At 46.5% G+C, this 69,611-nt stretch overlaps 3 protein-coding genes across 5 annotated transcripts in view; all 3 read left to right on the plus strand.

The window, feature by feature from the left end:
* The window catches only part of LOC120311127 (H-2 class I histocompatibility antigen, Q9 alpha chain-like), a 16,008-nt gene extending 2,989 nt beyond the window's left edge, over positions 1-13,019 (plus strand). Inside the window, exons 2-8 of one of the 2 annotated variants that reach the window (XM_039350299.1) lie at positions 1-271; positions 5,937-6,212; positions 7,671-7,952; positions 10,686-10,784; positions 11,296-11,395; positions 12,027-12,059; positions 12,538-13,019. The exon at positions 1-271 is cut by the window's left edge and continues 5 nt beyond it. In XM_039350299.1, the coding sequence (XP_039206233.1) occupies positions 1-271; positions 5,937-6,212; positions 7,671-7,952; positions 10,686-10,784; positions 11,296-11,395; positions 12,027-12,033 (1,035 nt within the window). In that variant the 3' untranslated portion in view covers positions 12,034-12,059; positions 12,538-13,019. The remainder of the gene's footprint in view (positions 272-5,936; positions 6,213-7,670; positions 7,953-10,685; positions 10,785-11,295; positions 11,396-12,026; positions 12,060-12,537) is intronic. The other variant, XM_039350300.1, reaches the window with a different exon arrangement.
* Positions 13,020-27,891: 14,872 nt separating this feature from the next.
* On the plus strand, positions 27,892-56,669 carry LOC120311128 (major histocompatibility complex class I-related gene protein-like). Of its 2 annotated transcripts, XM_039350301.1 has the most exons (9): positions 27,892-28,047; positions 39,005-39,277; positions 43,088-43,363; positions 45,099-45,383; positions 52,376-52,468; positions 52,979-53,011; positions 53,752-53,784; positions 55,261-55,294; positions 55,573-56,669. In XM_039350301.1, the coding sequence occupies exons 1-8, from the start codon at positions 27,984-27,986 to the stop codon at positions 55,278-55,280; spliced, it is 1,077 nt and encodes a 358-aa protein (XP_039206235.1). In that variant the 5' UTR covers positions 27,892-27,983; the 3' UTR covers positions 55,281-55,294; positions 55,573-56,669. The 2 variants fall into 2 exon arrangements, with proteins under 2 accessions (XP_039206235.1, XP_039206236.1); XM_039350302.1 differs by lacking the exons at positions 52,376-52,468; positions 52,979-53,011; positions 53,752-53,784; positions 55,261-55,294; positions 55,573-56,669 and adding an exon at positions 45,509-46,148.
* A 6,893-nt stretch (positions 56,670-63,562) lies between these two features.
* Positions 63,563-69,611, plus strand: part of LOC120311129 (H-2 class I histocompatibility antigen, Q9 alpha chain-like) — an 8,166-nt gene continuing 2,117 nt past the window's right edge. Inside the window, exons 1-2 of the mRNA XM_039350303.1 lie at positions 63,563-63,721; positions 66,634-66,909. Of these exons, the coding sequence (XP_039206237.1) occupies positions 63,658-63,721; positions 66,634-66,909 (340 nt within the window). The 5' untranslated portion in view covers positions 63,563-63,657. The remainder of the gene's footprint in view (positions 63,722-66,633; positions 66,910-69,611) is intronic.

Below are 69,611 nucleotides of genomic sequence, written 5' to 3' on the forward strand. Positions count from 1 at the left end.
TCTTCGCACTCCATGAAGTATTTCTCCTCCTCCATCTCAGAGCCCAGTCAGGGGCTGCCCCATTTTGTCTCTGTGGGATATGTGGACGGTCAGGTCTTTGTTCACTACGACAGCAACAGCCGGAGGGAGCAGCCTCGAGTCTCCTGGATGAAAAAGGTGGGGAAGGAGGACCCCCAGTACTGGGACAGAGAGACCCAGAGAGAACGTGGCACTGAGGAGGAGTTCAAAGAAAGCCTGGAGAGTCTGAGGCTTCGCTACAATCAGAGCGAAGGTGAGTGATGGGTCGGGTGGCTCCTTCTGCCCCATAATCCCCTCCCCAGGAACCAGAGTGGGGAGAAAGGGGGGTCCCTTTAAAGGGAAAGGCTGCTTCTCCACATTTAAAAAGGGTTTTAATATGTTGATTCCTTTTTTAAAAATCAGTATAAGCTTGTTGTTGCCTCCATAGCTGATGTTTTCTGCCAATTGCAGTTAATAAAAATATTTTTAAGGATGTGGATATGGATATGAACTGAGTTAAAGAGACCGAAATCTCCTCTCCCCCCCCCACGAAAGTTGGAGGGTCCTGGCTTTGGTGGACCCCAGCTGTGGGGGAGGGAAGGGATCTCAGGTCTCTCCCCTCCTGAAAAGAAGCAGGTGGATCCTAAGGAGATCCTGAACTCCTGTGCTGTCCTCTTGGTGGGGCTGCCCTGGAGGGGGGAGGCCTTTTTCAGCAGCCCCCCCTTCTGCCATCTTTGGGGGAGAAGATTCACCTTCAAGGAACCTGATTTAGGGGAGAGATTGCAAGCAAATATCTGTGTCACCAGAGGCTGCTTCGGGCTGAGGTAAACCTTCTGCACAAACATCAGCCATTTTCCCTCCTTTTATCCCAAGGAGGTGCAGCCCCCCTTCTTCTGCCCTTTCCTGGCTCATCCCCCCCAGGCAGACACCCGAGAGATCTGCCTGTTCTGCCCCTGATCCCCCCAGACCTCTCCAGACCCCCTGCTGGCCTCTCAGGGGAGCAGAGCTGGACCCAGAGGGCTCCCCCTGGTGGAGAAAGGAGGAAAGAGACTGGCAAAAGAACGCCCCCAGTGGTGCCTCCACCCACAGATAGCACCCTGGTAGCTGATCTGCAAATAACAGGCTTGCATTTACCTATGCACAAACGTACCCTGGTGGCCATTGAGGGAATTTCCCTGAAGTGAGCTGAGGTGGCGCAGCAGTTAGAGTGCAGTACTGCAGGCCACTTTAGCTGACTGTGTTCAGCAGGTCAGCGGTTCAAATCTCACCGGCTCAAGGTTGACTCAGCCTTCCATCCTTCCGAGGTAGGTAAAATGAGGACCCAGATTGTTGGGGGCAATGTAAATATATATATATACATTGCTTAATGGTCTTAGAGAGTGCTTGCACTTAAAGCGGTATATAAGTCTCATAAATAAATAAATAAGTGCCCACCCAGATAGAGAGACCCCTAGTGGTCAAAGAGTGAACTTTGCTGAAGCACTCACACGAACAGTGTACCCTGGCAGCCAGGAAAGAAATTTCCCTGAAGTGGCTACCCAAACAGCAACCCCTAGTGGTCAAAGGGCGAAGTTCACTGAATTCACTTCAAAACAGCTAGAAAGTTTACTGAACCTGTCCTAGCGCAGCCAGCCAAGGAGAAATGCTGCCACCAGCTAACCTTGACCTGTACGCAGAGGCTGATGTCCAAGCTTCACTGAAGCCAAAGACATCCCAGATACCCTATGACCTGAGGCAACAAAGAAAGCCTACTGAAGCCATGCGGTCTAACCTGTTGGAGAAATGGGACACTGTCCGCAATCGCCATGAAAGGCATTGGGAGAAATTATACAAACTCTACCAAGTGCCTAAGGAGGAGCTCTCCCCCAAACGTGCGCTCTCATTAAAAAACGATAGGGAAGAGGCTTTCTTGCAATGGATAGACTCCGAACGCCATCTCGAAAGGATGCAGTCACAACTAGGAGACCCAACACTCGATAGCAGGATGCAAAGCCTCAAGCTACTAAACAAGAAACGTAAAAGGTTTCTGGAGAGTATAGACCACCTCCCGGAGACCAAGCCTTACCCGAAAGACATATCAGTTGAGAGGGCCAAGTCTGAAGTTTCTCATCATTCGTATGCGCCATCCCAGTGATCACATGTGGCCCCCCTCACGCCTCTGAAAAAGCTTCACCCTTTCGCCATACCTCACCACGATCCCAGGTGCATTCCAGCGTGTCACAACAATCTCACATTACAGGCGCCTCCCACCATTCAAAAGCGTCCTCTCATCATAGCCAAGCGTCCCGAGTTTCAAGGACAGAGAGCTTGGCCATTTGAACCGAAGAAGCAAACATTGAAGCTGAAGCTACCAATGCAGTCTTTTGTGTGTTAGAAGCAGAGCAGCGCAAAAAGAAACAATTGGCGACGATAGAGGCTGAAGCAGCTCAAATGGAGGCCAAACGAAAGGCTGAAGCAGTGCAAAAGGAAGCTGAAGCAGCTCAAATAGAGGCCAGATGAAAGGCTGCTCTAGTCGAGCTTGAGCTCATATATAGCCAACAAGAAGTGGCAGATAAAACGGAAGAGCAAAAGCCCTTCAGAAGACATTCCAATGCGCCACCCTTCTCGCACAATTTAGAATGACTGGAGATTGAAAGTCAGCATAGCCACCTGCAGGCCTATGTTGATAACCAGTGTGCGTCTCAACAGGGGCAGGCAGGAGCACTGCAGTTATCCACAAGCCCCCCAAAACCAAGTAGACAGGAAGGAGAATCTCGACGACCTGATGTGCCAGCCTGCCAGAGAGCTGATGTTGCACCATCTGGAGGGCTTCCCCCCAGAGTTACAACACTGACTCCAACAAACCAAACCACAGATGGTAACCGGATAGGTCCATCTGCAACGGTGATGGCTCCACAGCAGGAAGAGCTGCCGCTAAAGGATGAGATTGTCAGGACGAGCCAGGCTAGAGTCCCTATTGCAGGGCTTTTCAATCTTTTCACCCATTGTACTACTTTTAGGATATGGCAACATCCGAGTACCACCAGTCACCTGGCAAGGTGTCAAAAACTTGACCAAAAAAAAAAGGAAAAAAAGTGATAAAATACAGATAGTCCTCGACTTACAACAATTTGTTTAGTGACTGTTCGAAGTTACAATGGCACTGAAAAAAGTGCCCCCCAAGCCACAGCCAAGCAAGACATCTGCCTGCCTGCTCAGCGGCGCTCTTCCTCCTGTCCGAGGTTTTCATTGTTGTGAGCATTTCTGTTGAGGATTGGCAGCAGGGGAGGGTGTTTGGTTTTTATTCCCCCTGTCTACTGGGTGGTTGCAGCAGGTTTTGGTCACTTCACATGACCCTGGGACACTGTGACCATCATAAATATGAATCAGTTGCCAAGCATCTGAATGTAAATCACAAGACCCTGGAGATGCTGCAACATTCCAGCTGATTGGTGTTTCTTCAGGGCTCAGCAGAAGCACCAGAATCATTACCGAGCTCCATCTGGAGCCTGGCGGTGATTCTGGTGTTTCCACTGAGCCCTGACAGCCCTGTAGCTCCAGCCATCTCTCACTCAGGCTTCTGTAGTGCTGCCACTGGTTCATCTCATTCCCCTCCCCCACTACCACTTTTCTAGGATGGTCGCGTACCACCTGCTAGGTGCCAATGTACCACAGGTGGTACCCGTACCACTGGTTGAAAAGCCTGCCCTATTGCATCAAGAGAAAACAGCATCCCGATGCGCCGCCTTCATGCCCAACCACGGAGGAGAATCTCGACCACCAGATGTGCCAGCTGGCCAGGGAGCTGGCAACACACCACCTGAACGACAATAATACCCCCCCGACAAGTGAGCACACAAGAAGTCAGGCCTCCTCAGCTTAACGTAAAGGCAGAGGAATTCAGGCCAGACCTTCAAGGTTCCTCGTCCGTGCCACTGGAAGTTAACCCCAACAAGACGTTTTCTGTCAAAAAATGCCAGCCGTCTGTGCCACGTTTCCCTGCTCTTGGAAACAGTGCCTATGAGGTTCAATGAGAAGCCACTGATCGTGCTCCAGATGACCTCAACGCTGTACCAACCCAGCCAGATGGCAAACCTTGCACAGCATCATCAGATCCTCCAACACCCTGGGGAAGAAAGTTAGATTTAGGAGAGTACAAGGTTGGCTTCAAATGCTGTGAATCTCCGGAAGACGTGGCCAAAGCTGGTGAAGCTAAGGGAAAGTGTCACCTGAGCAAGAGTGACAAGCACCCGGAAGCCCTGCATCCAGACTCTGGACAGCTACAACAAGCAGCTTCTACTCCTCCTTCAACTGAGGAGCCCCATTACAGCTCCTAAGAGCTCCCAGAGGTCCCTGCCAAGGTTAACTGCACATTAGTGACCAACCGCAAACTCCAACCCAGGTGAATATCTCAACCACCTCCATTCTAAGTAATGGAAGACAACCTCACCTAAAACCATGTGAAGAACACTTCACGCTTGTGACAACCAAACCCATTTTGGAAGCAACAGTGTTCCAGACCAGTAAGAATTACAATGACTTAGCTTTGTCCATAGAGGACAAACAATTTCTGCAGCTACGCACGTTCTCCCAGAGCACCACATACTGGGACAGGCCGCGTCCAGGAGAACAGAAACAAGACTGGGAGTCATAGAGTACACTCCTAAGTTGTATCCAAAGCATACACGTGCAACGTATATACATCTCCAGCTCACTCGCTCAAAGAAAGAATTGTACGCTTTCTCAGATGTGTCAACGAAGGTGATTGTAGCCATAGGATACATCAGAGTTTACAGCGTCGTTTTCATCACTGGAAAGGCGAAACTAACAACACAGAGTTAGAACTCTGTGGTACCATATTGGCTGTAAAACTCACCAACTTGACAGCGAAAATGATAGGCCTTGGGCTACAATCCACCACCTACACAAACAGCAAGGTGAAGTCAAGCTACATCTGCAACCGAAGCAGACACTTCTACGTCTATGTAGGTAATAGAGTAGAAAAGATTGAAACATCTTCAACCCCTGATCAATGGCAACATATGCCAACAGATAAGCACCTTGTGGACCAAGCTAAGCAGTCCACCCTTGTGTCACAGTTGGCAGAGTTGATCTGGCTAAAAGGTCCTGAGTTCTTGGCTTGTCCAGACAGCCTGATGCCACAGAGATCAAAACGCTATACGCTTCTAGTTCCAGATCAACATGCCAACGTTCAACTTCAGGCACCCAGTAAATTTCTCAGACAGGATGAGAAAACGACCGTCCAGACCATCTGCTTGTCCTCAATGGGCAAAGAGACAGAGAAACCACCTTGTAGCCAATTCCTAGAACCAGTCTGTTTCGAATGCTCTTCTAAACAGGAAGTTCTCAGGCTGAGCAGGAGCTGCAGAGAAAGGATCCCCTCACCCCATCACTCATAGGTATGGAAAGGGAGGGGAAGGACTGGTCAGTTTAGTTCAGCTGTACTTACAAGTGGTTTTAACTTAGATTTGAGAGTTTCTACCATTAATCCTTCCTCATTCTGAAGCCCAACCAGAAGTAGAAATATTTCAACATTTCTTTTTGGTTTTTTCAAAAATTCGGCTTCTTTTTAAATCCAAGAATTTAGTCACTTGAAGTTGAAAGATCTTCTTCAGGGCGTTGCAGTGACAGTAAACATCAAACTCATTTCAAAGGTCAATAACATTTCGAGTTTGCAGATCAGATTGAGCCACTTGCTGCTGTTGCTCAGGCAAATATTCCTTTGTGGCCCTTCAAGTCTTCATTCCCACATTGCACAAAGCCATGGTTTGTTTCTGGTTAATCTAGGAAAGATGGAGAAGGATAGATGGAGGAGCTTCTTTCCCTCCGTTTCTTTTGCGACTTCTTTTTTTCTCTGTCTCCCTCGGGATCCTCCGCTGGCAAAGGGGTCTGTGTCTATCTTGAGGACTCCCCAAACCATCATATTGTCCCTATTTCAGGCCTTCACATCTTGCAGTGGATGTATGGCTGTGAGCTCCAGGCTGATGGGAGCAAAGGAGGGTTTATGCAGCTTGGCTACGATGGGAGGACTTTCCTCATCTTCGACAAGGAGAGACTCACCTGGGTGGCTCCCCAACCCCAGGCCCAGATCACCCAGAGGAATTGGGATGCTATTCCAGGATTGAATCAGAGACACAAGTCCTATCTGGAGGAAATCTGCATTGAATGGCTGGAGAGGTATCTGTCCTACGGGAAGGAGACGCTGCTGAAGAAAGGTGAGCCTCTGGATGCAGGCTGGACTTTCCTCCTTTGTGGCTGGATTTCTGGTGCACATTCGGCCCCTTTGGGTTCCTGGTTTGCAGTCTGGCTGCCCAGGAGGGAATCCTCCCCCTCCCCCCCTCCCAGCCCCTCTCCATGACGCGGGAGGCCCTGATTGGTTCCCCTTGCCAGGCCCCCATTCCATGGACCAGGAAACGCAGCCCCTGCCTGGCGGGTGTCTGGGTGGATCAGGCAGGAGAAGCACTTGGGGGTGTCCTGTTCATTGCCCACAGTGAGGCAACAGGAGCACTTGGGGTTCTTCGGTGAGACCCCCATTAGTCAAACTGTAGTCAAGTGTGAGGGGCTCCTTTAATTTCCCCCCATTAATTCTCCTTCCCCCCACATCCCGCAGGGGGCTCCTTCCCTGCCTTGCACCTGATGGTGCACCTCCCATGCCCACCACTAGGGGGCTCCACTTCTACCATTAATAAGACATCATCAGTGCCCCCGCTTGGACAAAAAAAGGCCAAGGTTGAGGGGTTCTTTTCTTTCCAAAGTTTCTGCGGATCTTTCTCTTAAACCTCAAACAGGTTCCCTCCATTCTGATTTAGTCTTTCCTCAAAACAGCCCCCTCCCCACCTTCAGGAACACCCCCTCCCCCCCCAAGGGGGGCTCAAAGTGTAATCTTTTCCTGTGATTTGTTATTATGTTCCCATCTACCCAACCTCTCCCCACTGGGTCAACCCCTTCCCCTCTGGGATCCTTGACCCCCCCCCAATATTAGGGTTACTCTAATACTTTAGGGTAGTGGTTCTCAACCTTTTTAATGCTGTGACCCCCCAACCGGTCGTACATCGAGGACTACTCAACCGGTCGTAAGTCGAGGACTACTCAATTGGTGCAGCACCGTTGGCAGAATGGGACTTTTGGTGGGCTCAGCAGGGCAGAGACAGCCTGGACAATTCCGATTGGCTTTTGAAAGCCAATAGAATTAGACTCTATTCAAGAGAGTCTGTTCTATTGGCTTTCAAAAGCCAATAGAATAAAAGGGAGTAGCACAGCTAAGGAAAAGGGGGGAAAAAATGGCGGACTGCATTGTTTGGCGACCCCCGTGAAATGGTCGTTCGACCCCAACAACACAGGAAACCTCTGTGTTGTTGTTGTCTTGAAAGGGAACTTAAAAGAGCAGCTCCACTTTCCCTCCCCTGAAGGGAGCAGCCCAAGATCACCCAGAGTTCAAAGAAAGCAATTTCCTTGGACCCTCAATTTGCTGCTGGATGTTTTTCAGGCTGAGTCCCTGGGAAGGACTTGTGGTTGAGCATTTTCCAGATCTGGAGCATTTCCTAAAACTCTTGGAGACGCTGCAGGTGTGGAGTGGGAAGTAGTGGGAGATTTTCCTGCCTCTCCAAGTTTCCCATGCACCTTCCAGGCTCTGGAGGGGCTCAGAGCTAATTCCGGGGGTGCCATTTCTGCAGAGCCCCCAGAGGTGACCATGAGCAGCAGGACAGAGGTGGAGGATGGGATGGAGATGCACGTCTGCCGCGTGGATGGCTTCTACCCCAGGGAGATCGAGGCCTTCTGGACGAGGGACGGGGAGGTCTGGCTGCAGGACACCCTCCGTGGCTCCGTGGCCCCCAACGCAGATGGGACCTTCCACACCACGCTCAGCATCCAGATTGATCCCAAAGAGAGGGGCCGCTATCTGTGCCACGTGGAGCACAACGGCCTGCAGGAGCCTCTGGACGTGGCCCTGGAGGGTGAGAGGCTGCAGAGAGGGAAAGGCTGACAGGGTGGAGGGCTGTGGGAGAGGAATCTGACCCCAGCTGTGTCCAGATGTGAGCATACCGGAGCTTTAAGCCATTGGTTTTTCCAGTGTTTGAAGTTGGTGAAGCTGCAGGGACCAGACCTTAGAACCGGCTTCAGGGGATGTGAAGGAAACTCCAGAATCCCATCATAAGAGCTGGCAGATCCTGATGAAATCCTCTTAGATCCTCTCTTAGCCTCTGTCCCTCCCCTCTTTCTGGCCTCCAGCAGAAAAACAGCAGAAACAGATTTGCTTTTCTTTAGAATTCCTAAAATACAAGAATCAGGAGGTATCTGGTAGCCCCTTTTCTGAGGGGAAATTTTGACTAAAATGCATGAACTGCATCCCACTTCAGGAAACGCAGAGAGTAGCTGGACTGATGCGCCAGGAATTTTTGCCCTCAGAGACTAGCGCGGCTTTCCTGCTTTAAAGGTCAAAATATTGTATGTTGCTGCTGTTTGAAAGAAATTACACCTTATTTTATGATACGATATGGGAATTCCTGAGGCTCAGCATAAAACCCAAGAAAAAAAGCCCTCTAAGAACTCTGCATATGTTCATAACTGCCCCTAACATTATTTACACTGGATTTCCAAAATTGCAGAATTCAAGTTTAAATCTTTTATTAATGAAATAATAAAATTTCACCACAATACAAAAAAAAACCATTCAAATTTAATTTTTATGCTGATGCCCCGGGCAAAATAAAATATTTGTGTTTGTTGTTTTTAGCAAGCATCAATTCACAAATGGCATGATAGCTATTCAGTAGGAGTCCTGAGTTTTGTGCAAGAGAAAATTAAATTTAAAGTTCCCCTCCTCAGAACTGACTCCCAAAGCAATACCACTTTATAATGCTTTGGTAAGACCCTACTTTGAATATTGCATCCAGTTTTGGTCGCCACGACATAAAAAAGATGTTGAGACTCTAGAAAGAGTACAGAGAAGAGCAACAAAGATGATTAGGAGCCTGGAGGGTAAAACATATGAGGAATTGGGTTGCTGGAATTGGGTATGTCTAGTTTAAAGATCACCTCAGGTGGGGACTGCAGCCAAGAAATTAAAAGACACTTGCTTCTGGGGAGGAAAGCTATGGCAAATCTAGACAGCATACTAAAAAGCAGAGACATCACCCTGCCAACAAAAGTGCGTATAGTCCAGGCCATGGTTTTCCCAGTTGCAATGTACGGCTGTGAAAGTTGGACCATAAGAAAGGCTAAGCGCAAAAGAATTGAGGCCTTTGAACTATGGTGCTGGAGAAGACTCCTGCGAGTCCCTTGGACTGCAAGGTGTTCAAACCGGTCAATCCTAGAAGAGATCAACCCCGACTGCTCTTTAGAAGGCCAGATCCTGAAGTTGAAACTCAAGTACTTTGGCCACCTAATGAGAAGGAAGGATTCACTGGAGAAGAGCCTAATGATGGGAAAGATTGAGGGCAATAGAAGAAGGGGACGACAGAGAATGAGATGGCTGGATGGAGTCACTGAAGCAGTAGGTGAGAACTTAAATGGACTCCAGAAGATGGTAGAGGACAGGAAGACCTGGAGGAACGTTGTCCATGGGGTCACGATGGGTCGGACACGACTTCGCAATTAACAACAACAACAACAAGTTTAATGAAAAGAAGGATTAGGGGTGACATGATAGCAGTCTTCCAATATCTCAAGGGCTGCCCCAAAGATAAGATAAGATAACCTTTATTATCATTTTTATACTGTGGGCACAATGGCACACATCAAAAATGAAATTTAATTGCCTGCTCTCAAAATGAAACACATACATGACACACACCTAAACATACAATGAACAGCATATGTAGAGAGGGAGTCAAGCTATTCTCCAAAGCACATGAAGGCAGGACAAGAAGCAATGGATGGAAATTAAACAAGGAGAGAAGCAATCTGGAATTAAGGAGAAAATTCCTAACCTTGAGAACAATAAACCAAATGGAACAATTTGCCTTCAGAAGTTGTGGGGGCTCCATCACTGGAGGCATCTAAGAAGAGACTGGACAGCCACTTGTCTGGAAGGCTTGAACAGGGGGTTGAGCTAGAAGACCTCCAAAGTCCCTTCAAACTCTGTTCTTCTGTTTCTGCCATTTCTGGGACCGTCCAGAAGTTGAATGTCACCATATTCCGTTTATCATGCTGAAGTTCTGGAAACACAAAATATAATTTTATGCCTTTTCTGGACTGGTCAAAGAAATGGAAGTGTATACTTAAAAAAATGACGGGTGGTATGAACTGTTTTACTTTAAATAATAAAATGCAAATATTCAAACTGAAGACAAAAGCCCATTCCACTTAGAGTGATGATAAGAGATATTGGGGCTGCCTATAAAAAGAGCAAAAATATTTTTGCTTACATTATTGTGTTGGTGAAGTTTTTGTTTTGTAAGTTGCTGAGAGTCACAAAGTTGCAAATGGCTGTTTTTGAGCTGAAGAGCTAAAGATGAATTCAGTTTCCTTCATGCTGGGCTGGTGGGAGAAGAAGGCAGCGACATGAGGTCACGTCCTAACAATGGTTAGCTAGGCGCCTTCAGGTTTCCCTCAGAGGGACATGAAGAGGAGCCCATGGAGGTTTTTAATTTGGGGAATTTCCAGCTTTGGCTGCTTTAGGTCTCTCCCCCAATTGGGATGATTGTTTTGGGCTCTCCTTCAATTATCTGCTTTTTCTCCCAATTCAGAACCAAAATCCAACCTGGGGATCATCATCGGCTGCGTTGTGGCTGGCCTTGTCTCGGTGTTTGCGATTGTTGGGATCTTGGCTTTTATTTACATTCCCAGTAAGTATTCTTTTTTGGGTTCTTGGGGGAAGATAGGAACATCACTCCCAAGTCTCTCCCTTTGGGGAGCTTCTTCCGGGCTTCCTTCTGTCCTGTTTTCCCAGCCCTCTTGGGGAGCATCTGAGACTCAGCCTCTTGCTGGGACTCCATTCTCGATTCAGCTGAGTCTGAAGTGGGGACAGTCCCGTCTTCTTCTGAGCTGGGAAGAGGCATCCCAGTTCTGTCCCTTTCCAAGGTTTTGGTCGAAGAGCAGCAGAGAAGGATTTCCATGAAAATCTTCCTCCCCTCCCAGCTGCTGCTACTTCCCCCATTTCCCTCCATCCATTTCGGAGGCAGCAGGTCTCCCTAGGGGCAAATCAGGAGATACTTTTGTATTTTGAAGATCTTTCTGTCTTTATTTATGGGTCAAAGGAACTGTGAAATATCTCCTGGGGTTCTTCCTCCTAAAGAGGTGAGATTGGATGATCTCTGGTGGGTTCTTTGGAGCTTTCACTGATTTTTATCCTTGCAGAGAGACGTCAAGATGACCACAATGCAACACCGAGTGAATTGTCCTCTTTACAAGTAATCTCCAACTTAAAGCAGGGACCAGAGGCTCCATCAGTTGAGAGGTGTGTATGTGTGTGTGTGTGTTTGTGTGCTATCTTCCTCTTCATTGTAAAAATCTGGCTGGGGAAGATGGACCCCCTTTTCATTACAGCCAGGCTGTTCTTGGAAGTGGGGTCCTCAAAGAGAAACCTTTGGGACAAGGAACCTTCCAGAAGATGAGAAGACCCAGCTGGTGGGAGGTCCCTCTGACTGAGGACATGCTCTGTTTCCCAACTGGGCAGAAAGGAAAGGTTTGGTGAAATGAGAGTCAGAAGTTCCATCAAATTAGGGATCAAAAGGGGGCATTTTGAGAGACAAGGAGCTTTGGGGGATGCCAGCTGGATCTCCTCTTGGTCTCCCATCACAAGGCTGTCTAAGTACGAACTGACTGGAAAAAGAAACTTTGGATCTATCTGTATCTTTTTAGGTCAGCTCTGCCTTCTGGCTTTGTGTGATAGACCTATAAATTTGAAGAATTCTTTCCTGTGCCTTTAAGCCAAAGCGGTTTGGTTCAAACTCTCTCCATGTATTTGTGGGTCTCTGATTGTGTGCGAGAGAGAAAGGGAGGGAGATGGAGTCAGAAAGAGCTGAGTTTTTCCATCTGTAAGCCAAGAGAGCAACTTTCTCCCCCGCCTTTCTTTCCCTCTTTTCCAGGAAGTGAGGAAGAATCCAGCAGTTCCAGCCAGGGTGAGTCGGAGGGAGCTGCTGCTGCACGAGCCATTCTGTCCCTTTGCCAGACTTTGGGCGGATGGGGGGGGGATGAAAAGAGAGAAAGCCCCCCCTTTTTTTAAAGGCCCTCCTAATAACTCCTCCCCGGGTTCCCTCTGTGTCCAGTTCTGGTGAAATAATTAGAATAATTAGAGACAGTTTCATTTCGGGTTGAGGGCACCAAGTGAGACTAACTGGGAGACGGTGAGTTCTTTTTTTTTTTTTTTAAAGAAAATTTTATTGATTTTCTAATTTTACATTTAAATATTTGGAAAGCACGTGGCGGCTGAGTTGGTCAATAATTTAATAACATACAAATATCTTTAGTGCAGATCTCAAACTATTACATTAACTATTTCCTCTCTTTTCCCTTTGGTATTTCATGTCTCATATTTAAATTAATACAATTCTTATTATACTGATTAAATAAAAAAAACCTTTTCCCTCCTCTTTGTAGCACGAGTGGACACTCCCAGCATCAGGAGGGAGGAGAGAAGAGGGGATCGGCCTTCTTCTGAATTAGGACCGACTCTCAGGTGGAGCCCTTCAGACCCTTCCAGCATGCTGGAACCAGGATGGATTTTGGGTCTTGCTCTTCAGGTGCCTCATTTCATGCAGTCGCCCAAGAATGCAGAGACGCTTGATTGACGGGAAAGAAGTCCCCATATTACGACGGATGCTTTCTGAGCAAAGGAGTGAAAGGATTGAAAGTGAACAGTGAAATTGAAAAAGGGTGGGGTCTTACACCCAAACTTCTTTTGGGATTCCCAGATGCCTTCAAGAGCTGGCCATCTTTGAGAGCCTATAAAGGAGACTATTTAAAGCAGCCACATCCATCCTGGCCCCTGTGGGCCACATGCGGCCTTGGATAGCTAGTAAAGCGGTCCTGCAGAAGTTTTAATGCTCTAATAAAAATATAAAGGAAGTTATTTAAATACATTAACTATATTATAGATTTTATATGTGGCCCAAGACCATTTCTCCTCACTCCGTGGAGCCAAGACAAGCCGAAAGGTCGGACACGGCTGCTTTAAAGCATTTTGTGAGAATTCAATCAGTATTTGAGTGTCTTCCCCTGATTCAAAAGTTTTAGAACTGTATTTATTTCTTAGACACCTAAAGAACTTTAGGCAGCTCACAAAAATAGTCAAACTATGAAGAACACAAAAACCGCATGACAAAAACTAAAAACTTGGGCCCACCATCTTCCTTTTAGGAGCCCCGACACCCATCTGCAGGATGGTGGAAGGCGCTAAGCATGTGGATTCAGTGTCCACCGCATCAAACATTCTTGCGTTCCCAGGTCTCTCCTCAGCCAGCAACGATCCTTCTTAGCCAAGAGGTGGGAAAGTTCCCCCCCCCTCCAGTCATCACATCTTCCCTACCATAACATGGCATCGACCACCTTTCCTGAAGCCAGGATATGGATACAAAGCCAGGTTTTGATGCCATTGTGGAAGGCTAAGAGGAGCGGGATCTGCTCAAGAGTCTTCTGAAATGTAGAGGCAGCCATGAGAAAGGGACACTTCTGAGGCTTCAGGAGATGGCCTTATTTTTTAATAATAATAATAAAGTTGGAAGGGGAGAGGGTCCACCCTATCCAGTATAGTGGCAGATACCCGCAGTGGGAGACGATAACAATAACAATGATAGAGTTGGAAAGGACCTTTGAGGTCTTCTAGTCCAACCCCCTGCTCAGGCAGGAAACCCTATACCAGTGGTTCTCAACCTTTTTATATGGCAACCCTGGTCATAAGGACACGGTGCGCATGCGCGGTGCGCCCCGCGCACAGTGCGCATGCGCGGCGGCGGCCCCTGAGGGGAAAAAATGGCGGATCGCGTTGTTTGGCAACCCCCGTAAAATGGTCGTTCGACCCCAAATGGGGTCGCGACCCAAAGGTTGAGAACCACTGCCCTATACGATATCTCGAATAGCCTGGTCTCATGCCCTGTAGGATATTTCATTCAATATACTGAGGAACTGGAGAAAAATATCACAGAAAAAAATTCAAACAAAGAGACAAATAGGCTGAAAATTACTCAGCAACTACTTTTATGCATCTCGCAAACACATTCTATGCCTCTTGCTCCTTTAAGAGTTACTGCCAGGGAGACATTTTTCTTCTCAGATATAGACAACATGGAGCCCTCCAGATACTTTAGACTTCAACTCCCATGATGCCTTGCTGCCAGGCAGCTCTCTGGAGACAATTGGCCTACGCTGGTTACAAATAAAGCAACTCGGAAAGAAGTGAATTTGGTAATCCAGGAGCGAGTACCTTCCTTTCAGAGAAATTGGGCAAGAGGAAATCATCTTGTCGTCCCCCTCCCCCCCCACGGAGAAAACAAGAAGTTACAATGGCCTTTTGATGGGTGTGGAGCTGTAGGGCAGTGTTTCCCAAACTTGACAATTTTAAGGCATGAGGACTTCAACTCCCAGAATTCCACAACCTGCGTTGCTGGCTGTGGAATTCTGGGAGTTAAAGTCCACATGCCTTAAAATTCTCAAGTTTGGGAAACACTGCTGTAGGGGAAGGAGTGGCAGAACCTGAGGGGGGAGTTAAAGGAGGGATCAGCCTAGAATCCCTTTGTAGCCACAAGCAAGCTAAGTCCAGCCCTCCTTCAGTTCCGTTGACCTTTTTTTAACTCCTACGAGGTGCTAACTGTTAGTTGAGAAGATTCCTGTGCATAGGTGTGAGTAACAATAAATCTGTTTAATTGGACTCTCATGTGTGGACCTGATCTTTCAGGCCTTATAGGAGCCTTGCTAAATGAACACATTGTCCTCCTGCCCTTGACTTCCCTTTGAAGATGGGTACCCGGAAGCATCTGGGTTTCCAAATCTCCCGGGTTATCTTGTCTGTCACAGTGGGCTCAGTTTTTGAAGAGGAGACCAACAATGAGCAGCAGCTCCAGAATCATCGACAGCCAAGGCCTGGAGAGGAAAGACCAGGAAAATAATGACAATGAATCAGGACCGTCATCCTCGCAGCGATGTTGACAGACTCTACTTACCAAGGAAAACAGCTGGGCATGGAAGGTTGTAAGCATATCAGACGGTTGAAGAAGACAAAAGGCCATTCATATGGTAGTCCTCAATTTACAGCCACAATTGAGCCCAAAATTTATGTTGTTAAGTGAAACATTTACTAAGTGAATTTTGCCCCACTTAACGACATTTCTTGCCACAGTTGTTAAGTGAATGACTGCAGCTGATAAGTTGGTAACCTGGTTGTTAAGTGAATCTGGCTTCCCCATTGACTTTGCTTGTCAGAAGGTTGCAACGGGACGCTGCAACGGTCATAAGTAGGAGGCAGGTGCCAAGCATCTGAATTTTGATCACATGATCATGGAGATGCTGCAAAGGTTGTAAGTTTGAAAAATGGTCGTAAGTCACTTCTTTCAGTGCCTCTGTAACTTTGAAGGGTCACTAAATGAACTTTTGTAAGTTGAGGACTACCTGTACTTTCCTCCTCAGGAAAAACGTAAGAGCAGGAGCTTCAGTTCATTACTGATCATCATAATAACAACGATCCTAATCCGAAGGCTGATTTATTCAGTTCCAGAATTCCCGGGAAGAACCAGCAAAGGAGAGAGCAGCCATCTCAGTTTATTGCGGAGAGAACTGAAGCGTTTGAAGCTTCCTAAAGATTTGTATCTTCACTGGAAAATACAAGGAAATAGAGAATTTATGTACTATATTTCAGGCCTCTGATCTTTTCCCCTTGAAAAACGGGTCTACCCCTTGAAGATGCAACAAAAACGTTTTTCATCCAGAGGAGAGGGAAGATCACTTGGTTATTCTGACCTAGAACATAGAATTATTGGGCTGGAAGGGACCTCAGAGATCTTCTAGTCCCAACGTCACTAATCTTTCTTGGTTGGCGGACCAGAGGGAAAGGGAGAGGGAAGCATTTTATGCGCACACACACATGCGCACGCACACAGGGCTGTGAGAATGAGCGCAATGCAAATGGGGCAGAGCTAGCACTTGCGTGATACTTGCTAGCCCTGCCCCATTCCTGTGCAGTGCCGTTTCTGCGCCCCGAGGTGTGGCGTCAGCATCCTGTTTTCACGTGCTGAGGTGCGGCATTGGCCCATTTTTGTGCCCCAAGGCATGGCAGCGGCCTGTTTTTGCACTGCGAGGCACAGCACCGTGTTTTCGCGCCCCATGACCGCAGCACTAGCGCGAGTGGCGGTTTGTGCACACACACATGTGCACATTGGCCAGCCTGTCCCACTATCAGGCTGTGGCCCACAGGTTGGGGACCCCTGTTTTAGTCCACTCCTCAGGTCAAGGCAAGAGACCTTGTGTCATCCCAGTCAAATGATTGTCCAGTCTATTTTTCAAAATCCCTACTGATGGAGCTCTCACTCCAGGAGGAAAACTATTCCATTGATTTATTGTTCTCACTGCCAGTAAATTTCTCCTTCCTTCTAGGTTGGATCTCTCTCTAACAAGATTCCACCCCTTGTTTCTTCTCCTGCCCTCTGGGGATTTGGAGAAGGAATGGATCCCCTCTTCTCTGTGAACCCCTCAAGTGCTGGAAGACAGTTATCCCGTTCCCCCCTAAACCTTCTCTTCCGTAGGCTGGTCACGCTTAGCTCCTTCAACCCTTCATCGTAGGATTTAGCCTCCAGGCCCTTTGTCCACCCTTTGTTGCTCTTCTCTGCACACTTTCTAGGCCAGTGGTTCTCAACCTTTTAATGCTGCGATCCCCAACCAGTCGTAAGTCGAGGACTACTCAACCGGTCGTAAGTCGAGGACTACTCAACTGGTGCAGCACCGTTTGCAGAATGGGACTTTTGGCGGGCTCAGCAGGGCAGAGACAGTCTGGACAATTCCTATTGGCTTTTGAAAGCCAATAGAATTAGACTCTATTCAAGAGAGTCTATTCTATTAGCTTTCAAAAGCCAATAGAATAAAAGGGAGTAGCCCAGCTAAGGAAAAGGGAGAAAAAATGGCGGACTGCGTTGTTTGACGACCCCCGTGAAATGGTCGTTCGACCCCAAATGGGGTCCCGACCCACAGGTGGAGAACCACTGTTCTAGGCCTATACCATTCTAGAAAAAAATGGCTGACCAATCTCTTCTTTTTCTAAGTAAATATTTAACTTATGCAGAAAACGTTTTCTGAATTTATTTAATCGTATTTGTATAGCCGCTCATCTCTCATAAAGGAGACTCTGGGTGGTATACACCATTTCATTAAAAAAAAAGAGAGCAATAAATCCATGAAAACCCATAAAATTACTGGGCAGAAGAGACACCCCAGGAAGTCACTTCAGAAGGTGCGAGGGCAGTTTTGAGTTTTGCATTCTGCTTCCCGGAATCACTCATGTTGTTACACCTGTATTGACTCGGGTTTCATTTCTCAGCTGAGGTTTCTGACAGGAAGAAATGCAACCCCGATGAAAACTCTGTTATTCTCTATAAAATATCACTGCCTGTCAAGTCCCCAAAGAAGTACATTATTTCCCTATGCCTATTCCTGAGTCTGTAAACCTTCTTTGGGACCTGTTGAAACTCAAGTACTTTGGCTACCTAATGAGAAGGAAGGACTCCCTGGAGAAGAGTTGAATGCTGGGAAAGATTGAGAGCAATAGAAGAAGGGGACGACAGAGAAGGAGGTGGCTGGATGGAGTCACTGAAGCAGTAGGCATGAATTTAAATGGACTCCAGAAGATGGTAGAGGACAGGAAGGCCTGGAAGAATGTTCTCCATGGGGTCACAATGAGTCGGACATGACTTCGCAACTAACAACAACAACAACAATTCTGTTGGGAAGGGGGATACCTTGGCGATGCTTTGCACTGTCTTCCCACTATGTATCACCCTTATCTAGCACAGGGGTTCTCAACCTTGGCAACTTTAAGACTTGTGGACTTCAACTCCCAGAATTCCTCAGCCAGCAAAGCTGGCTGAGGAATTCTGGGAGTTGAAGTCCACAAGTCTTAAAGTTGCTAAGGTTGAGAACCCCTGATTTCTAGCATAAGGTTTGCGCTTAGAGCCAAAAATGAAAGCGAGAGAGACCTTGAGAGGGCTTGCCGAAGAAGCCAGTTATCAAAACATGCTATCTGTGGACTGGCTGGAATTCAAACGGACTCTGGGATCCTGGGTGGAGAAGTATTGAATGTTGCTTTTAATATACTGCTTGCACGGGTTTTTCCTCAGACCTCCCTTGTTTTCTCTGCTGTCACTAGCCCAGGGGTAGGCAACCTTAGCTCTTTTATGACTCATGGACTTCAGCGTGGCTAGCTCAGGAATTCTGGAAGTTGAAGTCCACGAGTCATAAAAGAGCCAAGGTGGCCTACCCTTGCCCTAGCCCAGTGATTCTCAACCTTTCTAATGCCGTGACCCCATAATACAGTTCCCCATGTTGTGGTGACCCCCAAGTGGGTGTGGCCACCAATAAGAGGGAGTAGGACAGCTAGGGAAAAGGGAAAAAAATGGCAGACAGCATGGTTTGGTGACCCCCGTGAAATGGTCATTTGACCCCAAATGGGGTCCCGACCCACAGGTTGAGAACCACTGCCCTAGCCCCTAATAAAAGTTCCTTTTGAGACAATGCCTGTTTCAAGAGTTCTGCTTTCTTAGGAGGCTGAGGTGAGGTCGGTCTTTACACTCTCCCCTTTCCCAATTTACCCAATTCCTTCCTCAATATCACTCCATATAAGGAACTTCCTTCCTTTCTTCCTTGCCGGGGCCTCTAAATTGTCTGAGAAATACTTAACCTAAGGAGAAACTATCTGTTCTGGACTTAGCATAGACCTACGTAACTCTAACTAGGGAGCATGTGTTAGTATGTTAGAATATCTGGCAGTTGTTGGGTTAAATGCTGGGTATGTTGATGGGTCAGTGGGAGGAGTCAAAAAGGGTCATTGGGAGACTTCCTGGACACAAGCCAGATGGAAGCCTTTGTTCATCCAGCCACCTGTGTTTTGCCAACATGTGACTCTCAGCAGAAGAGGGGAAAATTCAATATTAAATTACCTATAGGAATGAACAAATATGGAAAACCAGATGCATCTACAGCATAGTAAGTCTCTGCTTAGAATTCCTGGACAATAAATGTTTGTTTAAATCATTTCTGTCGAGTTATCTGTCTATTTAGATTGAATTCAGAGCCATGTGTTCCGTCTGGGCAGAACACTATCCTTGGAATGTAGGCCTTCTCTCACTTCCCGTATAAGCAGCTTTCGAGGCCTGTGAATAACAGGGTGTTAGCAGGCCAACTAATTTTAAAGAAGACAAAAGGAGACAATGGTGTCTGAGCCGTAATAAAAGTATAAATGCTCCAATGAAACATGCTACTACTGTATTATATAAAATACTCCAACAGTTAAGCAGCTCCAGTTGTGTAATTATACTGGAGTTCCATATGGTAGTTGCTTAGAGCAGGGGTCCCCAACCCCCGGTCCGTGGACTGGCACCAATCCGTGGCATGTCAGCAACCGGGCTGCACAAACAAGCAAAGCCCCATCTGCAGGATGCAGGCAGTGTGCAAAACCAGGCCCCCTCTGGTCCGTGGAAAAAACTTTCTTCATGGAACCGGTCCCTCCTGCCCAAAAGGTTGGGGGCCACTGGCTTAGAGCATGACAAATGCAGGAACTTCTCAACTTACGCTTTGTTTAGTGATCATTCGAAGTGTGAGGTACACAAGAAATGTTAAGGTGACCAACTTTTTTACAATGAAAAGGAGGACACAAATAAATTGAAGAAAAAAATATCGTAAATAAAAGATACATTTTATTCATTGCAACAATAATACAGACAACTTGCATGTGCAAAGTTTGCCAGCCGGGTGTTTTGGCACGCTCAGTAGCAATTCCTATTGGCTTTCGAAAGCCAATAGCGGGAGTAGCACAGCTCACGCAAAAGTTGAAAAAAAAACCCATCCCAAAAAAGGTGCCGGAACGCCGTTCTGAGCGTTCTATGAGAAAAAAAAGCCCTGCAGATTAGTCTTCAAATATCGAAAAGAAGGACATGTAGGAGGACACTTTTCGAGGGAGGACAGAACCTACAAAAGGAGGACTGTCCTCCCTAAAGGAGGACGATTGGTCACCTTAGAAATGTACATGTTGTAATTTTCCATTTCTGAAGAGCAGACATTCTTATAGATTGTGGGAAGTCAGCCCCCCCCCAGCGAAGGAAATATTAAAAGGGCAGAAAAATATATTTCCTCAAAGGATCTTAAAGAGCAGAAAGCATGCCCAGTTTTTTCTTAATAGCCCCAGGTCTCCCTCCCCCAAAGAGAAACCAGCTCTGTAGAAATGCAGATGGAGGCCCCCCAGCTAGAAGATTAAGAAGACAAAGACACCTAAAATCTACATACCCCATCCAAACTCTAAGACAGGCCATAATAGGATTAACCCACAGATACCAAAAGAGCACACTCAGACTCAGGTCAAAGTTCATGCCACAGGAACAGGAAACAACTCCAAGCAAAGGGCTCCAGAGGGTATAAAAACCCACTCCCTACATGTGATCACTCTCTCTTTTCTGCCAGAGCCATCTTTCTGTCTGGCTCTCCTCTTCAATAAAGTGCAACCTTCTTTCTAAAAGCAGTCACCATGTTGTTTATTCCCGGCTTGGACTGAACCATGATGAAGACTTTTCTTCCAACAAGTTAAACAAGGGAAGACATAAATCTTTTATAATTGCAATTATCCAGTTTGAGTAACAGTTCACCTTTTAGATAAGGCTATACCAGGGGTAGGCAACCCAAAACACTCAAAGAGCCACTTGGACATGTTTCCCACCGAAAACAAAACACTGGGAGCCATAAAACCCTTTTGATATCTAAAATGAAGATAACACTGCATATATCCTTTTTTACCTTTAATGTGTGTGTGTGTGTGTGTGTGTGTGTGTTTGTGTGTGTGTGTATATAAAATAAAGGTAAAAAAGGATATATGCAGCGTTATCTTCATTTTAGATGTCAAAAGGGTCTCTCTGTGTCACTTTCCTCTCTCTTTCTCTCTCTCTTTCTTTCCTTTCTCTCTTTCCTCTAATTTTCTCTCTTTCTCTGTCCTCTTTCCTCTCTTTCTCTTTCCTCTCTTTCTCTTCTCTTTCTTTTCTCAATCTTTTTTCTTTCCTCTTTTTTCTCTTTCCTCTCCCCCTCTTTCTCTTTCTTCTTTCTCTCTTTCCTCTCCCTCTTTCTCTCTCCCTCTTTCCTTTCTCTTTCCTTTTTCTATCTCTACTCTCTTTCTCTCTCTTTCCCCTTTCTCTCTTTCCTCTCTCTTCTCTTTCTCTTTTCTTTCTTTTTCTTTCCTCTCTTTCTCTTTCCTCTAACTTTCTTTCTTTCCTCTTTCTCTTCTTTCTCTTTCTTCTTTTTCCTCTCTTTCCTTTCTCTTATTTCTCTTTCTCTCTCTTTCTTCTAACTTTCTCTCTCTTTCCTCTTTCCCTTTTCTCAATCTTTTTTCTCTTTCCTCTTTTTCTCTTTCCTCCCCCTCTTTCTTTCTCTCTTTCCTCCCCCTCTTTCTCTCTCTCTCTTTTTCTCTTTCCTCTCCCCCTCTTTCTCTCTTTCCTCTCTCTTCTCTTTTTCTCTTTCCTCTCTCTCTTTCTCTCTTTGCTCTTTCTCTCTTTCCTCTTTTTTTCTCTTTCCTCTCTTTCCTCTTTCTTTCCTCTAACTTTCTTTCCTCTCTTTCTCTTCTCTTTTTCTTTCCTCTCTCTTTCTCTTCTCTTCCTTTCCTCTTTCTCTCTTTCCTCTCTCTTTCTTTCTCTCTCTCACCCTCCAGGTGAAGAGAGAGAGAACAAAAGGCAGACAGCACCAAACAGATGGGGAGGAGGAGCAGAATGGGAGGCAGCAGCTCCCAGCCACCACCCCCCACCACGTCCTCAGCTAAACGGACGGGGAGGAGAGCAGGACAGGAGGCAACAACTCCCAGCTGTCCCCCTGCCGCGTCCTCAGCTAAACGGACGGGGAGGGGAGTAGGAAGGAGGCAGCAGCTCCCAGTCGCCCCCCCCGCCGTGTCCTCAGCTAAACGGATGGGGAGGGGAGCAGGACAGGAGGCAGCAGCTCCCAGCTGCCCCCCCCACCGCATCCTCAGCTGAACAGGCAGGGAGGGGGAGCAGGACGGGAGGCAGTGGCTCCGGCGGCGGCCACTGAAGCATGGTCAGGGTCCCTGCCACCCCCAGCCCAGCCCCCGCCACATCCTCAGCCACTTCGCCATTGCAAGAGGAGGACGCCAAAGCCGGATGCACCATGGGCGGCCGCGCCGGCAATGGGAAGTTCTGCCGCGGGGACGAGGGGGGGTCCCGATCGCCGCCAGCCCTGCTGGCCTCACAGCCCAAGGTCTCCTCCTGCAGCACCGAGGGTGGCGGTGCGGCGGTTGCCCGAAAGCAGCTGAAGAAGGCATCGCCAATGGGGCTGGGCAGTGGAGAGCCCTGTGGCAGCCAGGCGAGCTTCATGCCTGACTGCCACCCTGCCTGGCCTGGGGAGACATGTGGCCGGCTCGGCTTCCCAGGGAACGGCCCGGTGACGGCCCAGGAAGCAATGCCTAGCTGAGACTGCCGCCTGGAACAAGTAAGCCGGGAGGGCGCCACCTGCCCTGCGGCCGCTTCACAGCAGTGCTCCCTGGACTCAGAGCCCCCTCCCTCCCCCCGCCACTGACCCTCTGTCTCTGGCTCTGCTGCTGCTCGGCCAACGGTTGTGCCGGCTGGGCATCGGAGGTGCTGCTCTCCCTCAGGGCCGCACTTTGTGGAAGGGCTGGCTCGCTCAGCAGAGGCTCGGGCGGGCCACTCCCAGAGGGGATCTTGGGGCTTCCCCGCATGGCTCCCCAGCCACGTGCGCCTCAGATCGGGCCAGCCTGGGAAAGGGACTTCCTGGCTGCCCTTCTCCCAGGGGGTGGGGCACCCGAGCACAGGGCCAATCAGGAGCCCTGCAAGGGGGCAAGTCCACATGAGAGAGAGAGAGAGAGAGAGAGAGAGAGAGAGAGAGAGAGAGCCTCTCTCTTTCCTTGTCTCTCTCTCTGAAAATGGCGGGGGGAGGCTCCGGAGCTGCGGGTTGCCGACCCGTGGGTTATACCCTTAGTGAGCTGGATGTTACAAATCATGCCACAGCCAAGGAAGGGAAGATAAGACAGGAACAAAGGGCGTTTTTTGATCTAATAATTGGAGGGTTTGGTCACTGTAATGGTTGCTAGGTGGTCGGAAAGCATGTGACCGGATGGGCCTATCGACTGGGGTCATTTTTGGAAGGATGTGGCAGGGTATAAAAACCTATGCAAAAATTGATTCAGGTGTAGACTCTGGGATTAGCCATTACCAAGAGTTCCTCCAGCTATTGCAAAAGCTTTAATAAAACTTGCTTTGTTTTCCAACACCCTTGGAGTTGAATTTTTATTCCTCACAGAAGTTAGAACGGCTCTGAAAAAAAGTAACTTATAACCTTTTTCATGTTTACGACCGTGGCAGCATCCCCATGGTCACCAGATCAGTATTCAGATGCTTGGCAACTGACTCAGATTTATAACGCTTGCAGCATCCCAAGGTCACGTGATCCCCTTTTGCGACCTTCTGACAAGCAAAATCAATGGGGGAAGCCAGATGCACTTAACAACTGTGTTACTGATTTAACAACTTCAGTGATTCGCTGAACAAGTGTGACAAAGGTTGTAAAGTGGGGCAAAACTCACTTAACAACTGTCTTGCTTAGCAACAGAAATTTTGGACTCAATTGTGGTCATAAATTGAGGACTGCCTATATATTGAGAGCCAGTTAGCAACAGTATGTACGTGTATGTATGTATATGTATGTGTATGTGTATATGTTTGTATATAGATATACAGGCAGTCCTTGACTTACGACCACAGTTGAGCCCAAAATTTCCATTGTTAAGTGAGACATTGGTTAAGTGAGCTTTGCCCCATTTTACAACCTTTCTTGCCAGAATTGTTAAGTTAATCACCGTAGTTGATAAGTTTATTTATTTATTTATTTATTTATGAGACTTATATACCGCTTTAAGGGCAAGCACTCTCTAAGCGGTGTACACCAGTAAGCAATGTATATATATATTTACATTGCCCCCAACAATCTGGGTCCTCATTTTACCTACCCCGGAAGGATGGAAGGCTGAGTCAACCTTGAGCCGGTGAGATTTGAACCGCTGACCTGCTGAACACAGTCAGCTAAAGTGGCCTGCAGTACTGCACTCTAACTGCTGCGCCACCTCGGCTCTTTAATTAGTTAGTAATGTAATAAGTGAATCTGGCTTCCCCATTGATTTTGCTTGTTAAAATTTTTCAAAAGGTGACCACATGACGTTGGGACACAGCAACAGTCATACGTATGAGCCAGTTGCCCAGCTTTTGGAATTTTGATCACGTGATCATGGGGATCCTGCAAAGGTCATAAGTATGAAAAACGCTCATGTCACTTTTTAGAGAGAGAGAGAGAGAGAGAGAGAGAGAGAGAGAGAGAGAGATACAGTGGTGGGATTCAAATATGTGAACAACTAGCTCTCTGTGTGGGTGTTGCATCCGGTTTTGGCCACCACAATGTAAAAAAAGACATTGAGACTCTAGAAAGTGTGCAGAGAAGAGCAACAAAGATGATCAGGGGACTGGAGGCTAAAACATATAAGGAAAAGCTGCTGGAATTGGGTATGTCTAGTTTAATGAAGAGAAGGACGAGGGGGGACATGATAGCAGTGTTCCAATATCTCAGGGGTTGCCCCAAAGAAGAGGGAGTCAAGCTATTTTCCAAGGCGCCTGAAGGCAGGACAAGAAGCAACAGATGGAAACTAATCAAGGAGAGAAGCAACCTAGAACTAAGGAGAAATTTCCTGATAGTGAGAACAATTAATCAGTGGAACCACCTGCCTCCAGAAATTGTGGATGCTCCAACCCTGGAAGTTTTTAAGAGGAGACTGGACAGCCATTTGTCTGAAATGGTACAGGGTTTCCTGCCTGGGCATGGGGTTGGACTAGATGACCTCCAACGTTCCTTCCAACTTTATTATTGTTGTTACTACTACTACTACTATTATTATATCTGAGAGGTAGGGACAGGGAGAGAGGGAGAGAGAAAGAGAACAAGAGAAAAGGTGAATAAGAATTGAAAAAGGAACATAAAAAGTCAGGCACATTAATTCATGAATCATAAACATTTCTTCTGAATCTTGCTTATTCAATTTTCTGATAATTCAAGGAGATTTACCAGCAGACGGAAGTGAATTTCCACTGTCTTCTTGTGATAAATTCCAAATATGACTCAGTCTAGCTGGCAGTCCAGTTTCTTCTGTTGGTCTCCCATCATGTCTGACACCCCCGCTTAGCTTTTTGAGATGGACCAAGTTCATCTGTATGATGCTATGTAGCCAGGTCCTTTTGTAAAAGGGCAGAAAGCCCTGTTGACAAAGAACATATCACAGCTGATTGCTACCAAGAAGGGTCCGTTTAATCCTTCCAAAATTGCATGGCAATTATTTTGACATGTGGTTTTGGACTATTGCACGGCTAATTTTAGTTTGAATGCTTTTCTTTTCATAACGATTGGAAACGGTGCTGTTTATTTTTAGCTCTCTCTAAAACAGTGATTCTCAACCTGTGGGTCGGGACCCCATTTGGGGTCGAATGACCATTTCATGGGGGTCGCCAAACCATGCTGTCCGCCATTTTTTTCCCTTTTCCCTAGCTGTCCTACTCCCTCTTATTGGTGGCCACACCCACTTGGGGGTCACCACAACATGGGGCACTATATTATGGGGTCACGGCATTAGAAAGGTTGAGAACCACTGCTCTAAAAGTTTTTTGGGGGGGGACACCAAAAGGGGTTGGGAATTGCATTCTCCCTTGCAAGGAATCAGTCTAAAGGATCCCCTGTGGGAGGTTCAGAAATGAGGATTAAAAAAACTAGCTGACAGTTTTTAACCACAAGAGCTTGCACATAATAACGACACTAACCGCTCATGCCTGTGCAGGTGCGTTCCCACAAAACGGAACCAGGCAAACCTTCACACACTGCTAACAGAGAAACTTAGGAAGGGCCAAAGCCAGTGGGGAACTAGGCAAAGGGTGGGGAGGAATATAAACACGGGTGGGGGATTCACATGGGTGAGTTAGGCGTTCTGGTTAGGGTGTAAACCTTGTGGTCCTTGTCAAATGGCATTGCAAGGGAGGGACTTCGGCTTTGGGCCTAGTGAATAAAATCATGCCGAAATCTCTTTTTGGCTGTGCCAACTTGCTAGCCAGCCGCTCTTGCAAGAATGTATTTTTCAATAAACTTCTTGCTGTCAACTCTACCATGAGCCTGGCTGCAGCCATCTTTCTCGTCATTCTAGGTTGCCACACCGGAGGGAGAGAGGGAGGGAGGGAGGGGAGCTTGCCCAGGTGCTTCACTAGTCATAATAATCTTCTGTCCCATAGGAACCAAGGTCATCTGCTGCTCCCGCAATCAGGGACTGGGCGCTGTATTAGAAAGTCCGCCAAATGAATATTATGATTATGATTATTAATAATAATAAAGTTGGAAGGGACCTTGGAGGTCATCTAGTCCAACCCCCCCTCGCTCAGGCAGGAAACCCTATGCTTTATCCGGAGCAAAGATCACTTGAGGTTTCTCACCTGGAAAATAGATTCATAGGGCTGGGAGGGACCTCAGAGGTCTTCTAGTCCAACCTTCTGCTCAAAGCAGGAGACCTTACACCATCCCAGTCAAATGGTTGTCCAGTCTATTTTTGAAAACCTCCAGTGATGCAGCTCTAACAACTCCAGGAGGGAAAACCATACCATGACTAATTGTTTTCACTGTCAGAAAATTTCTCCTTACTTCTAGGCTAGACCTCTCTTTAACAAGCTTCCACCCCCTTATTCCTTCTCCTGTCCTCCGGGCCTTTGGAAAAATAGTGGATCCCCTCAAATACTGGAACAAAGAGAAATTGGATCCATCTGGGCTAACCCTAATTAACGCTATCTCGCTTTTGGGCACTATTAACGCTTGTGCAGGGAAACACCATTTACCTCGAACAAAAGGAGTCACGGACCTGGATTCAAATGAAATGACGACACCTAACGAATTGATGGCACATAACGATTGTTTAACCATTTAAAAGCCAATCATACTGCTCCCTTGTCCCCTTGCTGTCTTGTGCTGTTGCAATTGGGCACGACCAGGGGGTCTTCAACTTGATCCTTTTATGACTGGTGGACTTCAACTCCCAGAATTCCCCAGCCAGCGTGCCTGGCTGAGGAATTCTGGGAGTTGAAGTCCACGAGTCATCAAAGGGCCGAGTTTGAAGACCCTTGCCTTACAGGAAGATAGTTATCAGGTTCCTTCTCTAGTCTTTCTCTTCCATAGGCTGGACGTACTTCGCTTGCTCAACCTTTCATCCTAGGATTTATTCGCTCCTCTCGGCAGGCTTTCCAGGGTCTCAGCATCTTTTTTGTATTCCTGGTGAGCAGAATTGGGCCCAGTGTGCCAGGTGTGGCCTCACTTCTGCAGGAGAAAGCGGTGCTGTGGCTTCTCCTGACCTTGACGTTATCTCTCTGGTGATGCAGCCCAGGACTGCCCTGGCTTTTTTGGCAGCTCCACCGGATCCCGGCTGCGAAGGGCTCTGCGGGGTCTCCCCTCCCCCTCGTCTGCGCCCCTCCCCCCAGGGTCAGAGAACCCTCCCGCTTTTCCCAACCCCCCCTCCCCATGTCTGCCCCTCCCCCCCAAGAGGCGGAAGGCCTGGAAGGGGATTTCCTGATGGAACTTTCACTTTCCTTTCCACGCCTGTCCAGCCGGTTGCGCCTGGACGTCCGCCTAGCAACAATGACGAAATCGGAAAACCTTTTTTCTACTGGTTGAGCTTGACCAATCACCCGTTTCTGCTCTGGGTTGTTGCGTTGTTGATCACTCGGAGCGCGTCTTTCTCTGCCTGGAGAGCGGATCGCAGTTCGAGGATCGCGGCCAGGATGGCGCTGCGCTCTCTGTCGCTCCTGGTGTTGGTGGCGGTCGCCCTGCGGGAGAGCTGCCTCGGTGAGTCCCTTTCGGGGCGTCGGAGGTTCCGCCCCCTTTTTCTGCTGGTGGGAATCCATCCAGGGAATCTCTCTCTGTGTCTCTCTCCCTTCTTTCCCCCAAAAGATTATTCCCAGGAAGAGAATTCTGATTCGGTCCTCTTTCTAGTCCGTTCCCCCTCCCCCTCTGGCCCCTCTCAGAAGGGACCCCAAAGCGTGGAAGGGACTCTGCTGCTGCCTCCCCCCACCCCCCGCAGGAGAACCCCTTTGCGGACAGAGCAAGGGTCGCCCCTCCAGATCTCAGTCAAGTCTACCTGGTCGCCCCCGAGCGCAATTCTTTCCTTTCCCCAAAGTGGAGCTTGTCGGAAAGCGGCGTTTGCACGGGATCAGGTCAATTCATGAACCTCCTGGCTGCCTTCGTACAACCCTTCCTCCTGGGTCGCCTTTCCTGCCTTTGGCCGGGCTCGGTGGCTCTTTGTGGCTTCTGGTGCTGGGAGGAGCCGGACTGGGTTCCGTGTGTTGGCCGAGGCAGAGGCTGGTGCAATGGAGCGGTCCGGGTAAGGCTGCCGTGTGAATGCGGCAGAGCAAGAGTGTACAGAGAAGCGTTCCTTGAATGGTCTTCCTAAAGAGCCCTCCTTCTTGATTGTCACCTTCTCCTCGATCTTGCCCCCCCACCCCCTTCCTAAACCCCAGTATCCCCTGGGCTTTTTTTTCTAGGACAGGCACCAACGTGGGACAGTTTGCACAACTAAAAATATTTAAAATTTATTATTCTTTGTAATTAGAAAGGGGTCGTTGGGGTGTTCCTAGCTGTTTGTTCGGAGAAACTATCAAGTGAAGTTTCTTAGCATGGGCCAGTTTGCAGAATCAAAAATATTTAAAGTTTACTCTTATTCCTCAGTAACCAGATGGGAGGTCTTGGGGTGTCCCTAGTTGCTCCTCAGAGAAACTCTCAGTGCAGCAGCTTTTCCAGAGGCATTTCCCAAACTCTCAGGATCTGAAGGATCAGAGAGGCTGGATTGGAGGCAGGAGGAGAGAAGCCCCTCCGGGTGGAGAGCCTGAAATGAAGGCCTTGCTTGGACACAGACAGGCCCCGACTGACCGGCCCTTCCTGACCTGAGGAGGATTTGTGATTGTGAGGACGCCCAACCTGCGTTACATTCACACATTTCTCCTCTCAGGCAGACTTCAGACTCCCTCACTGCTCAGCCCCACGAGGGGAAGAAGCGGGTTCTGGATTACAGAAGGTCCAATCCCCCCTCCTTCTGTGGGAGAAAAGCTTTGATCCGTTTGGATTCTGAAAACTGGGATTGTGGGGAGGAGCAGGAAGGAGGCTGAAGCTTTTGCCTTGGGACTGGGAAGGGCTGGGAGACCAGACTGGAGGGACTGGGCAGTGGGACTGTTTATTTATCTGGGCTTTGGAGGTCCTGTCTTTTTCTGTGCGGACCCAGATTGTGCCCAAATAAGTTGCTGTGAATGTTCCTGAAAATCGTTGGCACCCTGAAAGAATTTCTGATCTGAGGATTTTTCAGAGTGGACCCCAACAAGCAGTCTTGGAGATCTTCCAGCTTAACTGATTTCCCAGGAGTATCTTGTTTTTTTTTATTCTTTTAACCCACTTACAGGCCTGTTGTTCTCCTGTTCATTGCGTAGCCCTGGAGTCTCTTCCGTATCTGTATTTTGACAATGAAAACTAAATAGTGACTTAATGTGATTTTTTTTTACCATTGTTACTAAAATTTGGCCCAGTTTCTGTCTTGTAACATAGTTTATGTTTTGTGATTTCAGGAAGGGCTGAAAAAACTTTGATGCACCTTGGTCAGGAGTTTGCATTGTAGTGTAAGATTATTTCAAGTGTCCTCTGGCATAAAAAATTCTGAGACTCTATATCAGGAGTCTTCAAACTGGGCCCTTTTATGACTCATAGACTTCAACTCCCAGAATTCCTCACCCAGTGTGCCTGGCTGAGGAATTCTGGGAGTTGAAGTCTATCAATGAACCAGAGCAGACCCCTGTATGCAGATATATGTTCAAGTTGACACTATTATACCACCATCCCAGAAACATTTTCAAGTTTTTCACTCTTTTTACGATGAATTGGAAACCACAACTGAGATTCCCTCGGTAGCAAAGAACCTTTTTATTGATCTAGCCAAAAGAATTGCTTCATCTCTAAATATAACTAATTATTACGTGTGGGAGGGACATGCCTGGCTGAGGAATTCTGGGAGTTGAAGTCCATGAGTCATAAAAGGGCCCAGTTTGAAGACCCCTGCTCTATATCAAGAAACTCAGACGAAGGCTTCCATAAACAGCTCTTTAATCAGCAGAGTGAAGCAGCTGGGTGTATTTCCTCCACATGCAGGTAGCAACATAAAAAAGGAAAGCCACACCCCTTGTTTCCACAAAATTTTCTTTTATAGTGTTATTTTAACCAATCAACTTTCAACACCATCACACTTATGTCACTTTCTCTTATCTCTCTGTACGTGCTCTTCTCACCTTGGGCTAATGGAGGTTTCTGCACAAGGGTAGTATACAGAAGCAAAACAGCTTTGCTTTGATTTCTCTAAATTCCCTTCATTCCTCCCTTTTAATTTGTTACTTGGTAACCAATGAAGCATATTCCTTTGGTATTGCAGTGAGAGTCAGGACTTTGGCTGGCTTATGGAATTTGTCACTCCTTACAGAGGACGCTATGACTGTCATTCCCGAGATGGTAGACGTAACTATTCTTTGGATAATGGGAATCAAGCATGGCAAAACCAGAAGACCCCCAAAAGCCAATCACCAAAGATCTCTCCAAACCAGCTTGTGTCCATGACACCTGTCCAGGTTTGAACCGGGACATATGATATTTTTTTTATATGATCAGTGATGTCTTCAATTGCTTTTCCCTGGTCATCAATCTGGAGGCAGTAGTTTGTCCAATTGAACTTTCCACAATTTTTTAAAAAAATTATTTTATTCAAATACAAATAATACAGACATAACACATATAAATCTAAATAAAAACAGTATAAAAATACAAATACTACAGTGCACCCACACCACTAGAGACCATTTATATTACCTATATTTCTTCTCATATAACAACTAACAATATATTTCAATTGTGCCTTTATCCCCTCCAAAACAGCATGTATTCTTGAGCAGGTTTATTCCCTTTGCCTTGCACCAAGACTGTTTTTATAAAATCATCCCATATTTCATTATAATTATTTATTTTAATCATCGCCTTTTTAAATTTAATTTCTGTTGTTAATTTATTATTTATTGCCATATTCCATATTTCATTGTACCACTCATTTCTTTGAATATCCCAATTCCATCTCCAATATTTAACCATCACGAATCTAGCTACCATTATCAAATTTACAATCAGTTCCTTTTTTGCTTTATTTATATCTTGTTTTTCCACCAGTAACGGTAATGTGATCCTTGGTGACATATCTAAATTTACCTTCCATTAGCCCAAGTTGAGAAGAGCAAGTACAGAGAGATAAGAGAAAGTGACATAAGTGTGATGGTATTGAAAGTTGATTGGTTAAAATAACACTATAAAAGAAAATTTTGTGGAAACAAGGGGTGTGGCTTTCCTTTTTCATGCTGCTGCCTGCATGTGGAGGAAATACACCCAGCTGCTTCATTCAGCTGATTAAAGAGCTGTTTATGGAAGCCTCCGTCTGAGTTTCTTGATTGGATCATATAGAGCAGGGGACTTCAAACTCGGCCCTTTTATGACTCATGGACTTCAACTCCCAGAATTCCTTAGCCAGGCACGTCCCTCCCACACGTAATAATTAGTTATATTTAGAGATGAAGCAATTATTTTGGCCAGATCAATAAAAAGGTTCTTTGCTACCGAGGGAATCTCAATTGTGGTTTCCAATTCATCGTAAAAAGAGTGAAAAACTTGAAAATGTTTCTGGGACGGTGGTATAATAGTGTCAACTTGAACATATATCTGCGTACAGGGGTCTGCTCTGGTTCATTGATAGCTAGTCCAAATAATGCTGAGAAGTCTGCTGGTCTGGTTATCTCGAAGCACACGGGTTGCAGGAATCACCATTGCACTGGGAAGTACTGATTCCTTTAATTACATTGAACTTTCCTTCGATTGTGCTAGATTGGGTTACCCCTGTATACCACTTTACAGGGTTCCAGCTCAGACACGGTGGAAAACTGTAGCCATGGTAGGATGTACAGACGTGTTTGGTGTTAAATGAGTAGGCCTGTCTCTGCCCTAGCGCTCCACACTAAGTTGATTATAGTCAATAGCTTTACATACATCAAAGCAGACACTGGCACTACCCATAAGTCTCTTGTCATTCTTTTGCAAGAGGTATTGTCTGTGTGTCCTTCCATATGCCCAGATTTGAAGTTGTTGGTAGGGCTTTACTATATTGACAGGATCATAACAAGTGACCCTATCCCCCATTTTGCAAGTGGAATATGTAGTTTTGTTATAAACACAACTCCCTTTTGTTCTTTTACACTCGTAGGAGGAGTGATAAATCAGTGTCTTGCTAGTCTGTCCCTTATGCTGGGTAAGTGTGATACATTGTTCACACCCTTGATTCTGCAAGCCGGTTTTGGAACATTGAGCCATCCTGAGGGTCAAACATATTAAGGCAAGTGTTGGATCCATGGTCTGAAGCATCCTTCCTTCTTCCAAAGAATGTACGAGGGAAACAGCAGTAACAGAATAAAAATGTAGCAATACATAATCCAGATACCACAAATCGAACTTCCAGGGTAGTCCAGTCCATTGAAGCTTTGTCCTAGTCCAGTGGTTCTCAACCTTTTTACTGCCGCGACCCCCAACCGGTCGTAAGTCGAGGACTACTCAACCGGTCGTAAGTCGAGGACTACTCAACTGGTGCAGCACCGTTTGTAGAATGGGACTTTTGATGGGCTCAGCAGGGCAGAGACAGCCTGGACAATTCCTATTGGCTTTTGAAAGCCAATAGAATTAGACTCTATTCAAGAGAGTCTATTCTATTGGCTTTCAAAAGCCAATAGAATAAAAGGGAGTAGCACAGCTAAGGAAAAGGGGGAAAAAAATGGCGGACTGCGTTGTTTGGCGACCCCCATGAAATGGTCGTTCGACCCCAAATGGGGTCCCGACCCACAGGTTGAGAACCACTGTCCTAGTCAGATGGAAACAGTTCAACAGGTGAGACAGTCGAAGTTTCACTTTCAGGCAGTCCTGCTGGGCTTGCCACTGGAGAGGGGTTGATGGAACCTTCTTGATTCTAAATCTGGATCTACGCCTTGATTCCTTCCACTTTCATCGCAGTTGGGGTGCTCAAGTGGACCTGACGGGGCTGGGACCACTACTTATAGGTGACAGTTCTTTTACCCAAACCCACTCTCCAGGAACAACGATCGGTGAGAGACAGGTGGTAGGGCAGCCTGGGCCTGTACTGAGATAGAAGACAAAACCTGTGCCAGCTTATGCAAATACTGAGTAACATTCTTCTCTTCTTCATCAACATTCTTAAACCTTTGTGCAACAAACGGTCTCCCATACATCATTTCAAAAGGGGACAGAGTAAGTTTTCAGAGGGCAAAGCACAAATGCAAGTTCAACCTGAGTTTTAAGAGTTAGTTGAGGCCTGTATGCATTGAAATGGCCTCACCACTAGATGTCACAACTTGTTTAGCCACAATATCCATAAGCTTCCAAAAACAAAACACAATGCCTTCCTCCTTATCATCTGTTAACATTAAGTTCCTTCTTGCAGCTGCCAATGCATTTCCCTCAGCTTCTCATGTGCCTGCTGCTACAAGCACATCTTCTATCAACTTTACACGAGCCAACTCTTTCCCTTTAGTATAAACATATGTTCCCCTTCTACCCTGTCAACAACCTCAGAGCCTACCTTAAAGTTCACAGGTTTGAGCTGACCAAAGGAGGGGAAGTCTTACGGCTTCCACTAACATTTTCTCTTCCCCATCTAGTTTGCTAGATCCATCTACGAACAAATTGGTTTTCCTCCTTTGTCCATTGTATAACATTAAGCTCTCTTTAATCAAAACAGCATAGTTATCTATAACCCCCCAAATTTCCTCAACTCCTTCTTTGTTTTAGGCCAGTGTTTCTCAACCTTGACAATTTTAAGGCATGTGGACTTCAACTCCCAGAATTCCGCAGCCAGCATTGCTGGCTGTGGAATTCTGGGAGTTGAAGTCCACATGCCTTAAAATTGTCAAGGTTGAGAAACACTGTTTTAGGCAAGGATTGAGATACAATTTCTTCAGTTCTCTTAGGTATTATGGTCTATTTCTTTCATTAATCAACAAATCAGTGTGTCCTGCACACAAACATAAAGGATTGAGTTACAATTCCTTCAATTCTCTTAGGTATTATTTGTCTATTTCTTTCATTAATCAACAAATCAGTGTGTCCTGCACACAAACATAAAGGATTGAGTTACAATTCCTTCAGTTCTCTTAGGTATTATTGTCTATTTCTTTCATTTATCAATCAGTGTGTCCTGCACATAAACATAAAAAATAAAATAAATCAAAAAGCAACTTCACAAAGAAAGAAACAAACTTAATGAAGTGTTCTGAATGAATGCACTAAAAATATATGTGGGCATGCAAGTAAGCCACTAGCCAGTGATGGCGAACGTTTTAGAGTTTAGTGCCCAAACTGCAACCCAAAACCCACTTATGCATCGTCGGTGCCAGATGGGTGTGGCCCATTGGGGGGCGTGGCTGCAGTGATAACAGCAGACTGGGTGAGACTAAAAAGTTCAATCAATCAATTCCAAGATCTTTTTTTTCCCACGAGAAGTTGAAATTGACTGACTGAACCTTTTTTTTTTTACATGGTGGTGGAGGTCTAAAGTGAAAACCCAGCTGAAGTCCTAGGACTGGGACAATGGTTTGTGTGCCCACAGAGAGGGCTCTGAGTGCCGCCTCTGGCACCCATGCCATAGGTTCGCCACCACTGCACTAGGCTATTGCAAAGGCTGAAACCATGCATCAGACTTTTAAAAACATTTACAAATCTAAGCAAAACAATTCAGAGTCATTTCTTTTGGTTGATGGATATATATATATATATATAGGGTCAACTAAACATTTTAAACTTCATTTCCAGTGTATTCCAATGTCAAGTTTTTCTCATGTCTCGTTTATTTACAAGTAACATTATTTCTTGCTCAACTAAAACTTTCTTTGTTTAGCAGTACAATGATCTCTACTGCCTCCCCTTTCCGAGTAAAAAAATTGCAAGTCAAGGCTGCAAAAAGTAGGTGTTAGATTTTACATCACTTCGCCTTCTTTCGCTCAGGCCAGAGCTCAGCAGAAAGTAAGCAGGAAAAACATGGTTAAAAGGATCAGAAAAACCGCACCCCTCCTCCTTTTCTGCCTCTCTCGCTTTTCCAAAGCAGAAATAGAGAAAAAAACATAACACTTGGCAACAGAGAAGGCAGAAACAAAATTCAAAAAAACTATACAAAAATCTCACCCCCTTTTTCCATTCAGCATTCTTTCAACAGAATAGTTTTCTCTCTTCACATGCTTTTTTCAATGAATAAAAAAAATCTGCAACTTAGTGTTTCTTTCACAGTCTGGGGTGAGCTGGGGGAGCTAACATATAAACATAGGCATTTACACATCAGGATATCCACACATTTATCTTCCATTCAAACTGCTTGCATAAACAATTTCACATACAGATATTTCATTTTATGCTTTCTCCAGGCAAACCAATCATTTTATTATTATTTCAGGGAGCTTTTCACAATGCAATGAGCTCCATTTTCCAAATTAGCCTTTTTGAATAACCTCTTGTGTATTGTTATTAGAGGGCCTCATCCTCCCTCCAGGTCTTGGAAATGATACAAAACATACATACATACCATCAAAATAACATTTCCAGACCTGTGGAGTTTCTTTTTCTTTCCTTGGGCAACTTGTGGCTTGTTAAAGAAGTGGGAAAACTCAAGGAGTGATTCCAATCAAAAATGTGATTGTGGGCCATTTTCCCATCACTTCAAGCCCAAGCTTAGAAGCCCACTTTGTTCTAATCTCCCACAAAGGTCATTTTTAAGAAACACATCAATTTGGGGTTTGAGGCCAATGCTGGCCTCCCTTTTTAACTTATTTTATCAGGGGAACATTTGATGGTTGGTCCCAATTTTCCCAGCAGGTCCCACCCCATTAAATTCAAAGGACACTGGAGAAGGATCAAAAAGGAATGTTGAATTTTGGGTCCTTTGCCGGCCTGAACGGGGAGGGGAAAACTGTCTCCTCTCTTCCTGTCCGACAGTAGGGGTGGTTTCTGATAACAGACAGGGAATTTCAGTATTAGTAAGGTCATTGTAGATAATGCTAATGTCTAACAGAAAGGAATTGAATGTCCATCTGAAGAGCCAAATTGGAGGGGGGAAAGCCTGCATACAGCTTTTCTTCAATTTTTTTCCATTTCTTCCATGGCTAAAACTGTTAAAACATAAGCTAGCCAAATGAAGATGCACAGAGTTTTCAACTTTGCTTTCTTGAAGGTTATTTTTACTGCCACAATCAGTTTCAGTGCATTCCAATGGGCTAACATGCAGCCTACTGGAAACACGACTCCTCCTCTTTCCTAAACACGAGTTCATTTGTTCTGCTCAGTACAAACTACTATTTCTGTTCCTATGATTCCCAAGAGATTTCTTGGACCAGTCTCCATGCGGTTCGGGGCTGGCCAAGCCCTCTCTTATGCAGGAATATTCACAGGGGTTTTTTCAACAGTCTCCCAGTTCTATTGCTCTGCAGGCAGCTTCCTACTGGAAATTTCCTGTATTCCAGGCAAACACACACACACACACTCACTCTCCCCAACCTTTTCCTCAGTTCCAGAATGTTTGTTTCTACTTACCAAATTCCTCCTATATTCTCGTCTCTTCCTACCTCACTGGGACAAGATGAGATGGAAGCCTCTTTAAATATTCAGGTTCAGATGACCACAGGTCTGCCGGCTGCTGGTTGGTTTGAGGTCACCAGACACAAAGAGTCTGAGAGCATTCTTGACTTCGTAGCCGATCTGCACTGGTTTTCCTGAACATCATACCTGAAGGTTGGTGAGCCACAAAAGGATTCGATTGGGGGACCACCTTGAAGGAACAGAGCCTTCAAATCCCTGTTCAGACATCAAAAATATGTAAGGTTATTTCAAGTGTCCTCTGGCATAAAGAAATCTGAGACTGTATATAATCCAATCAAGAAACTCAGATATTGAAATATTTTTACACATATACCTTTGATTCACCAGAGGGGCTTTAAAGGTGATAGGACCCTCCACACAGAGACTGAGTTTAAGGAGAGGATCCCAGCAGAGCCCCACACAACATGAGTGTTGGCAGCAGGAACTCCCAATCAGCCTCAGTGAGGGCAGGGGTGGGGCCAGGGTGGAGAGGCCCCATGAGTTTCTGAGTGAGGGGAATTCTGGGGATTAAAATCCAAGTGGCTGAGTCTGAGAAACTCTGATCTAGGCCTTTACATTGAGAGTCACTGATCATGTGAAGAGTTGGGTAGCCACAACCAACAACCTCACAAGCTTGCTCAGGGGCATTTCTGCCTTTATTTGTGCTGACAAAGTGCAGGATCTGAACCAAAGGAGGACAAGTTTCAGAGTACCTTCTGCAGAAAGAAGGGTGTAATTCAGAATAAATCTGGTTCAATGCAAGAGCCTGGGAATGACAGTTCCAGAGCCCTAATTGGGTTGTTGAAATGAAGAAATCTTGGGATAATCACAGTGAGATTTTCTGGGGAATGAGGGGGAGCCCCACTGAATCCCGGGTTCAAAGCCGATTCCTGCTCAAATGGCTGACCTCTGGGACAGAAGGAAGAATTTTCCAGCTGGGGGGGGGGACAAGGAGGAAGATCCGGAGGCTATGTGGCTTTATTGCTGCTTCCTTCACTCCCCCATTTGACTTCCCATATCTCCCAGACAAGTGGTTTTGGGTTTCCTCTAAGGGTCCCATGACCGCTGGTCTCACCCAGGTTCCCCCTTTCCCTCCCCCATTTTATAACCCCCCCAAATCTGCACCTATCAACAATCCATGTTGGCCCTCAGTGAAGTGAGAATGGCTTGCTTTCTGTTGGGGGGCAGGTATTATTTATTTATTTATTTATGAGACTTATATACCGCTTTAAGTGCAAGCACTCTCTAAGCGGTGTACACCAGTAAACTGTGTGTGTGTGTGTGTGTGTGTGTGTGTGTGTATACACACACACACACACACATACACATATGTGTGTATATATATATATATATACACACACACACACACATACACATTGTATATATATATATATATTTTACATTGCCCCCAACAATCTGGGTCCTCATTTTACCTACCCCGGAAGGATGGAAGGCTGAGTCAACCTTGAGCCGGTGAGATTTGAACCGCTGACCTGCTGAACACAATCAGCTAAAGTGGCCTGCAGTACTGCACGCTAACTGCTGCGCCATCTCGGCTCAGGTGGCGGTTTATTTGTGTAGGGTTTCCTGCTGCTTTTGAACTTCTGAGGATAGAGCCACTCTTCTTCCTGTGGGGCCAGTGCAGCCTCCATGGGGTAGAAACTGAGCATGGCAGAAGTGGGGGTTGATGGAGGCCTTGCTGAAAAGGGGGGAGGCACAATAGGAGGGGAGCACATGCAGTTTGGGGATCCCCCTCTCTCTCTCTGGCCCTGCTTTCCCTTCCCTTCCTCTTTCTCCTCCAACCTCTGTGCCCTCCAGCCCTTCAGGTCCTGCAGAAGATGCTCTCGGTGGCTCCCTTTTTCTACCTTTTGCTTGTTTTCTCTCTCTCTCTCTTCCGTCATTTTCCCCTTAATTTCCTCCGTCCACCTCTGCCCTGCCCAGGTCTTCTTTTCTCTTCTTCCCAGACCTGAAAATAGGACCTGCTGTGACCTATAGCATCAAGGTCCCCCAGCAGAAACCTCCTAACTCTGCCCCTCTGGGTCCCTTCCAGGTGCCTCCTCGCACTCCCTGAAGTATTTCCATTCCTCCATCTCGGAGCCCAGTCAGGGGCTGCCCCATTTTGTCTCTCTGGGGTACGTGGATGATCAACTCTTCAATTACTACGACAGCAGCAACCGGAAGTTCCAGCCTCGAGTCCCCTGGATAGAGAAGGTGAGGAAGGAGGACCCCACGTACTGGGAGAGAGGCACCCAGACATGTCGTGGCGAAGAGGAGTCATTCATAGATCACCTGGAGATTCTGAGGACTCTCTACAATCATAGCGGTGAGTGATGGGTCAGGTGGCTCCTCCTGCCTCCCCAGGAACCAGATGGGGGAGAAAGGGGGTCCTTTCAAAGAAAAAGGTTACTTCCACACATTTTTAAAAAGTCTTTTTTAAAATATGTTTATTCCTTTTTTTAAAATCATCATAAACGTGTCTCCGTAGCCCAGTGGTTCTCAACCTGTGGGTCGGGACCCCATTTGGGGTCGAACGACCATTTCACGGGGGTCGCCAAACAACGCAGTCCGCCATTTTTTTCCCCCTTTTCCTTAACTGTGCTACTCCCTTTTATTCTATTGGCTTTTGAAAGCCAATAGAATAGACTCTCTTGAATAGAGTCTAATTCTATTGGCTTTCAAAAGCCAATAGGAATTGTCCAGGCTGTCTCTGCCCTGCTGAGCCCGCCAAAAGTCCCATTCTGCAAACGGTGCTGCACCAGCTGAGTAGTCCTCGACTTACAACCGGTTGAGTAGTCCTCGACTTACGACTGGTTGGGAGTCGCGGCATTAAAAAGGTTGAGAACCACTGCCGTAGCCGATGTTTTCTGCCGACTGCAATTAATCAAAACATATTTAAAGTTACCCATCTATCTGTCTGGCTATTGATAGGATGTGGATATAAAGTGAGGTAGAAAGAGACTGAAATCTCTCACCCTCCATGAAAGATGGAAGGTTCTGGCCTTGGTGGACCAACATATTTAAAGTTCTCCCACTCTCTCTCTCTCTCTGTATATTGATAGGATGTGGGTATGGATATAAACGGAGATAAAGAGAGACCAAAATCTCCCCTTTCCCATGAAAGTCGGAGGGTCCTGGCCTTGGTGGATCCCCTGCTGTGGGGGAGGAAGGGAATCACAGGTCTCTCCCCTCCCGGAAAAGAAGCAGGTGGATCCTAAGGAGATCCTGGTGAAAGCAGGTCCTCGTCCTTCTTTCTGTTTCCATTCTACAGAAATGAGGAATCAAGCGCAGATCCACCTGAGGAGACTAGAACCCTTTCCTTCACCCCCTTTTAGGAGGGATGAGTGGGGCCCAAAATGCCAGGAGCTTCTTCTCATCCTCCAATTGAAAGGAGAGGCCAGGAGGCCAAATGGGGCGGGGGCTCTTGGAGGGAGGCACAGGGTCACTTCCAGGATCCTCCCAATCTTGTGGGGGGAGGACGGAAAAGAAAGAAAACCCCATTTGGGGACCTTCCTGAGTAGCTCAGAGCTGTCATGGAATCCCTGAGGCCAGATCCCTCCCCAGATCCCTCCAGGCCCCCTGCTGGCCTCTCAGGGGAGCAGAGCTGGACCCAGAGGGCTCCCCCTGGTGGAGAAAGGGGGAAGGAGAGCGGCCAGAGTGGAGGGGAACCTCCTTTCCAGGCCAAACAGCCCCAAATGTCCCAACCTTTCCTCCAAGGGAGGCTGCTTCCACCCCCCCATCCTCTGGGTCGCCCCCTCTGGACCTTCCCCAGCTCCCTCCTGTCTTTTTTGAGGTCTGGGGACCAGAACTGCCCACAATATTCCAGATGTGGTCCCACCCTTGATTTACGCCAGTGCTTCTCAAATAGTGGGGTGGGCCCCCTGGGGGGGCGCGAGGCTCCGTAAAGGGGGGCTCGTTTGACCTCGGCAAATACTGTCATATTGGACGCACGTGACACACGCAAAGGACCCGATTGGATAGACAGTCGTGCGGGGGGGGGGCGCGAAATGTTTTCTTCTTCCTAGGGGGGCATGACAGAAAATAATTGAGAAGCACTGATTTACGCAAAGGCTTTGTGACATTAGCCTCTGTTTTCAACACCATTTTAACGATCCACGACATCCTGTTGGCCTTTTTAATTTTTTTACATATAATTTTACTAAAACTCTTTAACAAGAAGATAAAAATGAATAGAACGTGATATAAAATAAAGGGGACAAAAGAAAGAAATGAAAGAAAAAAGAAAAAAACTACAAGTTGAAGAAAATAAAGAAAGAAAAAGACAGAAAGCCTTCTGATATTCTTCACAGCTGTTACAAATATAAATATATTTTAACTTCTCTAAAGCAGCCATTCTCAACTTTTTGACACAGGAGGAACCCTTGAAATATTTTTCAGGCCTTGGGGGAATCCCTGCACATCCAGGCTCAGAGCTGCATTAACAGCGTTCTTACACTGATAATAAAAAGTGAAACTTGCCTTTTCAATGTGATCCCTGCACAAAACATTCAGTTCTATGCCAAAGGTGAGATGAGAACACCCAGATTTCATCTACAACTGAAATAAGACGAGCTTATTTCTTAGCTTTTGATGCTTCCGAAATAAGACAGAGCTGGTTCTCAGAAGTTGAAAACTGCAGCCAGATTTTCAGTGCCTTCCTGTGAATGGCAGGAATCCAGAATCTTTTTTTTTTCCCTGAGCAGATCAGGGAATCTCCTCTGGAGGGCAGGATCAGACTCAGCTCAGGAGGATCTTCCTCTCCCTCCAAAGGGAAGGTCTCAGGCTGAGCAGAAGCTGCAGAGAAAGGATCCCCTCACCAGGTCACTCATGGGAGTGGAAAGTGAGGGAAAGGACCGGTCAGTTTAGTTCAACTGTACTTACAAGTGGTTTTCCCTCAGATTTGAGAGTTTCTGGCGTCCTTCCTCACTCTCAAGCCCAAGCAGAAGTAGAAACATTTCAACATTTTCTTTTGTTTTTTTTCCCAAACATTCCGTTTATTTTTAAATCCAAGAATTTGGTCACTTGAAGTTGAAACATCTTCTCCAGGTCCTTGCAGAGACTGTAAACTTCAAACTTCATTTCAAAGGTCAATAACCCTTTGGGGGTGCCGATCAGCCTGGGCCACTTGCTGCTCTTGCTGAGGAAAATATTCCTTTGTGGCCCTTCAAGGCTTCATTCCCACATTGCACCAAGCCATGGTTTGTTTCTGGATAGCCGAAACAGGGAGCCAGCCCTTGAGACTCGGTGCTATTTGTGAATGCAGACCATGATTTTACGATCACAGGGATCCTTGCAAGTGTCTTTTCAGATGGATCCTCTGAAAAGGATGATCCATGAGATTCTTGGTCCCTCCTTGCAGCCAGATTCAGGCCCCTGTTCCTGCTCTGGGATCTCCCCAAGAAAGCAGCAGAAAGAAAGATGTTTCCTCTGTGCCTCCATCTTTCCTTGGCCCTCCTTGGGATCCTCCATTGCCTTTTCTGATCCTGTGAGGTTGAGAGGGGGATTAGCCAGCTTCAGGGGCTCCATCCTAGGGGAGATGCAAGCCAACCGGTAGGGAGTGGGGAGGTGGGAGAATTGGAGGGAAGCGCTGTGGAGGAAATTGAGGCGTCGTTGCCTCCCTTCAGTCTCAGAGTCCCTGTAGGGAGGGAGGCCTCTGTGTCTCTGGGGATTCCCCAAACCATCCTCCTGTCCGTCTTTCAGGCCTGCACAGATCCTCTTTGAGGCCAGTCCCTCTTTGGAGCTGCAGATTCAGGCAACTGTTCCCTCTCTGGGATCCCTTCCTCCCCCCCCCACAAGGGTCTCCCCAGCAGAGGAACAGCAGAAGGAAAGATAGAGGAGGCTCCCTCCCTCCATTTCCTCTGTCACTCCTTTTTTTCTCACTCCCTCAGGATCCTCCGCTGGCTTCCCCAGTTTCAATTTTCTTGGGGAGGTTCAGGGGCTCCATCCTGGGGGTGACATGGAGGAACCCAGGTCGAGGAAAAGGAAAAGGGCAGTTAGTGAGGGGGGGGGAGACTTCTTTTTCTTGGAGGAAATGGAGGTGTCAGTGCCTACCTCCAGTGTCAAAGTCTCTGCTGGGAGGGGGGTCTGTGTCTATCTTGAGGACTCCCCAAGCCATCATATCTTGTCCCTATTTCAGGCCTTAACACATTGCAGAAGATGATTGTCTGTGAGCTCCGGGGAGACGGGAGCAAAGGAGGGTTTCTGCAGTATGGCTACGAAGGGAAGACCTTCCTCACCTTTGACAAGGAGACCCTCACCTGGGTGGCTTCTGAACCCCAGGCCCAGATCATCCAGAGGAAATGGGACGCTATCCCAGGATATAATCAGAGACATAAGGTCTACCTGGAGGAGGAATGCATTGAGTGGATAAAGAAGTACCTGTCTTATAGGAAGGAGGCACTGCTGAGGACAGGTGAGCATCTGGACACAGGCTGGACAGGCTCCTTTATGGTCTGATTTTTTGGGGGTCCCTTGTCTAGAGCCTGGTTGTTCAGCATAGACTCCTCTTCCCTTCCAGCATTTCCCCAGAATATGGGAAGCCCTGTTTAGTTCCCATTGCGAGGCAGCCATTAAATAAACCTACCACTAGGGGGCACCTACCCTTAACAGGACATTATCAGCGCCTCCCCTCGGGCAAACATGGCCAAGGTTGGGGGAGGGGGGGAAATACCCACAGATTCTGTGGATGTTTCTCTTAAACTCAGACAGGTTTCTTATTTTTGTTTTTAGTGATTTCTCCAGAAAACATTCCCTTCCCCTCTTCCAGGGACACTCCCTCGCTCCAGAGGGCTTCCTGCTCACAATGTCATGTTTCCCCCCTCTTTCTTTCCTGCTATTATTTTCCTCTCAGGACTATCCTTGCCCCACTGCCCTTCCCCCTTCCTCTCTGGGCTCCTTGACCCCTCCAGGATCAGCTGGGTGAGGTCAGGCATCATGGGTGTGTTGGAAGTAAAGTCTTCATCCTGGTTCATCCAAGCCGGGAATAAATAAGCAAACATGGCGACTGCTTTGGGAAGAAGGTTACAGTTTATTGAAGAAGCAGGAAGATGGTTCTTCAGCAAAGAGCAGAGGAGAGAAGGGCTGAGCACATGGTGTTGTAGGTTTTTATATCCCCTCTAGCCTTTTGTTTGGAATAGTTTCCTGTTCCTGTGGCATGAACTTTGAGGCTATTTCCTGTGTCACGTATTCTGACCTGAGTTTAGGTGTGCCTCTACGGTATACTTGATGGTAATGGGTTAGTCCTATTATATCCCAAAAGTCATCTCCTGCTTCCCTGGGGCTGGGCTAATGACTCTTAAGAGTTTCTTTGTCTTGAGTTCCCTGGCTCCAACTTCCTAATGGTCTTATATCTGCATTTCTATGAGGCTAGCTCTTGCTTGAGGCAAAGAAATCTGGGGCCAGGTTTGGTTTCTGCTTTTCAAAAAATCCTTTTGGTGAAAAATATATTTTCCTTTTTAATATTTCCTTCTGGGTGGGGCTAACTTCCCTCAGGTGGATACCCCTCCCCACAATTCCCCACAGCCCCTCCCTTCCCTGTGGGGACTGTCTCCGTCTTCCATAGGCATTACCTCTCTCTCTGCCCCACTGTGACAGGCAGAATCTGGTTTCCAAATTAACCAGGGTGAGATTCCAAAAGCCCTTGCTTTGATTCTCATTCTCCCCCCCCCCCAGGAAAGTGTTGCCATATGCTAAATAAAACAAATAATCCTGAAATTGTGATTGTGCCCCTTGGAAAGAAGCCTAGAACAGCCTCAGATTTGGGGAAGGGGAAGTGAACCCCAAAAGTAGGGAGAAACCTCTGTGTTGTTGTTGTCTTGAAAGGGAACTTAAAAGAGCAGCTCCACTTTCCCTCCCCTGAAGGAAACAATCCAAGATCATTCAGAGTTCAAAGCAGCCAGAGAGGAATTTCCTTGGACTCTCAATTTGCTGCTGGAGGTTTTTCAGGCTGAGTCCCTGGGAAGGACTCAGAATCGGGAGTTCTTGTGGTTGAGCATTTTCCAGATCTGGAGCTTTTCCTAAAACTCTTGGAGACGCTGCAGGTGTGGAGTGGGAAGTAGTGGGAGATTTTCCTGCCCCTCCAAGTTTCCCATCCACCTTCCAGGCTCTGGAGGGGCTCAGAATTAATTCCGGGGGTGCCTTTTCTGCAGAGCCCCCAGTGGTGACCATGAGCAGCAGGAAAAAGGAGGTGGAGGATGGGATGGAGACGCACGTCTGCCGCCTGCATGGCTTCTACCCCAGGGAGATCGATGCCTCCTGGACGAGGGACGGGGAGGTCTGGCTTCAGGACACCCTCCGTGGTTCCGTGGCCCCCAACGCAGATGGGACCTTCCACGCCTGGCTCAGCATCCAGATCGATCCCAAAGAGAGGGGCCGCTATCGCTGCCACGTGGAGCACGACAGCCTGCAGGAGCCTCTGGACGTGGCCCTGGAGGGTGAGAGGCTGCAGGGAGGGAAAGACTGGGGTCTTGGGCAGGCTGGAGGGATGTGGGAGGGAAATCTGACCCCAGCTGTGTCCAGATGTGAGCATACCTGACCTTTAGGCCATTGTTTTTTCCAGTTTTTGAGGTTGGTGAAACTGCAGGGACCAGACCATAGAATTGCTTCAAGGGATGTAAAGGAAACTCCAGAATCCCATCACAACAGCTGGCAGATCCTGATGAAATCCTCTTAGATCCTCTCTTAGCCTCTGTCCCTCCCTGTTTCTTGCCTCCAGCCGTGGAGCAACAGTTATACTGAGCACCTAAAAAAGATTTTATTTTCTTTAGAATTCCTTTAGAAGTACAAAAAGTCAGGAGGAGAGTCTGAGTCTCTTTTTAAAGGCCAAATTTAATTAAAATTGATGAACTGCAGCTGACTTCAGGAAATGCACAGAGTATCTGGACTGATGCATCTGGAGTTAGAAAAGGGACTATCAATCTGAGTTTTTACCATCAGAGACTTTGTAAAGCAGGGCTTTTCAACTGGGGATACGTGTACCACTTGTGGTATTTTGCCACATGGCAGGTGGTATGTGATATCTGGCCAAGTGTAGCAGGGGAGGGGAATGAGCCGAAGTGAGCAAAGCCTGAGGGAGAGGCAGCTGCAGCTGCAGGACTATCTGGGCTTGGCAGAAGCCCCAGGAGCCGGCAGGGCTCCAGCTGATTGGCTTCAGCTGATTGGCCTTCCAGAAGCAGCTGGGAGCTGGTGGTGAACTGAAGAAAAAGGGGGGGAGAGAGGAGAGGAGAGGTTTGGGTGGGGGGAGGGGAAAAAGCATCAGGAAAGGTTTAATCCCCTTAAACCAGTGGTTCTCAACCTTTTTAATGCCGCGACCCCCCAACCGGTCGTAGGTCAAGGACCACTCAACCGGTCGTAAGTCGAGGACTACTCAACTGGTGCAGCACCATTTGCAGAATGGGACTTTTGGTGGGCTCAGCAGGGCAGAGACAGACTGGACAATTCCCATTGGCTTTTGAAAGCCAATAGAATTAGACTCTATTCAAGAGAGTCTATTCTATTGGCTTTCAAAAGCCAATAGAATAAAAGGGAGTATCACAGCTAAGGAAAAGGGGGGAAAAATGGCAGACTGCGTTGTTTGGCGACCCCCCTGAAATGGTCGTCCGACCCCAAATGGGGTCCCGACCCACAGGTTGAGAACCACTGCTTTAAACAAATGTAATTAGTTTTACCCCCTTTAATTGAGTCTGACTGTGGCTTTTAGAAAGGTTTTTTTTTTTAAGGTAAACTGGCTTAATTTAAAGCGAAAGCTTTTCTCAATTGCCGGAGCCTTTCAGTCTAGAATTGCAACATTCAATGAAATTCAATGGTGAAAAAAGTAAGGTTCTACATTTAGGCAAGAAAAACCAAATGCACAGGTATAGTATAGGGGATACCTTGCTCAATAGTAGTAACTGTGAGAGGGATCTCGGAGTCCTAGTGGACAATCAATTTAAATATGAGCCAGCAGTGTCCTGCAGCTGCCTAAAAGGCCAACACAGTGCTAGGCTGCATTAACAGAGGGATCAAATCAAGATCACATGAAGTATTATTACCACTTTACAATGCCTTGGTAAGGCCACACTTGGAATACTGCATTCAGTTTTGGTCACCACGATGTAAAAAAGATGTTGAGACTCTAGAAAGAGTATAGACAAGAGCAACAACGATGATCAGGGGACTGGATGCTAAAACATATAAGGAACTGTTGCTGGAATTGGGTATGTCTAGTTTAATGAAGAGAAGGATGAGGGGGTTCATGATAGCAGTGTTCCAATATCTCAGGGGCTGCCACAAAGAAGAGGGAGTCAAGCTGTTCTCCAAAGCGCCTGAAGGCAGGACAAGAAACAATGGATGGAAACTAACCAAAGAGAGAAGCAACCTAGAACTAAGGAAAAACTTCCTGACAGTTAGAACAATTAACCAGCGGAACAACCTGCCTCCAGAAGCGGTGAATGCTCCAACACTGGAAGTTTTTAAGAAGAGACTGGCTTCCGGTGGATCTGCGTTGGGCGATGGCGGCTACTTTGTAGCCGTCCTCCTGGGTAAGTGTAATGAACCGCTATGAACAGCAGACATCAGCTGTTCAGCGGTTCAAAATCCCCCTCCCGGGCAACGGGGGGGGCAGAGGGTAGTCTGAATAGTGGTAGAGCCTCTTATGTACCCCCAATTTTCCTTTTTTGGGGGTGATAGAGTGCTCCCACGGAGTTCAGACTGTCTCCGCTTCCCAGCTGCTTTTGTCCTTGGGACAAAACAAGCCCTCGCAACCACCTCCGCGTTTAAAGTGATCTAGTGAGTTTTTTTTTAAGAAGCGGACAGAGTTGTTTAGAGGATTTATTTTTTTGCTTTCCTTGACTTTATATGTATTTTAAATCTAAAGGTTTATTCTTTTGTTATAGTCTTTCTTTTTATTTTTTGCTTTTTGCTGAAAGGGAAAGTAAAATGGCGATCGGCAGTTTTTTTTTTTCGGGAAGCTAGAATGGCGATCGGCTTTTTTACCTTCTCTTTTTTTTCTTTCTTCTTTTTAAGGACTGGATGGATTTTAGAGTATTATTAATTTTTGTTGTTTAATTTTCTAAACATTATTGTTTTGGTCTGATTTTTTGTTTTGCTTTTTGTATTTTTAAAAGGCAGGCATTTTGGTTTCCCCCCCCCTTTTTTTTTTCACTTTAACGATTGGAGTGTATATTCTAATTTCTTTTATTGATCTATTTTTCGCCTTCTTTGATTTTATTTTAAATCCAAAGGTTTATTGTTCTGTTTATAGTCTTTTTATTTGCTTTTTTGTTGAAAGAGAAAGCAAATGGCGATCGGGAGACCTTCTAGCGTTTTTTTTTTTTTTTTTTGGGAAGCTAGAGTGGCGATCGGCTTTTTTTTACTTTCTTCTTTTTTTTCTTTTTAATGAATTGGATGGATTTTAGAAGTATTATTATTGTTTTGGTTTGATTTGTTGCTTTGTCTCTTGTATTTTTAAAGGGCAGGCATTCTGGTTTTGGTCTGATTTTTTGTTTTGCTTTTTGTATTTTTAAAAGGCAGGCATTTTGGTTTCCCCCCCCCTTTTTTTTTTCTTTTTTTCTCACTTTAACGATTGGAGTGTATATTCTAACTTTTTGTTTTGGTTTGATTTGTGGTTTCGTCTCTTGTATTTTTAAAGGGCAGGCAATCTGGTTTTTTCCCTCCCCTCTCCCTTTTTTTTCATTTTAATGATTGGAGTGTATATCTTAATTTCTTTTATTTTTTTTTCTTCTTTTCTAACTCTCTTTTTTTATTATTTTTTTATTTTTCTCATTATTTTAAAGATTTTCCTTTGAGGGAGTTATGATTTTCTTTTGAAGGAATTTTTGTAATTTTTAAGAAGGAGTAAAGTTTTTTTTTAAGATGGCTCCAAAGCGTCCAGTGAATTTCACAGTTCCTAAATCTTCTGTGGCTCAGCCAACAACTGTGAAGGATATGCAACAAATGATGGAAAATTTTACAATTCAAATTAGGGCAGAAATGAAAAAGATTTTGGAAGAAAATAATAAGATTTTGAGGCAAGACATAGTTTTGGCTCTAAAAGGAGTTGCTTCTGTTCTTGAAAAGTTGAATTCCCATGTGGAAGAAGTAGCTGAAAAAGTGGAATTAATGGAGGGGAAAATTGACAGTATGGAAAAAGAAATGGAAAACGAGATTCTTATGCTTCAATATGGTCAAATGGAATACGCCTTAAGAATTAGGGGCTTGGAAGAGTCCTTGCAAGAAGATCTGAAAGAGATGGTTGCAAAGGACTTTGCTGTAATTTTGAATACAGAAAAAGAAGGAATACTTAGTGAAATTGAAAAACTATTTAGAGTTAACTCTGCGGTGGCAGTACAAAAGAATTTGCCAAGAGATGTGGTAATTTACTTTTGGAAGAAATCTTTACGCAATGAAATTATACAAGCTTTTTATAAGAAGAGATTTCAAATTGCTTCACAAGATGTTATAATTTTAAAGGAGATCCCATCTAAAATTTTAATAAGAAGAAAGGAGTTTGCCTTTTTAGCAAATGAACTTAAAATGAGACGAATTTCGTTTAGATGGGATGTTCCGATTGGAATGGTGGTGAATTACCTGGGACTATGTTACAGACTTAATACTGTTTCTCAAGCAAAAGATTTTTATACTTCAGTATTGGGGGTATGTTCATCTCCATCTATTAAGTTCAAGACTTTGGAAGAAATGGATGTAGAATTACAGTTTGAAGACTCTAAAATTGGGGAACCCCTGTTTAAGAGATCTCAACATGTTCAGATTGAGGAGCAGGAGACAACTTGTGTAGCACAAAACTGTAAAGAAAAGCATCAACTGAAGAAGAGTAATGAAATTTCACACCTAGTGATTGCTGAATCTGTGGGAGAAGCAAGACCCATAAATCCTTTGGAGCAACCATTAAGGATGGAAGGGTCATCTGAGATGAAAAAGGGGAAATTTCAGCCTGAGGGGCGTCAACAAGTTGAGAGGAAGGGGCAGAGGAAAATCTGTGCAACATATAATTGTAAAGAAAAAGACCAACAGAATAAGGAGCTTAAGGAATCCCCACATGTACTGGCTTCTGAGTCGTTGGGAGACTCAGAAAATTTGGAGCAGCTTTTGAGGACAGATCCTAAAGCATTTGTTTTAAGCTTTATAACGAAAATGGACAGTCGAGGCTGACAATAATAATATCAGTATGATAATGAATGGAGAATGAAAATGGACAATTGAGATTGATAAGGACTGGGTTTTTTGTGGTTGCAACTTGTTATTGATGAAGATTTGAATATCTATTGTGTTTATGGTGGATGGAATTTGCTATAGTGTTTTTTGTGGGTGAATTTGTTATAAACTGTTTACTTTGGATGGAATCTGATAAGATTTAAATGAGTATAAAGGTGTTTTGTTTTTTTTCCCTTTTTTAAGTTTTAAGTAATGTATAAATTTGTGTTTTGGGGGAGTTTATGAAAATGATAATAATATTTATGATATTAGAAGGATTGGAGTATATTATAATGTGTTTAGTGTTTGGGTGGGGTTTTTAATGTTTAAAGTTTTAAGTAATGTTCAGATTTGTGTTTTTGATTGACTATAATTTGTTTGTTCTAATGTCTCAAGTTCTGATTGTTTAAATTTGTGTTTTGGAGGGACTATAACTTGTTTAACTAAATGTATTTAGATTTGCTTATGATTTATGCTAGACTTTATATTGTAGTTATAGATGTTTAAAGAAAGCAGTGCTTAAAATTGTGTCTTTGAAGAAACTTATGTAGAAGGATGGATAATATTATAAGTAAGATTAGAAGATTTTTAGAGTATATTATAATGTGTTTATTATTATTTTCTAGAAATAATTCATTTAATTTAAGGTTCTTAGGATTGTTTAGGATTTATAGTTGTCTTAAGTTTTATATGTGTTTTAAGTTCTTTTTCTTTTTTTTCTTTTGAAACATTTTGGATAAGCCTGTAATCAACTCTGGGAGGTTCAGGGGAGGGTTAGGGAGGTTTGGGGAGTTGGGGGAGGGTATGGGTGGGTGGGCGGGTTTGGGGAGGGGATTTATTTTGTAAAATGTTAAAAATTCTTAATAAAAAAAAAAAAAAGAAGAGACTGGACAGCCATTTGTCCGAAATGGTATAGGGTTACCTGCCTGAGCAGGGGGTTGGACTTGATAACCTGCAAGGTCCCTTCCAACTTTATTACTACTACTACTACTACTACTACTACTACTACTACTACTACTACTACTACTATTATTATTATTATTGTTGTTATTATTATTATTATTTTAATGTTCCCCTCCTCAGAACTGACTCCCAAAGCAATACCACTGTATAATGCTTTGGTAAGACCCTACTTTGAATATTGCATCCAGTCTTGGTCGCTACAATATAAAAAAGATGTTGAGACTCTGGAAAGAGTTCAGAGAAGAGCAACAAAGATGATCAGGGGACTGGAGACTAAACATATGAAGAACAATTGTAGAAACTGGGTATTCTGGTCTAATGAAAAGAAGGACTAGGGGTGATATGATAGCACTCTCCCCAATATCTCAGGGGTTGCCTCGACAAAGAGGGAGTCAAGTTATTCTCCAAAGCACCTGAAGGCAAGACAAAAAGCAACGGATGGAAACTAATCAAGGAAAGAAGCAAATTTGAACTAAGGAGAAATTTCCTGACAGTGAGAACAATTAACCTTCAGTAGAATAATTTGCCTTCAGAAGTTGTGGGGGCTCCATCACTGGAGGCATCTAAGAAGAGACTGGAGAGCCACTTGTCTGGAAGGCTTGAACAGGGGGTTGAGCTAGAAGACCTCCAAGGTCCCTTCAAAATCTGTTCTTCTGTTTCTGCCATTTCTGGGACTGTCCAGAAGTTGAATGTCACCATATTCCATTTTTCATGCTGAAGTCCTAGAAGGACAAAATATAATTTTTTGCTATTTCTGGACTGGACAAGGAAATGAAAGTGTATATTTTAAAAAAGGCTAGGTGATATGAATTCTTTTACTTTAAATAATAAAATGTAAACATTCAAACTGAAGAAAAAACATAACGTATAGAGCTGCTCAAATTATGACAAACTGGGGCAGCCTCTAAACAGAACAAAAAACTGTTGTTCAACAAATGTTATTGTATTGTTCACCAATATTGTGTTGGTGACGTTTTTGTTTTGTAAGCTGCTGAGAGTCGCAAGGTGGCAAAGGGCTGCTTTGGAGTGGAAAAGCTGAGGATGAATTCAGCTGCCTTCATGCTGGGCTGGGGAGAGAAGGAGGCAGCATGAGGGGGACACGTCCCCTAAGGGTGGTTAGCAAGGAGCCTTCGTGCTTCCCTTAGAGGGACAGGAAGAGGAACCCATAGAAGTTTTTAATTTTGAGAATTTCAGCTTTTGCTATTTTAGGTCTCTTCCCCTAATTGGGATATTGGGGTTCTCCTTCAATTATCTGCTTTTTCTCCCAATTCAGAATCAAAATCCAGCCTGGGGATCATCATCGGCTGCGTTGTGGCTGGCCTTGTCCTGCTGGGTGTGATTGTTGTTGGGATCTATGTATTCTTCAGTAAGTCTCCTTTTCTGGGTGATGGAAGGAAGATGGGGAGGTTCCTCCCAAGTCTCTCCCTTTGGGGAGCTTCTTCAGGGCTTCCTCCTGTCCTGCTTTCCCAGCCCTTGGGGAGCCTCTGAGATCTCGGCCTCTTGCTGGGACTCCAGTCTTGACTTGGCTGAGTCTGAGGTTGGGACAGTCCCGCCTTCTTCTGAGTTGGGAAGAGGCATCCCAGTTCCATCCCTTTCAAAGTCTTTGGTCAAAGAGCAGCAGAGAAGGATTTCCATGAAAATCTTCCTCCCCTCCAAGCTGCTGCTGTTTCCCCCCTTTCCCTCCCTCCATCTTGGAGGCAGCAGGTCTCTCTTGGGCCAAATCAGGACATCCTTTTGGTTTTTGAAAATCTTTCTGTCTTTATTAATGAGGCAAAGTGACTGCGAAATATCTCCTGAAGGTATTCCTCCCAAGAGGGAAAGATTGGATGGTCTCTGGTGGATTCTTTTGACCTTTCACTGATTTTTGTCTTTGCAGAAAGACGTCAAGATGACTACAAAAAAGCAGCAAGTGAGTGACTTGTCCTCTCTACATGTAATCTCCAACTTAGAGCAGAGACCAGAGGCATGATCAGTTGAGGAATGTCTGTGTGTTTGTGTGTGTGTGTGTTTGTGTGTGTATGCGCACACGTGCATGCTCTCTTCCTCCTAAGAACCAGTCTGGGGAAGATGGACCCCCTTTTCATCCCAGCCAGGCTGTTCTTGGAAGTGGGGTCCTCAAGGAGAAACATCTGGGACAAGGAACCCTCAAGAAGGGGAGAAGACCCAGCTGGTGGAAGGTCCCTCCGGCTGAGAAGCTGCTCTGTTTCCCAAGTGGGCGGAAAGGAAAGGTTCGGTGAAATGAGAGTCAGAAGCTGCATCAAATTAGGGATCAAAAGGGGGCATTTTGAGAGAAAAGGAGCTTTGGGGGATGCCAACTGGATCTCGATCTCCCATTACAAGGATGAGTAGGAACTGGTTAGAAAAAGAGACTTTGGAGCCATGTGTATCTTTTTAGATCAGCTTTGCTCTCGGGCTCAAGAATTGCTGAACTTTTGCTCTGTGTTGATGTACATATAAATTTTAGGAATTCTTTCCTGGGCCTTTTAGCCCAAGCAGTCTGGTTCAAACTCTCTCCAGGTATTTGTTTGTCTTTGATTGTGTGTGTGTGCGAGAGAGGGAGGGAGCTGGAGTCAGAAAGAGCTGAGTTTCTCCACCTATCAGCCAACAGAGTGAACTTCCTCACTCTCTTTTTCTTTCTTTCTTTTCCAGCAAGTGAGGAAGGATCCAGCAGATCCAGCCAGGGTGAGTCGGAGGGAGCTGCTGCTGCTGCTGCTTCAGCCATTCTGTCCCTTTGCCAGACTTTGGGTGGGTGGGGGGAGAGGGAAAGAGGGAGAGGCCCCCAGTTTTTAAAAGCCTCCCCTCCTCCCCCCATTAATTCATTCTTCCTGTGTTCCCTCTGTGTCTGGTTCTGGTGAAATAATTAAAATAGTTTGGTTTAGTGGTGAGGGCACCAAGGGAGACTTACTGGGAGACGGTGAGTTCTAGTCCCACCTTAGGCATGAAAGCCGGCTTTGGGGGGGGGGTCACAAAATGCACTTTCCTTGCCCTGGTTTGTTCCTGAGGCGGAGAAGGGAAACTCTCCCTGTGGGATTCAGGCAGGGAAGGCAGCGCAGAGTCTGCCTGGTGGAGCCTGGCCCCCTTTGGAGGAGAGAGAGCCCTCAATTCCTTGGTGGGAAATGGGGGAATCACCGGCGATCCCATGATCCCCAGTGGTTAGAGACTCTTCTGCTGGCATAGCTGAGACCTGGCTGATTCTGGAAGTGGAGGGGGTGTTCCTCCTCTCAGAGATTGGGGTTTAGGATTTGGCCCCAACTCACATTGCCCCCCCGGGGCAGAGCAGGTGGGGGGGCAATGTGAGAATTTCTCTGGGCACTCGGGGGCCTTGATCCCCACGTTTCTGGTTGTGACTCCGTTTCTGAATCTGCGCTCATGGGATCAGTTGGGCTTGTGGCTGCTGTACCAGCCTCCCTGCTGCATGGCCACCCCACCCCTCAGCTGCTGGGGGCTATCTTAGTGTTGGCAGGGAGTTCCCCAGGCTCCTGGTCCTGGGAGATGTCAATCTGCCCTCCCCGGGTTTGGCCTCAGAAGGGGCCCAGGAGTTCACGGCTGCCATGGGCCTCTCCCAGACCATCTAGGGCCTGGCTCACGACAGCGGTCACACCCCAGATAGGATCTTCTTGGAGCAACGGAAATGTGATCTGGTGGGGGGATCTGGTTTTTATTGTTTTAAATATTCTACATAGCTTTTTATTGAATTTTATTGTAAGCTGTCTAGAGTCCCCTTGACGAGATGGTGTCATAGAAGTTTAATATTAGATAGATAAAGAGATGATAGACAGATAAACAGATAGAGAGACTGACATGATGGATCGCCTGATCTTGGGCCCATCTTGGGCCTGGCTCAGGACAGCGGTCACACATCGGATAGGATCTTCTTGTCAGAGCAATGGCAACGTGATCTGGTGGGGGAATCTGGTCTTTCAGTTTATTGTTCTAAATGTTCTACATGGCATTTTATTGAATTTTACTGGAAGCTGCCTAGAGTCACCTTGGAGAGAGATGGGTGACACAGAAGGTTAATAATACAGTAAATGAATAAAAAGCCTGATCTCCTCTGAGAGTTTTGTGAAGCTGCAGAGGCTGAATGGTGAAGAGAGAGATTTGTCCTCCTGACAGGGCAAGGAATAGATTCACTCTGTGTCTTTCTCTCCCATGCAGGGAGCAACCAGACCGCTTAGCAGCCCCCTGGCAGGTGAGTAGACTGGTGGGGGCTGAATGGGGGGAGAGGGAGGGAGGGAGATGAAGGCCTTCAGGTCCAAGGACCCCAATTGATGGTGGAGATATTTTGGGAAATCCCTCTTCTCTCTCCTATTCATCTCAAACACTGGAAGGGAAGGAATTTGGGGGAGAGGCATGAGGGCTCTGGGGAGGGGTCTGCCTGCCCCCCAACTCTTATCCTCTGGCACCTCTCAGGCTCCGACTGTCTGGATATAACGAACTCTTGGATGCTTCTTCCTCTCTTCTTTGCAGCACGATGGACACTCCCAGCCTTAGGAGGGAGGAAAGAATTGAGGATCAACCTTCTTCTGGATTAGACAGGAGGATCCCTTCAGGGCCTTCCAGCATTCTGGAATCAGGATATATTTGGGGTCTTTCATCACGGCTTTTATCACAGAATCAGTAACCTTTCTTTATTATGATTGAGGAATGGAGGAGAAAAGAATATACCGTATTTTTCTGTGTATAAGACTCTATTTTTTTCCTGCAAACACCCTCTTCAGAAACCAGGTGCGTCTTATACACGGAAAAATAATGGTAACCTCCGCAGCCCAGGTCGTGCCTGTGTGGGTTGCCATGCCGCCTGGTGCAGGTGTAAAGCCCCTGTGGGCTTCCCACTAGTGGGAGGGGGCAAGATCTTCTGCCGGCCGAACTTGTGGATTGATCGGCGTGGAGAGCGTCTTATACACGGGTACGTCTTAGAGACGGAAAAAGACGGTATGATACTAATTGTGGAATCAAACGATTTTAAATGCTTTTGTAGATAATGGGTTTTAATAAGTATTTTGTATAACCCTTCACGGGCTTTTGCTGGTTAATCTTAATGGATTGAGATTAGAGGTTAGAGATGAGGTTTCAGAGATGGGTTTATAGGGAATGGGGTGAGGGAGAGGATGAACAGTTTCTTGGTTTTATTTTAAGAGAGATTTATAAGTTGTTAATTTTCATTATACTTGTTGGGGATAAAGATGGGGGTTTCTTTTTCTTTCTTTTTTTCCTTAGTTTTATAAATTTAAATGTTATCTTCGAGGAAACTATTAGTAAAAGAAGAAGTGTGCATTCTGAGATTTTTGTCACTAAAATCGTTGATGCATTTTTTAATTGATTATTGCACAGTTAATTGATCATATATTTGATCATTCAAAGTTTGACAGATAATCAGTATAACAAGTGAAACATTCAGACTGATTTTTTTTTATAGATTGTCATTTATGGATTTTCATGCTTTAGAAAAATAGAGCATGAGATCCATTCCACAGCCGGGCTGCTGGCTCCTTTAATAATTTGCACTTATATTGTAAGTTTGTCAAAGTTGTTTGCTGAAAATAAATGGTTTTGTTTTCCTCTTACCTGAGTTGCTGCCTGTTTGAAGAGATTGGAAATAGGAGGGATTTTACTCTCATTTTGCTCAGAAAGACCAATTTCATTTTGAGTGGGAGGAAGGGGAGGAACCAAGGCAAAACCTGGAAGGAGCAAGACCTGGGGGGAGGGGACTCCTATATGCTCCTTGGGGAGGAGGCAGCCATTTTGCTCCTGGGTCCGGATCTTTCTCCAGCATCACCAGCTGACCTTCCGCAAAATGGACGCTTGGTCTTGGCTCAGTGGGGGCAGCAACAGAGGCAGTTTTTCCCTCAGATCCACCTTTGCCTCAGGCTGAGGGCCGAGTGGCTGGTCTCTGGGCCTCCTCCAGGGGCCCTTTGGGAGACGGGAGCTCAGGGACCGTCTGGAGCCCTCCTGGTCCCCTTGCAGGAGGGCAGCTTCTCTTGCCTCTGAGAGGTCCTCTCGGGCTCTTCAGGGGCCCAGCAGGATGCCCCGGCCCAAGAGGGGGGAGAGCCTCAGTTGATGATGATGATGATGATGATAATAATAATAATAAAGTTGGAAGGGACCTTGGAGGTCATCTAGTCCAACCCCCTGCTCAGGCAGAAAACCCTATACCATTTAGGACAAATGGTATCTTCTAAAAAACTTCCAGTGTTGGAGCATTCACCACTTCTGGAGGCAGGTTGTTCCACTGGTTAATTGTTCTAACTGTCAGGAAGTTTCTCCTTAGTTCCAGGTTGCTTCTCTCCTGGATCAGTTTCCATCCGTTGCTTCTTGTCCTGCCATCAGGCGCCTTGGAGAATAGCTTGACTCCCTCTTCTTTGCGGCAGCCCCTGAGATATTATAGTGGATGCTTTCTGGATGAGGAGGAGTGGAAAGCAGTGGGATTCCCCCCCCCCAATTCCTTTTGGGCTTCCCGGATGCCTTCAGGAGCTGCCATCTTTGAGAGCCTAAAAAGTGGACTCAATTCATGGCTCATAGACTACATTCAGCCCTGGACAGCCAGTAATGTGACCTCACGACACTTTTGATATTATAATAAAAATATATTTAAAGGGAAGTTTGTTATTTATATACATTAACTATATGATATATTTTATACGGGACCCAAGACAATTCCTTTTCGCTCAACGCTGCCCAGGCCAGCGAAAACATTGACACGTCTGCTTTAAAAGCATTTTGTGAGATGTCAAAATGAGCGTCTTCTACTCATTCAAAAGTTTTAGAAATGTGTTTATTTATTAGACCCCTCTGACTGGCCAGCTCACACAAGCGGCCTGGGCTGACACAATAAAAACATCAGCAAAAATAAAATAAAATGACACAATAAAAACATCAACAAAAGAAAATGAGCCCCAAGGATAGCCAGAAGTTCATCTCACCTGGAACTCAGTGCCTGGGCACAGAGCCAAGTTTTGATGGCCTTCCGGGAGGCTGAGAGGAGGAGGGGGATCTGCTGGAGGGTCTTCCAAAATGTAGGGGCCACTTCCGAGGCCTGAGAAGATGGCCTTATTTCAAGGAGGGGAGGGTCACCACCACCCCTCCGGTCTCATGGCAGATGCCCCCAGGGAGAGAGAGGATACCGCAAACAGCCCAGTCTGAAGTGAAACTAAAAGATGCCAGTCAAAAGGAGGGCAGAAGAGGGGTCCTACTGGTCATTGCCTAGCAACAGGGTAAACCTCCCGATGAGTGACAGTTGGCTGCAGCTTCTATAAGAGACTGGGATGCCTTCCTTCTCTCTGCTGGAAACAGGGTTTAGCTCAGGTGGATGTGAAATTCATTCTTGAACCTTGGACCTGCTGATGACCTTGAACCGGACCTTGGACCAACTAAACAACTCTTTTGTATGCTCTTCTTTAAAACACACAAACACACTTCGAAGGCAAGGCTTCACTTTGGTTGACATTCCTGGGGACATTTCTAACTCTGCGACCTGAACATTAATACTATAGGATTAAAACTAACCACAGCCAGGGCTGGCTGGGATTTTAAGCTTTATTGTTAGCCTTTTAAAAGGTGATATTTGCACTTTTAACAAGGGAGGCTGGTTCTCTTTTTTTAACTTTAAGGAAGCGTGCCGTTTCTTTTGGTATGGGAGAACTTGCTTTCTCAGCAACTACACAACAGAAAGTACCTTCTGGAAGACCTTGGATACACTTGCAAGTGTTAAGCAATATAAAAATTTATCTGGGAGAGGGAGTTTATAGGCCGTGAGTTTGCTACTTGTGGAATGCCAGCTAGAATCGTTGTTTCCTATTGTTCAAGCTTCGCATTTAATCCATCTCTTTTATTCTTTGATCTCTTGCTTTTTGACCTATCACAAAATATACCAATGGAATGTATTTGTTTCTGTAACCGGTAAAAAGATCTGGGCCCATGTCACAGGTTCTTTTAACTACAGTATAGACCAGCGGTTCTCATCCTATGGGTCGCGACCCCATTTGGGGTCGATCGACCATTTTTCGGGGGTCGCCAAAGGCAGCGATCCGCCATGGGGGCGGCGCCGTGCACGTGCGCCGCCATGGGGGCGCTGCCGCGCATGTGCGCCGTGCATGCACGCCGTGCATGGGGGGCCACCCCCATGTGCGCGGCACCGCGCATGTGCAGAACGCTTGTGTGACGGGGGTCGCCGTCACACAAACATTGAGAACCACTGGTATAGACCCAATTTGGTGGACTCAAGACACCAAAGAAATGGTGTAGGGTTTTCTGCCCGAACAGGGGGCTGTCTAGAACAGCGGCCCCCAACCTTTTGGGCACCAGGAACCAGTTTTGTGGGGAGAGGTTTTTCCACGGACCGGAGAAGGTGTTGTTTTGTGTGCCGCTTGCATTCCCCGGATGGGGTTTCGCTTGTTTCTGCAGCCTGGTTTCTGGCATGCCACTGCCCAGTGCCAGTCACGGACAGGGGTTTGGGAACCTCTGGTCTAGAAGACCTCCAAAGCCCCTTCCAACTCAGTGATTCTGTAAGAGCTAACAACAACACAGTTCTCTTGACAACACTTACACACACAGACACACACACAGACAGAGTCCTCAAGCTTTTCCACAGCTACTCCCACCTGTATTCCTCCGTGTGAGGGTTAGAGAAAAAACTCCCTTTCTAACTGCTTTACTTCCACACAAAAATACGCACCTTCTTTCCCCACACCCTCAGTTGTTTCACCGCACAGCTATTCCAGGCAACTTTGCTGTGCTGTCCCCAGGGAGAGGCCTTGGAGAGACCGGACAGAAATAGCACAGGTGGTGTCAACTTTCTGGGCAGATTGCTCCTTCACACACACAGCCCTTAATGGAGACTTTTTGCTTTGCCTGAATTACTGGGTGTTTCCTATTTTGGGGGGGCAAAGAAGCCCCTTTGCAAAGGGAAAAGCGCCTCTCTCGAATTCAGGTCTCAAGTTCTTACCAGCTTCAGGCCAAAGTCGGGGTGTCTGAGCTGGGAGGCAACAGCAGTACCTGAATAAAGAGCCTCTCTTTGACAAACGACACACAGTTACAAAATGGGCTGCCTGCAGTCCCTAAAATGGCGGAAGGTTACCTAGAGTAGGGGTGTCAAACTCAATTTCATTGAGGGCCGCATCAGCATTGCGGTTGCCCTCGGGGCCGGGTGGGTGTGGCCAGGGTGGGTGTAGCCTACTGGGTGACCGTCGATGGAGTGGGTGTGGCCTACTGGGTGGGCGTGGCCAGCTCTACATTGTTTGTGTCAAGGGTGCCTGTGGGGGCCTGGGCAGGAGTGGGACAGATCTGAGGGTCTCTGGCAGAAGGAGGTGGGACCGGGGCAAGTGCCAAGGCATGGTCCACTGGAGGAGCCTCACTGTTCTTCTCAGGCCATTGGGGGGGGGGCTTATGGAGCTAAGACTGAATGCGTTTCAGCATAGATGGCCACCACAAAATTGTACATTGGCTCCCAGCTGGCCTGGGCCAAGGCCAAGGCAGAGGGGGCCGTTCCCTCACTCTTTCCAGGATGGCTTCGCGGGCCACATGAAACCACTTTGCGGGCCGCATCTGGCCCCCCGGTTTTATGTTTGACATGTCTGGTCTAGAGTCTATTTAAAATGGCAGATGGATGATCGGCAATGGGATCCAACTCAACATGGCAGATGCTTCTTCCCCCCCCCCATCTGAAATTGACAAATCGCCAGTCCCTCAGTGCCTCCAGGAGCAACACAAAGTTGCACATGTTGCAGCCTGTTGTCAGCAGTTCGTGAAAGCATTGTGCAGCTTCAGCAGCTCATCTACTTCAGGAAGGAGAAGGACATCCAGCATGTTGAGTCCTGTCACATTCCCATTGTTCTCTGTTTACATTGCTTCCAAAGTGAAAATTCAGAAAAAAGAAAAATATAATCTTAAAATCAACTACATCCCTTATTAATCAGCGGTGGTCTTTGGAAATTGGAAGGAAAGTGGAAGCACTTGGTGGCTTCTTAGCTGAAAAGATAAATGTGGAGCGGGATATAATATTCCCTCCCAGGCTATGAAAATAATGCCAGTTCTTTCTTTATCACCTCTCAGTTAATAAAATTGTGTGTTCTTTTCAACAAAGTTGAATAAAAATATTACAGCCTCGACTTTTTTACTTTTGCATATTTAATATGCACTAGCCATTTCTATGAGTAGAAACTTTTTCTAATCAACAAAACCCAAAGTCAATGTATCATATTTTTCTACCTCAACCACAAAATTGAGAAGCAGTTTCCAAGTAGAAATAAAGTCGGATGTATTCTTTTCTTTGACTAAAGTACTTGATCTGGCCATTCTCACTGCTGTGAACATGGATAACAACAAAAAAATTTTTTTTCAAGTTCTTTCTCCATTCAGCCTAAAAGAAATGTCTCTAGTTTAATTTTTATATTCATTTTGAGAATCTTCTCTGCTAAAACATGAATCTTATTTTAATATTTCAAAAAGATTGTGCAATTTTTAATGAAGCATTATTAATTGAAAGAAGAAAGGATTCGATGTGATAAGGAATGCAGCCCCATTGCTAGTTCACCAGTTCCTTGAGATCCCCAAGTCTATTCACCCAACCATATTTTAAGAGATGTCTGGAAGGATATCAAGGATGGAGGTCACTGCAGAAAAGGATCATCTCCCGGGTCCCACTAGATGTTACTCCTTAACAGACAAGACCCACAACATACCTCTTCTGCTAGAGCTGGTGGGGTGGGCGGAAGTAATTGGGAAGAGGGGGGTCTCATTCCACAAAGGGCTTTAAAGGTCAAAAACAGCACCTTTAAGTGGACCCAGAAGCAAACTGGTAATCAAATGCAACTTGTCTCGCAAGGAAGCCCACAAAGTAAAGATGAGTCTGGGAAATAATTTAATCAGTTCTATTGTTGGCTTGATTCTACAGAGTTCGATTAACTTCTGGCTGGTTTGGTGCTTAAACAGGAATTGATACTTTGCTAATTGAGAGGAGACACTGCAAAGCCGCCAACCAGCAGGGGGCGCCAATCTCCAGCTCATCCGCGTTTCCGGAAATTCTTAGGGCCCGCCTTGCTGAGACTCTCCCATTTGAAAGATTTTCAAAATTTTATATTCTGTTATGTTTTATATTTTATGTTCTTGAGCTATCAGGTTATCCCCTCCTCTTTTCCACAGACGGGCCCAAATTTCCACTCTATACATGCTCAGAGGAAAGATGACTGCAGAAGAAAGCAGATGATTCAAGCCTTGAAAAGACCGTTGAATTTTTCTCATACTTTGTTCATTATAGGAAATGTGAAATCAGCTGAATTTGTTCAATCCTAATAAGAAACCAGGATGTATTCTTTCAGTCCAAGGATTCCCCAGAAGAAGCGCCAAGGGAGAGAGCAGCCATCTTACGTCTATTGTGGGGAAAACCAAAGACTTTGAAGCTTCCTAAAGATTCGTGGCTTCCCCAGAGAAGAAAACACCTCTGACATTTTCCCCTAGAAAGACAAATCTTTCCCTTGAAGATGCCACGAGAGCCTTTGAGCGTTTTTCTCCAGAGCGAAGATCACTTGGGATGTCATGACCTAAACACAGAATCACAGGACTGGAAAGGACCTCAGAGGTCTTCTAGTCCAACCCTCGGATCCAGGCAGGAAATTTAATACCATCCCAGTCTAACAGTTCTCCAGTCTGTTTTTGAAACCTTCCAGCGATGGAGCACTCACAATTCCAGGATGAAAATTATTCCACTGATTAATTGTTCTCACTGTTAGAAAATTTCTCCTTCTCGGTTGGGTCCCTCTTTAACAAGCCCCCACCCCTTATTTCCCCTCCTGCCCTCTGGGGCTTTGGGGAAGAAGTCCCTCCCCTCTTCTCTGGGACAGCCCCTCAAGTAAAGACAGGCAGTTATTATTACACAACCACACACAGACAGACAATCACACACCCAAATTATTCTGTGCCATTGGCTTGGCATACCTTGCTCTCCCAGCGGTTCGTCATACCCTTTAACCCTCCTTTATCGCCTTTGTTGCTCCTCTCTGACTCTTTCTGGGCTCCCAGCATCTTTTTTGAGTCGTGGGGACCAGAAGCGGACCCGGCATTCCAAGGGTGGCCTCACTAGTGCAGGATAAACCGACATTCTCATTTCTCGCGTTCTCTTGATGTTGCCCCTCGGTTGACGCAGCTCAGAACTGCACTGGCTTTTTTGGCAGCTCCACCTGTTTTCCCCCCCCCCCTCCACTGCCAGGGTCTCTGCGGGGTCTCCCCTCCCCCTCGCCTGCGCCCCTCCCCCCAGGCCCAGATAACCCTCCCGCTTTTCCAGCCCCCCCCCCATTTCTGTCCCTCCCCCCAAGAGGCGGAATGGCTGGAAGGGGATTTCCTGACGGGACTTTCGCTTTCCTTTTCCCGCCTGTCCAGCCGGTTGCGCCTGGACGTCTGCCTAGCAACAATGACGACACGGGAGTACCTTTTTTCTACTGGCTGAGCTTGGCCAATCACCCGCTTCTGCTCTGGTTTGTTGCGTTGTTGATCACCCGGAGCGCGTCTTTCTCTGCCTGCGACTTCTGGAGAGCGGATCGCAGTTGGAGGATCGCGGCCAGGATGGCGCTCCGCTCTCTGCCGCTCCTGGTGTTGGTGGGAGTCGCCCTGTGGGAGAGCTGCCTCGGTGAGTCCCTTTATTTCCTAGTGGGGATCCATCCAGGGAATCTCTCTGTCTTTCGCCTCCCCCAAAGATTATTCCCAGGAAGAGAATCCCGATTCGGTCCCCTCTCTAGTCCGCTCTCCCTCTGGCCCCTCTCAGAAGGGACCTCTCTCTCCCCCCCCCGGAGAGCCCCTCTGGGAACGGGACAAGGGGGGGGGCCCTCCAGAGGTCAGTCAAGTCTACCTGGGCGCCCCCGAGCGCAGTTCTTTCCCTCCCCCAAAGTGGAGGTTGTGGGAAAGCGGCGTTTACACGTGATCAGGTCAGTTCCCAAACTCCCTGGCTGCCTTCGCAGAACCCCTCCGCCCGGCTCCTCTTTCCTGCCTTTGGCGGGGCTGGGTGGCTCTTTGTGGCTTCTGGTGCTGGGAGGAGCCGGCTCGGTTCTCGACTCGCTTCCGCGTATTGGCAGACAAGGAGGCTGGAGCCCTGGAGGGATCGGGTTAAGGCTGTCCTGGGAATGCAGCAGGAGAAGAGTCTGGAGAGAAGAAGCCCTCCTTGGATTGTCTTCCCAAAGATCCCCCCTGATTGATTGATTGATTGATTGATTGTCACTTTCCACTGGATCCCCACCCCCACCCCGTCCCAAACCCAATATCCCCAGAGCTGTTTTCTAGGACAGGCAGGAATTTTTCCACCCAAAATCCTCCTCCTCCCATTTCAGGAGCCCCCAGCAGGGGAGAATTTGCAGAATCAGAAATATTTAAAGTTTACTCTTATTCCTCAGTAACCAGATGGGAGGTCTTGGGGTGTCCCCAGTTGCTCCTCAGAGAAACTCTCAATGCAGCAGCTTTTCCAAAGGCATTTCCCAAACTCTCAGGATCTGAAGGGTCAGAGAGGCTGGGCTGGAGGCCGGAGGAGAGAAGCCCCTCTGGGTGGAGAGCCTGGAATGAAGGCCTTGCTTGGACACAGACAGGCCCAGACTGACCGGCCCTTCCTGACCTGAGGAGGATTCGTGATTGTGAGGACGCCCAACCTGCGTTACGTTCACACGTTTCTCCTCTCAGGCAGACTTCAGACTCCCTCACTGCTCAGCCCCACGAGGGGAAGAAGTGGGTTCTGGATCACGGAGGGTCCGATCCCCCCTCCTTCTGTTGGAGAAAAGCTCTGATCCATTTGAAATCTCCCCAGAGCAGGAAGTGGATCTGGGGATCCCTCTCCCCAAAAGCTCTGAGAAGCCGCTGGGATTGTGGGGAGGAGTAGGAAGAAGGAGGCCGAGGCCTTTGCCTTGGGAGACTGGGAAGGACTGGGAGACCATACTGGAGGGACTGGGCAGTGGGACTACAGGTAGTCCTCGACTTAACAACAGTCCATTTAGTAACCGTTCAAAGTTACAACATTATTGAAAAAAGTGACTTATCACCATTTTTCACACTTATGACCATTTTAGCATCTTCATGGTCACGTGACCAGGATTTGGATGCTTGGCCACTGGTTCATATTTAGGATAGTTGCAGTGATCCCATTTTGTGACCTTCTGACAAGCAAAGTCAATGGAGAAGCCAGAGTCACTTAACAACGGGGTTATTAATTTAACAACTGCAACGATTCACTTAACAACTGTGACAAAACAAAATTGTAAAATGGAGCAAAATTCACTTAACAAATGTCTCACTTAGCAGCAAAAATGTGGGCTTAATTATGGTCGTAAGTTGAGTACTGCCAGTATTTATTTCTCTGGGGGGCTTTGGAGGTGCTGCCCTTTCCCATGCAGACCCAGGTTCTGCCCAAATAAATCCCGTGAAGGATCCTGAAAATGATCTTTAAGCTCTTTGGTGCCCCGGAAGAATTTCTGACCTGAGGAGCTTTCAGAACGGAGACCCAGAAGGGGCCTTGGGGGTTTCCATCAGCTGAATCGATTTCCCAGCAGCCTTTTATTCATTTTACTTTCTTTTAATTCCTTTAATCCACTTACAAGCTGATGTTCTTCTCTTCACTGGGCAGCCTCAGAGTCTCTTCCGTGTTTGTGTTTTGACAAATGAAAACTAAACAATGATTTAATGTGATTTTCTTTTGTCATTTTTAGTCAAGTTTAGCATAGTTTATGTCTTGTGACTTTAGTCTGTCCTCCAATCCAAGGAAGGGCTGAAGAAACTTTGATGCTCCTCAGTTGGGAGTTTGCATGAAGGAAACTGAAATATGTTGTATGTTTATCTTTGGTTCCCTAGAGGGGCTTTAAAAGTGACAGGACCCTCCATACAGAGGCTGAGTTTGGGGAGAGGACCCCAGCTGAGAGCCCCCCCCAAACATGAGAGTTGAACTCCCAAGCAGGCTCAGTGGGGGCAGTGGGTGGGGCCAGGGTGGAGAGGCCCCATGGGTTTCTTCCGGGTGAGGGGAATTCTGGGAGTTGAAGTCCAAGTGGCTGAGTCTCTAATTTAGGCCTTTCTGTTGAGAGTCATTGATCATGTGAAGAGTTGGGTAGCCATGATCAACCCCCTCCCAAGCTTTGTGGAAGGCCTTGCTGGAAGGGGGGAGAGTGCAATTGGGGCAGGTAAAGTTTGGGGGACCCGACCTTCCCCTCCTCTCTCTCACCCCACCTTCCCTGCCCTCCAACCCTTCAGGCCCTCCAGAAACTGCTTCTTTCCCTCTCAGTCGCTCCCTCCTTCCACCTCCTGCCTCCCCTTCCATCCTCTCCCCCTTCCTTTCCCCTTTCTCCTCCCCCCCCAGCACTCCTCCTCCTCCTCTTCTTCTTCCCCCTCCTCTTCTTCTTCTTCTTCCTCTTCTTCTTCCTCTTCCTCCTCCTCCTCTTCCTTCTTCTTCTTCTTCTTCTCCTTCTCCTTCTTCTTCTTCTTCTTTCCCCCCAGAGCTTCAGATTGGAGCCTCCATAGGATGAGGGTCCTTGACTGGAGCCCCCTAACTCTGCCCCTCTGGGTCCCTTCCAGGTGCCTCTTCGCACTCCATGAAGTATTTCTACACCTCCATCTCGGAGCCCAGTCAGGGGCAGCCCCACTTTGTGTGTCTGGGCTACGTGGATGATGAATTATTCACTTATTATGACAGCCATAGCAGGAAGTTCCAGCCTCGAGTCTCCTGGATGGAGAAAGTGGGGAAGGAGGACCCCCAATATTGGGACAGATACACCCAGGTATTACGTGGCCAGGACGAGGATTTCAGAGGAAACCTGGAGACTCTGAGGTTTCGCTACAATCAGAGCGAAGGTGAGTGATGGGTCGGGTGGCTCCTTCTGCCCCATAATCCCCTCCCCAGGAACAGAAAGGGGGGGAGAAAGGGATAGGGTCCCTTCAAAGGGAAAGGCTGCCTCCCTATGTTATAAAAAAAACTTTTTAGTATGTTTATTCTTTTTTTTAAAATCAGTATAACTTGTCATTGCCTCCATAGCTGATGTTTTCTGCCAGTTGCAGTTAATAAAAATATTTTTTTAAAGTTTTCCCTCTCTCTCCCTGTATATTGATAGGATGAGGATCTGGATATAAACTGAGTTAAAAGAAACCAAAATCTCCCCTCCCCCCATGAAAGTCAGAGGGTCCCGGGCTTGGTGGACCCCCTGCTGTGGGGGAGGGAGGGGATCCCAGGTCCCTACCCTCCCGGAAAAGAAGCAGGTGGATCCTAAGGAGATCCTGGGGGAAGCAGGTCCTTGTTTTTCTGTCTGTTTTTCTGTCTGTTAGAGAAATGAGGAATCAACTGCAGATCCATCTGGGCTGACTAGATCCCTCTCTTTCATCTCTTTTTGGAGGTGGCTGGAGCTTCTTCTCATCCTCCAGGTGGAAGGAGAGGCCAGGGGGCCAAATGGGGGGGCTCTGGGGGGGCACAGGATCACTTCCAGGATCCTCCCAACCTTGAGGGGAAAAAGGACAGAGAAGAAAGAAACCCCCATTTGGGGCCCTTCCTGAGTCGCTCAGAGCGCTGATGGCTTCCCATCCTTGGTCCCTCCGGCTGGACTCCTGCGCTGCCCTCTTGGTGGGGCTGCCCTGGAGGGGGGAGGCCTTCTTCAGCAGCCCCCCCACCTTTCTGCCATCTTTGGGGGAGAAGATTCACCTTCAAGGAACCTGATTTAGGGGAGAGATTGCAAGCAAATATCTGTGTCACCAGAGGCTGCTTTGGGCTGAGGTAAACTTTCTCCACAAACATCAGCCATTTTCCCTCCTTTCATCCCAAGGAGGGGCAGCCCCCCTTCTTCTGCCCTTTCCTTCCCCATCCCCCCCCCCCCAGGCAGACACCCCAGAGATTTCCCTGTTCTGCCCCTGATCCCCCAGGATCCCCCCAGATCCCTCCAGGCCCCCGGCTGGCCTCTCAGGGGAGCAGAGCTGGACCCAGAGGGCTCCCCCTGGTGGAGAAAGGGGGAAGGAGAGCGGCCAGAGTGGAGGGGAGCCTCTTTCCAGGCCAAACAGCCCCAAATGTCCCAACCTTTCCTCCAAGGGAGGCTGCTTCCACCCCTCCATCCTCTGGGTCGCCTCCTCTGGACCTTCCCCACCTCCCTCCTGCCCTTTTTGGAGGTCTGGTGACCAGAACTGCCCACAATATTCCAGATGTGGTCCCACCCTTGATTTACGCAAAGGCTTTGTGACATTAGCCTCCGTGTTTTCAGAACCATTTTAATGATCCCTGACATACTGGTGGCATTTTTGTTTTTTTTATATAATATTTATTAAAACTTTTCACCAAAAAGATAAAAACTAGTAGAAAGTTATTTAAAGTAAAGGAGATAAAAGAAAGAAATCAAAGAAAAATCAAAAACTATATAAGAAAAGAAAACAAGTTGAAGAAAGCAAAGAAAAAGGACATAAAAAGTGACTTCAGATATTCTTCACAGCAATTACAAATATAAATATATTTTAGCCTCCCTAAAGCAGCCTTTCTTAACCTTCTGACCCTGGAGGAACCCTTGAACTATTTTTCAGGCCTCGGGGAACCCCTGAACATCCAGGCTCAGAGATGGGGCAGAATTGTTTCCTTCGTAGACCTGTAGAGATGCATTAACAGCCTTCTTACACTAAGAATAAAAACTTGCCTTTTCAGTCTGATCCCTGTGCTTTTTTTTTTGCAGCACAAATATTAAATTCTGTGCCAAACGTGCAATGAACACAAATAGATTTCATCTTCAACTGAAATAAGACGGTTTCTGTCTTAGCTTTTGATGCTTCTGAAATAAGACAGAGCTGGTTCTCAGAAGGTGAAAACTGCAGCCAGATTTTCACTGCCTTCCTGTGAATGGCAGGAGATTCTTCTTGGGCAGAAATCCAGAATCTTTTTTTTCCCCACTGGGCAGATCAGGGAATCTCCTCTGGAGGGCAGGATCAGACTCAGCTCAGGAGGATCTCCCTCTCCCTCCAAAGGGAAGGTCTCAGGCTGAGCAGAAGCTTTAGAGAAAGGATCCCCTCACCCGATCACTCATGGGAGTGGAAAGGGAGGGAAAGGACCGCTCAGTTTAGTTCAACTGTACTTACAAGTGATTTTCCCTCAGATTTGAGAGTTTCTGGCATCCTTCCTCACTCTCAAGCCCAAGCAGAAGTAGAAACATTTCTACATTTACTTTTGGTTTTTTTTTTCAAACCTTCCGTTTTCTTTTAAATCCCAGAATCTGGTCACTTAAAGTCAAAATATTTTCTCCAGGACTCTTTGCAAAGACTGTAAACTTCAAACTTCATTTCAAAGGTCAACAACCCTTTGGGGGTGCAGATCAGATTGGGCCACTTGCTGCTGTTGCTGAGGAAAATATTTCTCTGTGGCCCTTCAGGGCTTCATTCCCACAATGTACAAAGCCATGGTTTGTTTCTGGTTAGCCCAAGATGGGAACCAGCCCTTGTGACCTGGTGATATTTGTGAACATAGATCAAGATTTATGGTCACGGGGATCCTTGCAAGCTTCTTTGCAGATCCACCAGATCCTCTCTGAGGCCAG

This window comes from Crotalus tigris, unplaced genomic scaffold (genome assembly GCF_016545835.1).
Source record: "Crotalus tigris isolate CLP2741 ecotype Arizona unplaced genomic scaffold, ASM1654583v1 scf7180000018317.730465, whole genome shotgun sequence".
Lineage (NCBI taxonomy): Eukaryota > Metazoa > Chordata > Lepidosauria > Squamata > Viperidae > Crotalus > Crotalus tigris.

Bases quoted from the DNA above. Each gene is read 5' to 3' on its own strand.
- LOC120311128 (XM_039350301.1), top strand. From the start codon at position 27,984: ATGGCGCTGCGCTCTCTGTCGCTCCTGGTGTTGGTGGCGGTCGCCCTG. The intron at 39,278-43,087 runs GTGAGTGATGGG...TCCCTATTTCAG, and splicing joins GACTCTCTACAATCATAGCG to GCCTTAACACATTGCAGAAG. The intron at 43,364-45,098 runs GTGAGCATCTGG...CCTTTTCTGCAG, and splicing joins GGAGGCACTGCTGAGGACAG to AGCCCCCAGTGGTGACCATG.